The sequence below is a fragment of the Megalops cyprinoides genome, chromosome 4 (assembly GCF_013368585.1).
Source record: "Megalops cyprinoides isolate fMegCyp1 chromosome 4, fMegCyp1.pri, whole genome shotgun sequence".
NCBI classification, from domain to species: Eukaryota; Metazoa; Chordata; class Actinopteri; order Elopiformes; family Megalopidae; genus Megalops; species Megalops cyprinoides.
Window position 1 is genome coordinate 39,263,173 of NC_050586.1, and position 70,892 is coordinate 39,334,064.

General features: G+C 44.2%; 3 protein-coding genes across 10 annotated transcripts in view; 1 reads left to right on the forward strand and 2 right to left on the reverse strand.

Moving 5' to 3' along the window:
• Positions 1-4,510: 4,510 nt before the first annotated feature.
• prr16 (proline rich 16) lies at positions 4,511-18,682 on the reverse strand. The gene is made up of 3 exons (XM_036528010.1): positions 18,511-18,682; positions 10,180-11,092; positions 4,511-4,852 (listed from the first exon to the last, which is right to left on the reverse strand). The coding sequence occupies exons 1-2, from the start codon at positions 18,643-18,645 to the stop codon at positions 10,352-10,354; spliced, it is 876 nt and encodes a 291-aa protein (XP_036383903.1). The 5' UTR covers positions 18,646-18,682; the 3' UTR covers positions 4,511-4,852; positions 10,180-10,351.
• A 3,561-nt stretch (positions 18,683-22,243) lies between these two features.
• Positions 22,244-41,702, forward strand: hsd17b4 (hydroxysteroid (17-beta) dehydrogenase 4). 3 transcript variants are annotated; one of them, XM_036526577.1, is made up of 25 exons: positions 22,244-22,283; positions 22,618-22,712; positions 23,978-24,031; positions 24,663-24,770; positions 26,985-27,044; positions 27,167-27,188; positions 27,659-27,705; positions 27,949-28,033; positions 30,050-30,237; positions 31,022-31,113; positions 31,589-31,613; positions 32,192-32,320; positions 32,915-33,024; positions 34,235-34,471; positions 34,788-34,839; positions 34,935-35,006; positions 35,346-35,449; positions 35,635-35,700; positions 36,265-36,334; positions 38,645-38,751; positions 38,919-39,005; positions 39,587-39,676; positions 39,814-39,952; positions 40,635-40,762; positions 41,122-41,702. In XM_036526577.1, the coding sequence occupies exons 2-25, from the start codon at positions 22,655-22,657 to the stop codon at positions 41,209-41,211; spliced, it is 2,220 nt and encodes a 739-aa protein (XP_036382470.1). In that variant the 5' UTR covers positions 22,244-22,283; positions 22,618-22,654; the 3' UTR covers positions 41,212-41,702. The 3 variants fall into 3 exon arrangements, with proteins under 3 accessions (XP_036382470.1, XP_036382468.1, XP_036382469.1); XM_036526575.1 differs by having other exon boundaries at positions 22,263-22,365; XM_036526576.1 differs by having other exon boundaries at positions 22,263-22,712.
• A 2,846-nt stretch (positions 41,703-44,548) lies between these two features.
• Positions 44,549-70,892, reverse strand: part of dmxl1 (Dmx-like 1) — a 43,014-nt gene continuing 16,670 nt past the window's right edge. For 5 of the 6 annotated variants that reach the window (XM_036526570.1, XM_036526574.1, XM_036526569.1 and 2 more), the window contains 30 exons: positions 70,626-70,722; positions 69,947-70,066; positions 69,504-69,725; positions 67,399-69,009; positions 67,182-67,292; positions 65,317-65,486; positions 64,336-64,433; positions 64,046-64,211; positions 63,042-63,291; positions 61,655-62,730; positions 60,954-61,142; positions 60,442-60,518; positions 59,018-59,139; positions 57,619-57,870; positions 56,272-56,453; positions 55,727-55,869; positions 55,555-55,640; positions 55,171-55,372; positions 54,342-54,459; positions 52,671-52,733; positions 50,853-50,939; positions 50,581-50,702; positions 49,970-50,111; positions 49,579-49,639; positions 48,954-49,081; positions 48,540-48,617; positions 48,365-48,456; positions 47,373-47,425; positions 46,829-47,046; positions 44,549-46,176 (listed from right to left, as the gene is read on the reverse strand). In XM_036526570.1, coding sequence (XP_036382463.1) covers positions 45,958-46,176; positions 46,829-47,046; positions 47,373-47,425; positions 48,365-48,456; positions 48,540-48,617; positions 48,954-49,081; positions 49,579-49,639; positions 49,970-50,111; positions 50,581-50,702; positions 50,853-50,939; positions 52,671-52,733; positions 54,342-54,459; positions 55,171-55,372; positions 55,555-55,640; positions 55,727-55,869; positions 56,272-56,453; positions 57,619-57,870; positions 59,018-59,139; positions 60,442-60,518; positions 60,954-61,142; positions 61,655-62,730; positions 63,042-63,291; positions 64,046-64,211; positions 64,336-64,433; positions 65,317-65,486; positions 67,182-67,292; positions 67,399-69,009; positions 69,504-69,725; positions 69,947-70,066; positions 70,626-70,722 — 6,555 coding nt within the window. In that variant the 3' untranslated portion in view covers positions 44,549-45,957. The remainder of the gene's footprint in view (positions 46,177-46,828; positions 47,047-47,372; positions 47,426-48,364; positions 48,457-48,539; positions 48,618-48,953; positions 49,082-49,578; positions 49,640-49,969; positions 50,112-50,580; positions 50,703-50,852; positions 50,940-52,670; positions 52,734-54,341; positions 54,460-55,170; positions 55,373-55,554; positions 55,641-55,726; positions 55,870-56,271; positions 56,454-57,618; positions 57,871-59,017; positions 59,140-60,441; positions 60,519-60,953; positions 61,143-61,654; positions 62,731-63,041; positions 63,292-64,045; positions 64,212-64,335; positions 64,434-65,316; positions 65,487-67,181; positions 67,293-67,398; positions 69,010-69,503; positions 69,726-69,946; positions 70,067-70,625; positions 70,723-70,892) is intronic. The other variant, XM_036526573.1, reaches the window with a different exon arrangement.

Genomic DNA, 70,892 nt, shown 5'->3' on the forward strand with positions numbered 1-70,892 from the left:
TTTAATAGCCATCAACTAATACCAAGGCTTAGGTCATTTTAAGGTTACTGAAACACAAATCATTTTATGGAAGCATTTACAGGAATTGCATACAGGAAGTCACCATTTCACGATGACCCAGCTCACAGCGATACAGTCAAATAAAAATGCCACCATTAATGGTTTTACAAAATCCGTATATTTATGATTTCAGGGAGACTGAGGAGTCAGAGCAAAAGTGAGGAAAAGCGCTTTGGTGAAGTTAAATGAGCCTGAAAAGCCTTTTTTTGCCCTCATGGGCTTTTGTTTGAGTTTGTCGTGTTGTCTACCTATTTTAGTTTGTTGTTTTCCTTTGGTAAACTCTGAAGGGAGAGCTGAAGAAATATCCCCCTATAGCTAAATAAACACCTGTCTAAAAAGCGTGATTCTCACTTCGCTGTATCCTGTGTCCTGTCATTACCAAACCCTCACAGAGTATGTAAAAATAATGAATATTTATTTTCTGCTTATTTATACATGAATGTTTATATTGCACTTCATATGTGAGGATATTTAAATATACAACTATGCATATCACATTAGTACCTTATGAATAGTAATGCATAGTACCACGAATGCCATATTTATCAAGCCTGAGCTCAATAATGTTCTTAACATTGCACCTAGGGGTAAAAGAAAAGGCTTCCATTTGGAACAGTACAGTTTACAACAGGGTGTCCATGAATGCAATGCGTTGATGAAGTGGGCACCACCTGTATTCCATACCACCTCACAGCAGATAATCTCACTTCTGTAAAACCACAGTGATGAACTCGTCCTTTAAAATTTGTAGTGCCTGAAGGGGCCTTAAGATAGTTCTATGAAACATATCATCCACGTGAAATGTCTGGTTGTACATACTCGGCATGCATGAACAGTCCTGTAAGAACCATTGACATAGCGTTTACTTGCTCCACATCCACCAAAACACTTTCCTTGAAGTTCATTTTTAAATAATTTTTCAGAGAAGGTATTCCAAGTTCCAATTAAATTTATGTAATAAATCATGGCTGTAAGGAGGAGAATTTTAGCTACTGTAAAGGGGGAGACCCCAGATGCACATGACTGTTTGCAGACTCTTAAACCACATCTGTCTACACTGTGCTTTGTTTCATTTGGCCTCATTTTCATACTTTCTTCCCATAAAAGGGCATACACAACAGAACACATACATTGGATTTACTGTAAATATGTGCTCGTACATGTCTACATATATAGTAACCTATACCATATATATTGACACATAAACACATCTGTGGTGACTTGCGTTTCTCTCACCTCCAGCTACTCTTTCCTGTCAATGAAATAGGGCGCTCTGCTAAGTTGCAACAAATGAAACGTTTAATTTGCCACATGAGTGCATTTCATTACTCCCACTACCCTCCTGCTGCCTCCCACCCAACACACTAAATGTCAGTTCTCCGTACCTCTGTGTTGAATGTACAGTAAATATTGATCTGTACATAAATAGTAAGGCAGTGCATCTAAAGTAAGCCGTTAAGGTTGCCTTGGTCTCAAGACATTTTGGATTTGGAAGGCATTTTCTTACAAAATTGTATTAAAGTTAAATACAGAAAAATTAAAATACAGAAAAAGCAGTTTCTCTTTTTAGATATCCCTGTGAAACAATACATTTCTCCCAATGTTCAAAATGCATTGTACTGTTAGAACCTTAGAACGTCAATTTATGGCATCTAATTTTTGTTCATTATGACTTGTTAAGCCTTCTCAATTTTATTCACAATTCTTTGCAGCAACTCACCATTGCAGAACTGAAGAATAATCTTAAATCATGTCAAATTTCCCACATCTTTAAATACTCCATCTGTTTTTCATCAAATTTTGGGAAACACTGTAACTTTCCTGTAATGGCTTTCTATATGTTAAGGACTGCCAATCTGTCTTTACTTCAAACCTTCCCAGTCACAGCAACCAACCTTGCAATGCATTATGATACTTATACACAGTATTTACTTAAAACAAATCGTTGACATTGCTTTGGTTAAAATACATAATACAATTTTGCAGCACATGTTTTGGTATGCAACAATCACTTGAAAGCACGGGTAGGAGAATGGAACACGTTGATCTGATTATGTCACTTATTTCCTACTATGGAATCTCACCAGGCAGAAAAGGAAAAGGGTGACCACGTAACATGCCTACCATGATTAACTTTGCTTGTAAAGCCAAATGATCCTGTCATTGCTGATCACCTCTATGGATCCCTAATGCGCTTATCTAAAAGATAATCAGTTAGAATCAATCTAACCACAATGCAGTGCATCATTAATTTATGCAACAAATTTAACCAACTGTGACTTTCTCTACACATCACTCTATAATTATGAGTGGTCACTAGAGACAAAATGAGGAACAATAAAATGCAACACTTACTTGAATCTGGAACTCTAGAAGTTAAGGACAAACACATGCATGCAGTTCAATTAAATTCAGACCTTAGTTTTTAGATCCAATCAAACCCTATCCCTGGGTTTTTCAAGGAACCCTCATTGTCCCTCGACCACATAATTTAAGACAAACACACATACTTATAACATTGTTAAGAAATAGATTCTCAATTCAAGAGCTTAATCCTGAATTTCAGAATAAAAGGACACTGTGAAATGAGGTCCCCTTTCACTAATAAAGAAATAAATTTAAAAAGCATGTGAACTGAGAAGTGGTTTTGAATCAACACATACACGCACAGGCTGAAAATTAAAATGTATTTGTTTCACATATTAAAGGAGGGAAATACACAATTTAGGAGGGATAACAGAAACAGTGCAAACTTTACTTTCTAAAGATGGCAAGTCCAAGTATCCCATCTCATCAAGACTGGATCCATCGATCTCTGATCAGAAAGAGAATGGACGTGGAATGGCCATGTGGACTTTGTGGACCCAAAAAGGGGCGAGAGAAATCCATAATGTCCGTGGGGACAGGAGCGCACCCCAGGTGACTTAGCTGATGGCCATTTTGTACCAGGTAAACCCCGAACAGTTTTTCCGAGCCATTGCACTGGGGCCGACGGTGATAGAAGGATGTTTCGGAGGAATCGCTAGATTAAAACATTGCTATCTCCGTTTCGCCAACTCTGCCCAACACAGTTAGTGGTGTATTTGGTTTGATCTCCTTTGCTTTGTCATACTACTGCTTCTTCTCAGCTTGTCCTTCTGATTTGTAATAATTTGTATCATGTTTATATAAATAGTTACTTCCTCTTTCGCTGAGCAGTATAGAAACGAATTAGCCTGACATGCCCTACAGAAATAAATGCACTGCAAAAGGTTGAAAGCCATCTTTAAAATACCCATCTCTCTTAGGAATATCAAAAATATCCTCTTTTTAAAGTTCAAAATCTCTTTAGAAAAATGTTGTAAATATATAGGTATACAAATAAAATTTGATGCAAATTATTTTAGTTTAAGAGGTGTTTAAAGCCGTATGCCACACATATGCAAGTTTTTATTTAATATATAGCTTGTATCACAGTAATCCTACATAGATATCAAACATTGAGGGGTAAGGGTCAATCTAACTGCGGAGTTTATTTGTCCTTAACTTTGAGCTCTATATTTATGTAAGTGTTATTTTTAACTGGTACTTCACCACAAGTTTGACGGTCATCAAATTTAATGGAAAACCTTGTGTCAGAATCCAAAGAATGTTCTGTTTGCTTCTTCTCAAAATTAAGGACAAAGTGTCACTGTGGCTAGACTGACCGCCCCCTCATAGTTTAAGTGGGTAAATTCTAAGGTACGAGGTAATTCATAAAGTGTTTCTAAATTGAAAATGACCTATTCTAGATGACAGCCTTCTCAAAACCATTTTTTTCTATCATGTTAACATTTTAAAACTGAATAATGCCCTAAAATATCCTGGCCTTGAACAGTGAATTGCTCATAGCAGATGTTCTTGGTTTTTCTCACTGTATTCTTATCATGATCGTTGTAAATCATAAAGACTTGTTTTCATTGGCTGGTTGTCAGGGGTGAACTCTCTGTGTGGCAGATGAGAAGAGCTATTTCAGCGGTCACACTGCTTCTGCAAGTGACTGCTCGAAGCAGTGCCCACTGCCACAGCCGAGCTGGTGCCAATTATAGACGGCCATCGATATGCAAACTGTAATTACACATTTCTCTGGCTGCATTTGATTATCTTTCTAATCAGATTCAATCTAAGCACAATATGCATTCCTAAATTAGAGAAACAAATGTAGGCAATTGTCACATTTTTAGTTAAATATTTTTGTTCATTTCACAGACAGCTGAAATCATCATATTGTGTGAGAAATTGTAAAAACTCACTTCCATTTCTTCCAACAGTTAAAAACAAATGCATACCAGGAAAGAGCTTGATAAAGAAAAGAAATAAAAACACTGTTAGCCAGTGCATGTGCAAATTATGTCTTACAAGACTGAACATCCTACGGTCAAGATTCCCTTCTTCTCATCTCTATAATTTCCGTTGTTTCTAAAAGCGGCGGGCTTGCTCTGGGAGATTCTTGGGTATGCTTGGGGCGGCTGAAGTTTTCCCAGCTTATGATTAAAAACATAATTGTGATTTTGATTGTAAATGAATTTGCCCGGTTTGTAGGGGTGTTTCATTTACTTTAGCGTTCAAATTTTCGCTTCCATCTGTGTGCAAGACTCTGCCTTCGGAACCAGGGCTTCACAGTCCGCGGTGGTGAATTATTTGATGGTGGTGGCTCTGAGGGATTTCTATTGAACGTGGATCGCCGTATGTTTACATCACCGTGTGATGGAACATAAAGTTGAGTCAGAGTTTACTGTCTGTGAATGCCGTTTCCACTGCTATCCACAAAGACCTGCAGGGGAACAAGGAAAACACATTAATGTGCGCATTCTGACAGAGAGCAATCAGGCCCAACTTGCATAACACCAACAGCCTTTAAACACTAGACCGGAGCATCCTAAACAGTCTAACTGAAACGGGATGGAGAATTTTTGCAGATAAAAAGATGTTAATAATGCATATTTGCACTGTATTGAACAGCAGATGAGGAGCTGATATATCTGCGATTTCCACTCTGTTTACCCACATACACAACATCATAATCGAATGCTACATGCTGTGTTTGATAAATGACATTTGTGCTGAATGGACTTACTACCACAGACAATATGCCTTTATCAGCCATTGTGAATGTTGACAAAGTAAATCATGTCTGCTCTGAGATGTCTGGGGAAGGATGATACATCACAGCAAAGAATATATTACCGCTGGTCCACAACATTTCACTCCCAGTGAAAAAGTACCTCTCAATGACTGAGCTCAAGCAAGGTACCATCATGGACAGATGGCATTTCCTCCTTGAGGGACGTTTCATCGTAGAGATGATAATCTACCTCAAGCGAATATGTAACCAGTATTTTACTAAATTTTTACTGAACTAAAAGATCTCCCTTTACACTCACATTTTATCATATCAGTGATACAAAAACATAGACTGTCCTGATTTAGATGAAATGCAGCGCTTTGAAAACTTTAGGTGTATCCACACATATTTCAATGTAATTGTGATGCAACTCATAAGATACCAATGCACATCTGTATGTAATGCAGTACATTTACATCAGTAACTCAACGATTTTGGAATTCTTTTTCAGATGAGGCCTTTTGTGTCTTTTTGTGTCAAGGTGACTTGGCATGTGTTCCTTCATCACTTACTTTAATTAACACAGACCTCTATAAATAGGAACAAACAAGATATGAGTCTATGTGCTCAGGGTTCAGTATAAACTCAGTATAATCTCAGTTATACTCTTGTTCTGCCAGCAGGTGTTCAGTTCAAAGGTTTTGCAGAGACACTTTGTTACTGCCTGGTTTTTATTGGACAGGCTCTGGCAAAGCCTCAGTATCTCTGTGGCAAGAACAAGAAACTCCACTTACAGTGCATTAGGAACACCTCAGGACAGTGGTGAGATGGAGAGCAGATGTCTACTTGACACTCAGTCCAGCAGAGCCTTTTTCAGAGCCTGGTTCTTCCAATATTCATTTCCACATACGTAAGTATTACAGCACATCTTAATATGCATTCATTATTTTTAATCAAACACTTCATTGTCAATGAGCTCCTGAGTTCTTATTTTATTCCAAAACCTCTCAACATGCAGTGTGGTTGCTTGTCCATTTATTAACTCTGCATGAAACTCTGAAGAAAGACGCTGCATGAATGGTGACCACACACTGTATGTCAACAATCACTGACATCACCGATACCTTACTACAAACAGCTAATCTGTGGAGAGACAATTTGCTGGCCATTATTGCATCTCTACTTTTACAAACAGGAAACGCTTATGTGTTTGTCTGGATTGTGTGTTAAAATGCAAACATTTCGACGGAAATGAACGTTGATGAATCCTGAATTGTGCGTGTGATGGTGGGCCCACACCAGTGAGACTTGAAATGTGTGCATATTCATGACTGATACATCAGGCCAGATGAATGTTTAATTTCATGTTTCACGCAACGTTTTCCCAGGCCCCTTTGGGTCAGGATTTTCAGGCTGCGTTATCTCCCTGGTTCTAAAGTGCGCAGAGACAGCCTGGTCCCTTGACATTTATCCAATAAAATCACGTGAAAACTAATTATATTTTGACAAAATAGCAGCAGAAAGCGTTGCAGAAAATTACTTTAAAAATACGTATGCCAGAATAAAAACTGTAACTCAATCACATCTACGATGAGAAAAAAGATCAAAGGATGCACACAGAATGAAAACAATGATAACAAAATTACAAGGAAACAATAACAGAAAGACTTGTATCTTTTGACTTAAGGGTAGTTCAGTTTCTATTTAAATTCCAAATACACTGCAAATACACCATGGGATTAAAATGCTATATGCAGAGAGACAGATGAAAGGATGACCAATCAGCTGCAGGTGTTTGGGACTTCTGTATGGATAGCATATAAATATACATATATTGTTTCGGCTGGTGAGAGGCCAGATCGGCTCCCAAAACCTGTAATATAACTCCATCAGTTCTGTCCCACAAATAGCAAATGTCCCAAAGCTAAAAGGGTGTCTGCAAGGCAAAAAGAGAAGGATAGCAACAGCCCCCAAGGGTTTTCCCTACCATCAGGTCTCACAGTTGGAAAAGCAATAGAGCTTCAGCTATGTGCCACAGCCTAATTTGTCAGATTATAACAGAAAAGGATCTTAATACATAACACATTCAGATTATTACTTTGAAATCTTTTTCACAGGCAGCCAGTGAAGCCTATGAAGTGAAGACACCAAAACAAGGGTTTTGTTTTTCAAAAGACATATCAGCTGACGAAAGACATGGAGTGCTTATTACATAAGAAATTGCAAAAAAAAAAAAAAAAAAAAAAACAGGTGACAATGTTTTCACCCTGTTTCATTTACTATTACTGAAATTACTTGTCCTATTTCTTGACCTACAGTGTGCTAAGCATTTCCCCAGTTTATTTTGTCTCTAAGCCAGCGTTTCTCAGCCAATGTGCCACCAGAGACAACCACATGTGACATGGAATTTTTTCAATTAAAAAACTGAATTGCTAAAACTGGCTGCTTCATTCCTACTCTAAAACTGTGTATTAAGACCATTTACTTCTATCAGTGTAACTCCGTGACATACTCTCCCAAGGTTTCACACCTATTGTAGCTATTTATATAGCCATAATAATGAGCAACTGTGGGGGTGTATGACCTTTGGTGAGGGGATAGTGGTGTGCCACAGGCTGTCTTCATTTATGGACAGTGCGCCATTGCAATGTGCCACCATTTAACAAACACTGTTCTAAGCCACACAGTTAGGCTTGCAACCAGTCATATTTCAGTTTGCTCCATTGATCCAAAACTGCAAGTCACCTGCATAGCAATGAAAATCTTCAATTCAATCATGTTAAGCATACCACAAGGATGATACATCAAGTAATACACGTGTTTGTAAGGACATTTTTTAGACAGGGTGACAAAAGCACAGGAATATATATATTGTTTATCGTTAATATTCCACATGCCTCTCTGTCCATGTCCTTTTATGTACCTGTGCAATACATCTGACCGGGGGCGGAGCCGATGGCTCGTTGCAGAGGGGCAGAGGCCCTTATACAGCCTATTATAGGCAGTATAGAGATGCAATACAGATCCAAGGGGAAACTTATGGAGACGGAAGGGCGGAACGGAGAGAAATGCGGATTACAATGACAATACAACACTGCGGCCACGTCAGAAGTGACGGCAATGGGAAATAAATCAATACAGCCGGCGATCGCCTAGTTCCTACTTGGACTCGAACAGAGGGCGTAATTTTTCTATAGCCGCACCCTCTGACCCCCCAGCTCACTCCGCTACAGCATCTGACCAATTGCTGGCAAGTACAATACCATTTACTGAACAATTTTGTCACTACAGCCACAATACCCTCTCAATAAAGAGACAATAGAGCTGATGTACTTCTTCCTTAAAAGGCTTCAGTGAGGCATAAAAATCCAGCTTAAGACCCTACAATGACATTTCTATTTCCTTTCCATCTACCCGCACACACACACACACACAAATACACAATACAAAACAACACAATGTACATGTTACGTTGACAGTTGTCAAAAATTGTGGTATAGCTGCATGCCAGTAGCACCACTGCTCAATTAATGAAGTTAGTCACCCTCGGCAAGAAGCTTTAAAATTCAATTCAGAAATCTTGTACTAATAAGCCATTCTCTCACATTTCAATATCCTCATGTGACAAGAATAAGAAATATGACTGTCGGGAAGGAGAGAGAGGAAAGAGATCATTCATGCCAAATTGTATATGATTCAGATTTATGATCAGTCTCACTGTGATATAAATTATACAATAGCATATCTATTTCATTCTACCTCCTGAAAATGTTAACACAGAAGTAAATTGATTCAGGTAAATGACACCATAAAATGATTATTACTGTGCTATGTTTAAAAAACTGTGTCCTTGTGGGCCAGAGCGCTTACAAAATGTCCTAAATCGCTGCTGAAAATCCAAAAGTAAATTTGTTCATCCCTACAGAGAATTCATCTGCCCCACTTTGCAATGATGTACGTTACAGACAAATACGCATGCAGTTTTTGTCCCTTTTTTGCCCACATTGAGTCAATTATTTTCTCTGGAACAGGCAGGAATGTGACAGGAACCTTTGTAAACGGTGTCCTAATGTCATTCTCTGATTTCCATTCGAGATTTTTAGGAGATAAACTGCTGCTGCTGCCGACCACAAATCCGGCCCTGCTGGCAGGGTGGGGCGGGCGCCAGGAACCCTGTGACCTGGAGGATTTAATCCCAGCTGTAGTCTGTGGTGAAGCGGGCCCGCAGCGAGAGGTGACTCATCACGGCGCCGCGGGTTTACATGGTGCTTGCAGCGTGGGTGGTGTGTGTGTGCTGCACTTCATGCGTTCGATCTAAGTGCCAAACTTGCCTGGGTCAAGAAGAACTCACCCCCATCCGTGGTCGCACGGTTTACGTAGGCATGTATACAAATGTATTTTTAGCGGGCGGGCAGATTATCATATTGTGAAAATTCCTTAGCGTTCAACGCACCGTACCCCTGGAAAAACTGCTCGCAGTTGAGTGCCTCCAGCTATTCATGTGCTATAATCACATTTTTCAGATTTCATCTCACCTCGTAATATTAGGGGAGAGAAGTGATGTTGGGATGTGGTATATGGCAGGGTGCTTTTAATTTTTGTTGACTAATGTTTTTAGAACCTGTCTGAATGAAACTTGCATCCTGAATAATAGTGCAGTGAGAAATTAACCATTATATCAATCTCTCCAATCATACCGTGATAGTCAGAGGTTAGTGACTTTACACAAAGTTTTTAAATTTTAAAATTAATTGCCCAGCACCATTACAAACAATATACCCAGTGTTAAGTGTAAAATAATTCACTTCAGACACATTGATCTTCAGACTTTGAATCTCTTGGTATGAAGGCATAATAGGAAGGTTATATTTCTCAAGAAAATGTCAGTATTTATCTCCAACATGTAAATCTTACAACACCCCTCCCACTGACAAATATACCTGGGATACCACTTGCCCTTGTGCCTGTTTGCCCACTATATGCACTTTTGTACGTTGTAAATGTAAATACCTGACACTTGCATGGAGTGAACTTACCATTTCCTTTTTCCTTGTTTGTTTCTGTTTTAACGGCGGCCTTTCCCTTTATATTTTAGATAATCCATAAATTCTCTTTTTTTCTAGAGTAGAAACTAGAAGGTGCTTATAAAAATATTACCAAAAAACTATTAATAATTTGAAAATGTTTGAGTTGAGGGGATGATTTACATCAAACGGTCGTGGTGGTGGACTTTCGGAGAATCGTCTTCTGTGGTTTGGGGGCGAGGGGATGAGGCACACAAGGTGGGTTTGTAGGGGGGAAACTATGACTGGCACTTATACCCCCATTTTCCAACAGGGGCATGCCCCGCGGTGGGGAGGAGCAGTAGTGGGTGGGGCTCAGTTTCATGTCTATCAGTTCGGAGTGCAGGTGCACATCTGTGTTGTTGATGTCGTATTGCAGATCGCAGTCCGGGCAGTACCCGTGGTACTGGACTTTCTCGCTGAAGCGGACCCGCTCCCGGGTGGCCTGGGGACACCTGTTCTTCTCGTGCCGCAGCAGGGGCGGAGGTGTGGTCCCTCGCTCCGGAATGTTTTTGGGAACACAGCACAGGTCCCTGTTTGGCACATTTATCGGTTTTGTCGGGAAGACTCCATTCCGAAACAGAGTCCCGTTGACCGGATTCCCTGACAGAGCGCTCGGCCCGCGGTCCTCAGTCCTGATAGGGGTTAGACGAGGAGGAGGCAGAGGAGGGTGTGCCTTCTTCATCACAGTCAGGATGGCGGGGCTGACCAAGGGCGGTCGAAGGGTGGCCTCTTCGGAGTGGTGTTTCATCTTCTCTATGCTGGAGGCTGTGGTGGTGGTCGTGGTGCTGCTGGAACTGCTGTTTAAGGTATCTGTCTTTGAGCTATCAGTCATCTCCTCCTCCAGCTGCAAGTCAGAGGTAAGGGTGTCTATCTCATGGACTACCTGCAAATACAAGAGAGAAGGGATCAGTAATGTGCCCTGCTGTACTGTGAACTGCATGGTTTTAGGAATTGCTGTTGTTGTAAAAAAAAAAAAAAAAGCTTACCTTTTTGTCAACAACACAAAATACTGTTTGTCTTTTTTATACATAATAAATCATACACATAATCTAGGAATATGGTACCTTGTGCATAACTTCATATGATTCACAAATATTTGCCAGATAGCTGTTTGAGAAGGGTTGAAACTCTTTTGGATTATGTCTACAGCATAAATAAAACCAGAAAAAACATGTTAATGTCTGTGCTCACAAGATGAGTTTGAGACCGACCTCAATACTTTAATCAGAGAATCAACAATACTATGTCTGAAGGCATTGTTTACTGTTAGAATCTTAAATGCTTTAGCAAGCTATACACATAGGTTTATATATAATAACATATCAAAACAGAATCTCCTGTTTCTGCAAATCCTTAAAGTTTATCAATCTTAAATAATTTTAACCCCCCACCCACCAGGATTCAGGCTGTTTGTTCACTTTTTAGTTATACTGCACTGTCACTGCAAGTCATCAAGGATATTGAGTTAGCATTTGACAAGTACTGATGATTTCATCTTGTTTTTCCATGGTGACTGACTCCAAGGATACTAGAAGATCGACAATAATTGCATTTTAGCTAGGGGTAAAAGGCTAAAAACATTAGTTTGCTGGCACACCAGCTGGATATAGACAACAATGGATGTGTGACAGGCAAAATATTGTGTTATCATATGTATACCACGAATATAACCCAACCAGCCCACAGAAATGCCTTTTTCCCCTAACTGGCAACAGGCACACTTAAAGAAAACATCACAGCCCTGTTCATTCCCCAGGAAAGAGGTCTAGGAAAAATATATGTGCTATATGTGGGTACATTTTTTGGACGCTGCTAGTATTTAAAATCTGTGATATCAGTGAAAAATCAAAAAGATGTCTTGCAACATTTTTTGCATTTCTCTGTTCTAAGCATATTTTGATATTTGGTGTCAGTCAGAATAATACTGCTCCCCAAACATTCAATCCACAGAGCCCTAAGCAATTTTACCACCTGCACCCATAATAACTTAATAACTGATTTATTTTCAATGTCATCTCTCTCTCTCTCTCTCTCTCTCTCTCTCTCTCTCTCTCTCTCTCTCTCTCTCTGTCTCTCTCTCTCTCTCACCTCAGGGGTCCATCAATACCTTCTCAATGTATTTGATATAATATCATGCTCTATCAGCATAAATCCAGGCTGGATTCCCTTGATCGTCTTGCTATTCATGTGCTCCTGAGTTCTGTATAAATGTTCTGTTTATTTCCAGTCCTCTACCAACATAGCATCAACCTTCCTATTGCTACCAGCTTGCATTATTACTCTCTAAGACACTGTGGAGTACTTTGCAATTGATCCCTGTTTTTGAAATAAATACAGCCCCAGTATCCCCTGCGCTCACTCAAGTGAAGCAGTTTACTTTAACTTCATATTCTTTCTGTCTGAATTCCCTTAATATCTCTGATCTTCCCAAGTGATGAGCCATTTCCAGCACCTTGTGTCTCTAGCATGGCTTGTTTTCTGTGGTTCATTGAACAGTACTGAACATTTCATTCCCCAGAGGTCAGTCCTAGGACCTTTGCTTTTTTTGACAGTAGTTCATCACATCTCAGTGATAGTCATGTGACTCCTCTCACTTTTCCTGGCCTGGTGATACTCAGCTTCTGTCCTCTCTTCCACCCTCACATCCAAAGCTCACCTCCCCATATATATATATATATCTCCAGTCAGGTTAGACACATATTCTTTTACTTTGAACATTTATGACTGGAGGATCAAAGGATGTTGCTGCTGGATTACCGTCCAGGTTTCTTTCCTCCTGAGCACTTAAGTGTGTGATTCAATTAATTATCACCTTATTTGAACTAATGTACCATTTCTCTCTGTTATAAGTTAGTCTTTTAAAGACCTGTGTAGAAAACCTGCTGGAGTGCAGCCCTTCAAGTTCAGGATCAGACATCCTTGATTTCAATTAAAAAAAAAGAAAAAAACAAAGGTGGACTATTAAAGACTATTAAAGCTACAAGCTTTTGTATGACTGAAACAGAACAGCAAATGTAAGCATATAAAACATTTGATGCATTAGATATATTAGATGACTCCATATTCCTAGTTTGTGCTTGAAGGGACAGATTTATCAAATGGTGGTTGGGTGTTTAATACTTGCGAAACTGCAGCCTAGGGCAATGAAGTGTCAAAGAATTTTTTTCTTTCTCCACTGAAATGGTATTTGTGTACACTAACTCTGGAAGACTCATTGCAGTTTGGCCTTTATATACAGTATATGCTGACGAATAAACATGTAGGCGTATTTAACACCAACCAAACAGACACACACTTTGTATTGCATGATTATGTGATTATGATTACGGCAATTCTTCTGCTATAATATGAAAATGTATAATGTGAAAAAGACTGAGGCCATGGCATTAAAAAAAAGATGATTATCAACACCATGGTTCCAATATTATTACTTGTCAGTCATATCATTGTTAACTCATGTCAAATTAACAAAAACAGCAATAAAACCTTAATATAGTGTCTTATAACACCAAGATACAGCAAAGTTCAAATGTTAGATTGTTCAGCATTTGCTGTTGCACTGATGAAAAGACCTTTATTTACATTTGTTCATTTAGCAGACACTTTTATCCAAAGTGACTTACATAGGTTACAGTTCTTTACAATGTTATCCATTTATACAGCTGGATATTTACTGAGGCAATTGTGGGTTAAGTACCTTGCCCAAGGGTACAGCAGCAGTGCCCCAGCAGGGATCGAACCAGCAACCGTTAGGTTACGAGTCCTGCTCCTTAACCACTATGCTACACTGCCGCCTTTATTATGATAAATGGATGTTTTAATACGAAATATAAATATCAAGTGCCTTACCCATTGCTGAAATCAGTCGTTAAATATTTCTGAGCAAAACCATTATGCAAAAAACCCTTTGCGTCCATTTTAATTCTGTTACTGCTACACTGACGCATGACTTCTACATGAAGTGGAGCCCTGCTCCCTACACCCTGAGACAGAGGCACTTAATATACTGCCACACAGAATCATTTTAAATTTGAAATATGCAAATATCCATACGCATACTCATAATACTTAGACCGTGGAAAGGATTTAGGACTCAACCATTAGCGGCACATTTCCTGTCATCCACGCATTCAAAGATATGGTTACAGGAAGACTTACCAGCAATTCAAATGCAATGACATCCTCTTGAAACCAATCATTATGATTGTCCTCGGGTTATGTTAGTTAATCGTGTCAAGAAGAAATTCACACTTAATGCATGTGTGCATGAAATGTGACATCATATGAAGCTTTACTATTGTTCATTATAAGTGACGACGCCACTTCTAAGCTTCAGACCATTTAAAAATTTATTTCACAACTGAGATTTTTTTCTTTTTTTCTCATTCTTATCATTTTTATCTCATCAGCAACTGTAGCCACAATACTACAACGAATGTTGCATCCATAAAACTGATATCAAACTGGATATCACTGAAAAGTCTCATTTGTGCACACAGTTACCAGAGGAAGGGCCAACAGTATGACCACAGTATATTTTATAGATCATGTTCATAACATTGGAGCCTTGAGGTTTTTCCACCACTTGAGGTTCATTGTAACTAATTAGTGATGCAAGACCCCCTGCTGTGAGTTAATTATCCAAGTGTTCTTTGTTTGAGTAGAGATAATTGAAATTATGTTTTGATCTTTTGAAAATCCAAATGGAGAGAGCTTGCATGGGAGTGCTAACACTGAATGTCTCTCACAAAACGGAACATTGTGGTTGGCAAAATGAATAACCTATAGAGCTAAAGAGCAATGTAAATGCTGACTCAAAACCTGAAGCAAAAAATTATATAGTCAGGTCAACTCCATATCTTCCTGTGACCTACTTTATGTAGCATGACAGGGCTGCAACAGTATATTTTTTAGATACTGTGGTACTGTAAGTAGGTTCACTTCAGAACAAAAAAGTTCCAGAAAATCAGTGAGTTGCTGAGGACTCAAAAGTCCTTTCAAAGAGCCTTACAGATATAATATAAAGGCATCCCTCAAGGCATTATTTATGAGGCTCCTCGGCACTTTTTGTATAGATTTCTTGAGATTTTAGCTGGTCTTTGAACAAGTCCACCATACCATTGTAAAACTCTTCTAGGATGTGGAAAAAATAATCATTGACTCAGGAAATTAGTGTTCTGAATGCCTATATGATTAAAATTAATGAGGACCTCCTTTGTGTATAGCCCACATTTACAGAGAGAATATCATTACAAAAAAATCTGAAAAATATTCCAGTTTCAGGGCTTAATATTTGTAATTATGGTTCTGCTTATGAGAAAACATGTACAGTATTTTCCTACCCTCACCATAAAAGAAAGGAAGAAGGAAGAGAAATGACAAAGAGAAAAGGAGATGTGGGTTTAGTTCATTGTCATTTGGATGCCTGCACAATTGACTAAAGTAGGCACTGCATCTAACTTTTGTGAAGTTTTCATTTACTCCTTTACTTTGGCAAGTTGTTTGCAATTAAAAAGCAGTAAAACACCTCCTCCAGTGCTTCTCTGATCAGCTTTCCTTTTTTCACATTGACAGAAATGACATTAACCTCCTCCCTGCTCTTTTCTGCTCCCCTTAACTTTATCTTAAGACCAAATAATCTTATAGCTCTGCATATTGTAAGGGAAGATCCTTCAGCTCATGTTCTCACAAGTCTGAAATCCCTAACTGAACAGGAATCCCTGCTGCTGTTAGGTCATGATTATCCCATTACCGTACTGATGGAACTAATTAGGTCCTCTCAGGACAGAGGTTTTATATATTATCTCTCCCCCTTTGGAGTGCCCCACAGCTCTGTTTTAGGTCTATTGCTAATCTGCCTATGCACATTCCCTCATTGTTCATTTCTCTCTATATCCACATGTGTAGATGGTGTGCGGTTAACTGAGATGTTCGCTCACAGCTGACATACAGTACTACTGCTATGTTTGGAGTGACATTGCCATCCTCAGAGGTGCTTATTGCTCTGGGTTCCATCATTAACAACGTTAAAACACATTATTTTTCCACTGAATTTCCACATTATATTGGGCAAGCTGATACAGTTTCCTCTGAACCCAGGTGTGTCAGGTGGAGGCAGATGTGTTTATCCTGTGTAAAAACCACAGTCAAAAAATATTTTTGACTGTTTACTCATGGCAAGGTAGCAAAATCTTGTTCACATGTCATTGTCAGTTCAAACTACACCACACTAGATAACATTGTAGCTTCCCTGCTGTCATCAGCAACATTTGCCACAATCTTTTTGTTGCATTCTCTCCAAAACAGGAATAGCAAATATACAAGCATCAGGTTTTTTTTTCCTCAGTCATACGTTGGCAAGCAAGCATGAAAATTTGCCTAGAAACCATTTAATTATTTAGGGACAAATGCAATATAGGCAAGTGTAACCTTGGAACCAAAATAATCTGTTGATGTTCTGGGATCAGCAGAGGATGTGCAGCACAGGTGACACTCTGCCAGCTGAAATGCAAACCACCATATTGGATCACAACAGACCTGCTCATTTGCAGTCATGTTACACAGGCCAAATCAGAACATATCCCACACCTTATATTGACTAAACTAAATCTAGAGGGCTGTGGACCAGCAGAACCTATATATTTATGAGATGATTACATCAAAAGCTATTTTGACTGTAATGTAGAAACAGTGTATATTTATGTTCATATATAACAGACCTAACATATTTGCTTCAATACTTCATCTTATTTTGGCTTTTGTTTGTGTCATTTAACTCATTCTCTCTCATACTTATTAATATATATATATATGCTCTCATACTGAATTTATTCATATCAGCTCAAATTGTTATATTTTAAGTGCGTACATTTTCGCTTCTAAATAAAACCCTACACTTAGACCTATGTGATCTCACTCAGGAATATACCTTAAGGACATGGTAACTGGTGACTTATTTTGAGCTTGTGTGATTCTGGAAGTGTTGTTACTCATGAATAGAAGAGCTTATTCGAATCTAACCTAAGACACAGTGTTACAGTGAAAAGCGTACAGTGTTCAGGAATACTCAGGAACTTGTATGGTATGGGTGACAAGATATAACCTGGAATGTTAACTCCTCAGAAATGTATTGATGACCTAAGTAAGTGACCTTATACAGGATTATGACAGCATGTTGTTCATTACAAAATTGTCACAATCTCTGAAACTGAATTGAAATGAATTTTTTCGAGAGACACAAAATAAAGTTATTGCATACAATTCTGCATGCCATGCAGCAGTATGAACTTCACTGGCAACTCTCAATACTAAATACTAATGTAAAACTGTTTTGAGTGCCTAAACATCCAGCTACACATCATTAAAATCAATGTACCTCACTATGTCAAACGCGTCTGTCCTCTAAATACTTGTTTCAGAACGAAAAGGAAAACATGCAGGAGTTGCAGTTAACAACTAGAAATAATGGACGATTCTACTGAATTAAAGTCCTTGCTTTCTACAGTCATCTTATATATTATGTATCTTATATATAAACAGAACACGATGCCTTCCTTATTTACATATTACATTATCTGATATTATATTCCTGTGATTTATTTTGTTCGAATGCTGTGGTAGAATACAGCAGGCCCATTGTTTTCTTATTCTGAATAATTTAGGTATCTGTAGAAACGTGTGGCCAATGTATAGATTTCATGATGACACATTTGCTGACCTCATAGCAAAGATTGTTTGCAACGGAAAAAGAAAGAAACCTCCTTTTGGATAGTCCTTAATGATGTGGGCAAGACACACTCTATAGCAAGGAAATGACCGGATAGAAAGCATGTGACTGGTGACGAATTATCCCCATTCAAAGCGTGCCATTTATCGTGTACTAATTTAAGATTATAAAATACCTACAAATACACAACGAGATTAAATAAAAGATTACACATAATTCGTTATCGAACCATTCATTGTTAATGAAACCTCCGTGTCACGTCTCAGAGCATGCATCACAAAAAATGAAACTATCATCTAAATGGGTAAATAAATAAATAACACAATATGATCACATAGGTCCGAATGAGAGCGGTAGGTAGCTAAACACAGCGACTATCTAGGCCTTTGACCAGTTCAATTTTACATTGCCTACACCGTGTAATTTCCATCGGATGGTCCACTATTCACGTTTCCATCTTGATAAAAACGCCTAACTGGATGGTCAAGCCTGAAAAACACATCCCACGTTTTAAAAATTTCCGGAGCAAAAGAAGCACAAGTCACACGTAAACCAATATTATGCACAACACTAACCTCTTTGAGTTCTTTTGCTACATCCTTTAAGTCTCCAAGGATGGTTTCTAGATCTTCCACGATTGTCTTGATCTGTCGTTTTACTTTAACTTTGGAGACTACTCCCTCTGGTTCCGTATTTGTTTTCCCTGACATTCTTCGGTAAAGCACAACAAATATTCAAGGATCACGAATAAATCCTCTAGCCGCGATAGGAACTGAATGTCCACGCATTTTGAGGGTTTCCCCACTTTCATTTATAGTCTACATTGCTGAAGAATGTAGCGAAGCACATCGGCAGAGCCCCGGTCAGCACGCCTGCGCAAGAGTGCATATCGAGATTAATATTATTTTAAAAGATTAAAACAAAAAAATGTCAGTGAAGTTGCGTTACACCACAATAGCTGTTTCCAGTGCTTTCGCTTACGTTCTTGTCTGAGAATGTCTCCAATTTGTGGTTGCCCAAGCCGAAGCCCCGCATGTTTCTCCATTTAGAGATTCTTCACATCAAGTGTCAGAAAATACAGAAGTAAAAAATGAAGAAGAAACGGGAGTGGAGATTATCCCTACTTTATTCCTTTGAAAATATATTTTATCAGTCTTAACATTCCGTGAGTAGCAATGCCCGACACTGCGCGTCTCATGCGAAGATTCCTCTTCTCATTCGATAATTTCCCAGATAATTATATCAGCATTGATGTTGAAGTATTCCACCCAAATGCATAATTAGTCAGCATCATCTCCAGACGATTAATGATTATCATCGTGTATTCATGAGCCAGTTCAACAGGGACCCCGGCTGCGGTAATGGCATATCCGTCATCTGATGGCATTCGTAACAACTGCAGGGCTGATATCTAATGAAAATGAGCTGCATCACTATTCCGCCCCGTTGCACGAATTCAAAAGTGATGGCTAGGCCCACAGTAGCGTGGTTTACCCCACATTCAGACACCTATGGTAGATTAGTGGGATTACATCACAGGGAAACAATCATGCGTTAGTTACAGAAAATAAATGTGCTTACTAGTACTTGAGAATAACTACATGCAAATGCAGATTGGGAGGCTGACCTGTGGTATAATCCAGGTGGTATGATTAAAACGGCTAAATCTTGCTAAAGTGAGTCCCGTCCATCTCTTTGCATCTTATTGTAGTCACATTGCTGACAACTGCTCAGTATGTGTGGATGCTGGCTGCAAAGCACTTCTAAGTACTAAGTCTAGGTGCCATGCGGGCTATGTTAGGGAAATAATCCTCACAAAAAACAAGGCAAAAAACTTTAACAGAGTGCAACATTATAAACTTGTATGCAATAAAGTTTTGAGATAGTTAATGGAACAGGGACCCACAGCGTGAAATTGCATAAAGAGCATGTTCAATGCAGAGGCAGATAATATGCAGTGTTGCAAGACAAATTACATGGCAGGTCAATGTCAGGGGACTTAAAATATAGCAAATGGCCCGCTTCACATCAAAAATTGAGTCTCAAGAACACTTTGGAGGATGAGTAGCTATTCTTCCTCAAGTGGGAGTCCATTCCAACCTTGCAGATTAGATGTGGTCTACAGAGCTTGGTCAGAGCCAATGGTTGCTGAGTCATGACAGGCTGCATAGCTCAGGACACATGACAAAAGACACACAGTGTGCTAACGGGTGCTAGCACATTAATTGCTGGATATATGGAGCATATTAAGAATGTGAGCAAATAAACAATTAAAGTTTACCACTGTGCTGTGGTAAAAGATTGCTGATGGAATGAAAAAGATGGCACATGTTTACACAAAAATGAACACCACAGCGAAGATTGCCAGGACACGTTATAGTTGTAGTACTGCCAGGAGGTATCTGGCAGGAGTGAGATAGAGGAAAGAGACAAGCCACAACAAAGCAGAGAGGGAAAATAATTCTAAACTAAAGATGATTTCATTATTTATTTATTTATCCACTTATCTATTTGGCAGACGCCCTTATCGGGGACGATTTGCGGAGTATTAATCAGTACAACTGCAGAATACGAATAGAGTATGAGCAAACACAAGTACAACCGGTTGCATAACGCACAGATGCTTAAATACTTCAAGGCAACTTAGAGCAGTGGATACAATTTTAAGTACAAATCCCTAAGTCTAGCAAATCCAATATGCAGCATACTTACCAGCTGCTGCCTACCTTTAGCAAATATAAAATAAGCAGTTTATTAAAACAGCTGTGAAGTGCACTTCAGTAGTTCAGAGATTAGATTGAATGGAAGAAGCTAAGGAGCGATTGTACAGATGAAGTAGGATTATACAATAGCTGTTTAGATTATCTCTAGCCATAATTATGTGTGTGATGATTATTTTATAGTAGAGGTCCAGGAAACATCAAACAAATAAAATTATATTATCAATCTATAAATACCCATACCATGATCTTTATGCATATATAGCCAATGTGGTCTAAATTTGTGCAAATCCATTTCAACCTTATTCGACCTTTGACTCAATGAACCTGACCTTGATTGATCTACACTATATGGAACTCTAAAATCTATATTTTAATATGGAGTTGGTCCCCCTTTTGCAGCTATAACAGTTTCCACTCTTCTTGGAAGGCTTTCCGCAAGATTTTGGAGTGTTTCTGTGGGAATTTGTACCCATTCATTCTGTAGAGCATTTATGAGGTCAGGCACTGATGTTGGAGAACAAGGCCTGGCTTGCAATCTCCGTTCCAGTTCATCCCAAAGGTGCTGAATGGGGTTGAGGTCAGGGCTCTGTGCGGGCCAGTCAAGTTCTTCCACACCCAACTCATCAAACCCTGTCTTTATAGTCCTTGCTTTGTGCACTGGTGCACAGTCATGTTGGAATAGAAAAGGGCCTTCCCCAAACAGTTGCCACAAAGTTGGAAGCATAGCATTATCTAAAATGTCTTGGTATGCTGAAACAGTAATATTGCCCTTCACTGGAGATAAGGGGCCTAGCCCAAACCCTGAAAAACAGGTGTGGCCAAATACTTTTGTCCATATAGTGTATAATAAATATCTGTTTTTAAACACTGTCAATAAAACATTTTTGGAAGGCCTTTTCTATCTGTGGTAGGTCTACTGTATGAAAATATTTTACCATTGGACATTGCAAATGGACAGTCCTGTACAGGTGTGAATACATTCAACTTTTAAGACAGTGAAAACATAGGTCAACAAGGATGTTAAAATGGTGCAGAAATAGACCATTTCACAGAAGTGCACTGCAGTAACGCTTTACTTTACTGGTATCAGTACACTGTGCAATTCAATCATGGGGGTATTGACTGGTAAATATTGTTCAATACTGTTGTGTTCATCTTCACCACAAATTGACCATATCACTTTGCAATATAATTTCAGACTTTCAAAAATGTAGCTTTTAAGAGAATTGTTCCAATCAAATGGGCAAATAAACAACAACCATGTTTCTCATTTACCTATAATAATGTATTTTGTGAATACAAAAAACATACAAAAAACATTACCATTGAGGTTTGACTAAGATCACACTGTATAGACACTACCCAGTAAGTGAATGGAATTAAATCTGTAATAATGTTCAAACGAAGTTTCCAAAGGTTAAAACAGCATTTGGAAACTGCTGAATTAGTTGATAAAATCGATATTCATGGATTCATGGACCACATAGCCCATGCACCCCATACCCATGTACCTTGGTAGCTACGTCACTCTGAACCCACAACGCTACTATTTGAACCCATCCTGATAATGCTTACGCGCATGCGTATTCCAAAGGCATTGCTCTTGGAGAAATAGCAGGACGGCCGTAAGATCTTGATAGTTGTCTGGCTGCTCCACTTGCAGTTGAATGTTGTTTGAATTTGAATGCAAGAGGCGATCCCGTAAAGGTCATTTTACTCCCTGTGTGGTAGACTTGAGGTCTTGTTAGCCAGCAAGCTAAGCAGTTCCTTTGGCGTGCTACTTCTGAAAAAGACTAAGACGGAAGTAGCTATCGCTAGTAAAGGGAGATATTTTGCTAGCCTCTTAAATAACTTCAGCGATCTTCCGAAAGCAAGTTGTATGCTTTTTTTTACTTGGCCAGCTAAATTAAAGTTAGCATTGTGCTGCTTCTGTCACACTGTTTTTTTTCCACTCCTCAGTTCTGCGCTTTGGGAGCAGTGACCGTCTGTCTGCAGTATGTCCGCGCCGTTGAGGTTCGATGGAAAAGTTGTGCTGGTTACTGGAGCAGGTGGAGGTGTGTGGCAGGTTTTTTTCCCCCAGTAGCTAAGCTGTCCGTATTGACAGCTAGTTGCCTGCAGCAGTATTAACCAGCTAGGTAGTTAGCTAAAGTTATCCCAGATTGCAAGCTCTCTGCCAGCGGCCTGTTACGAGTGAGACAAATTGCTGGCAAAGTCAAATATAACTTTAGCATGATTTAACTAGCAAGCATGAGGATTTCCTAACGTTATATCGGCTCACAGATTTGGTCAAAATTTTGGTTAGACAAGCTAGTTAACATGACGGTCATGCTAGCTAGTATTGCTAATGTAAACTTGTTAACTATGTAGTGTTAACTACATGGAAACATCAGTTCTTTTTATTAGCTAGCTTTAGCTATCTCAGTGTTAACTGCAGGCAGAAGAGAAATTGTTTTGCAGCTAAAATAACCGTAAAAGCCCTGCAGTTTAGGAAAATTCAAAAGTTTGCAAACCTAACATCGCTAGCTGTAAGCAGGCGAAGATGCTTCGAACAAGCGAGCACTGACAATGACTAGTTACGGAGGCGATTGTGTTCTCTGTAGATGACATGGCTATAGTTAGTGATATGGTTGTTTACTGTAGCTGGCTACTTGTAACAAGCCCGAATGAGATTTGCAGCGTTAGCTAGCAATAACGTTATTTGACGAGGCAGTAAACGACGAACTAATATGCTTAACGATTGTGTATGCCGTGAATGTATTGTGAACGTCATTGCCGAAGTTGCAACACTGTATTACTGCTTCAGCCGAACAAAGTGCGTTCTCTGAACTAAAGGCACTGTGTGAAAGGTCATGAGCTAAGCAAACTGTTTACGCTATCTAAGGCCTTGAATAAAAAAAATACTCATGGCTAAATTGATTGTTTTAAGTCAACGAAACGGTTAAACTGAATCTGGCCCTACGTTTAATAATGGAAAACACCGATTGTCATTCAGAAGTATTTAATTTGTACACCCTCGTTACCTAGTTATTTGAGTAGACTGGTTGTTATCATTGATTGTGAAATGGATCCCGGGCAGGTGTATGTTGGGCCGCAGAGAGATGAAATTGGGCATCGTGAATACGTGCAATTGTTATGATTTTCACTGTGCATCAGCAAAATTGCGTATGTTTGCTCCTAAAAACTTACTCAATGTATTTTCTGCAATATAAGTGTGGTGTGTGCATGAAATTGGTAAGACAGTTAAGTACAGCTAGTATGCATAGTTCCATTAGATTAGTGGATAACCCATGTTCTGATTGGCATATGTATTTATCGTCAGGTCTTGGGAGGGAGTATGCGTTGGCCTTTGCTGAGAGGGGAGCCTGTGTTGTAGGTAAGTCTGTGGTGTGTATTCTTCAAAACCCTAGGTCTGTTATAGTTGATGTTATAGCCAGGAGGATTGACCTTGATACATTTAGTGACTCACCCAATTAAATACATCTGTCAGGCTGTGTAAAGCTGTAATGCTGAATTGTAGTTCAGGAGTGTAGACAATAGCTATTTATAACAGATCTAAAGGTAAGCAAAGTGCAGTGCCTGAGATTTGGTGCCCTTGGAGGTAGTGGGGGAAGGTGTGCATAGCAGGTTTCAACTTGAAGATTGCGCTCTTGGTATTAAAATGGGATTTAAAGAAGACTGACAGATCCATTTGTTCAGTTTAACCCTGGAGACATTTTCTGTGATGTTCCACAATGGCATTCATTGATATCCATTATTTCTTTATATAATTGTTGTAAAATATGAACTAAAGGTGGAGAAAGACATTCAGACTCCTCAAGGTTTTTTTTCTGTCATTGTCAGATAGTCTCAGTGTTATGTTCACTGTTTTGCATGAATTCATCTTTTCTGGGAAGAAGGCACCCATAGCATGTTTCTTTTACCAGAGATGCCTCACACATGGTTTGCATTTTAACATTGTTGTCAGTGGAGTACCAGACCATACACCTATTCTGTTGTCCCTGCAGTAAATGACCTGGGAGGAGACATCAAAGGCGGTGGGAAGAGCTCCTCAGCTGCAGACAAAGTGGTGGAAGAGATAAAGGCCAAAGGAGGCAAGGCGGTGGCAAACTATGGTATGCGGTTTTGGCATTCATTTATGTTCACTGTAAATGCTCTAGGCGTTCACTTAGGAAGTGGTTTGAAATCAGTTCTGTCATGTCACACAGACATGTACATCACAAACGTCGAAAAACAATGACTGTATATTAGATTTAGGTGCTCCAGTCTGAAGTTTTTTATAGTTAAGCCTATTCTATGTTGGTAGTAATTATTCCTTGATACTGTTGGCCAGAGAAATCTAGAGGCGTTGACTTTGAGTGCACTTGGTCTGCAGTTTTAAAAGCAAGTGGTCAAGTAGCCTTTGTAACTGGTATTTTTTAATTTGTGTGTGTATGCCAACTTTATGGAAAATGTTTAGGACATATATATTAAATGTGTATGTACATTAAAGTGGGTTAAGGACAATATATAGCTGGTACGGTTAGAGATAACAGTAATGATGATAGATATGATACAGAAAATAAAATTATCAGGATATGTGATAGGACAATATCTCCATACACAATGATATATCACAGCCATGGTTAGGGGCTGAAACAATCATTGAGCTGATACTTACCCTGTAGAAGATGTCAGTACACTGGTGAAGTGCTTGCAACATAGAATCCCCCACAATGGGGAAACAAATATGTCACAAGGGTTATTACATTACATTACACTTGCTTAGTGGATACTCTTATTGAAATAAAGCACTCAAGGTTACAACAGCAGTGCCCCACCAGGGAATCAAACTGGCAACCTTCGAGTTAAACTGTGCTCGCCACATCTACACCACATTACAGCATTACAGCTTTGTTCAGCTATGAATGAATGAGAACAGGAAGAAGCAGCAGTCCATGCTAGTCATATAAACTACAGTATATGTTGCAGGCTACATCAACACAATCATTTTTACACATAGTGGAATGTGGCCAACAGCCGAGCAGTAACAAAAACAAGAAACAAAGTTGCCAAATCAGTCCAAATGTTACACTTGCTCTTTCAGCCATCAGGCTCCAATATACAGTGACATACAGTCTAGCTAACTGTGCAATGTGGGTGTAGATTTGTTTATATCTGCTTCAGGTGAAATTTTAATATGGTATAGGCTGCAGATATTAAAAAAAAAGATCTTGCAAATGTTTTATTTCTTTAAATTTATTTTGTGGAGTTGAAGTTTTGAACTTGAAATACAAAAAAAAAAAATCTTTTGAACCAAAACAGAACGGCCTGTTCAGAACGGAGAACAAAACAAGTAGAATCAGATATGGAAACATACTTTCCAAACCAGCCAGCACATCCTTCAAAGCCTCAGGATTCCCTGCAAGAAATATTAACATATCCAGTGTCTAAGGATTCAGCAGAGATTGTTTGGGTATTGCAGCATTCTCAGCAGTGTATAACACTTGCCGAGTGATGCTACTGGCTCTAGAATTAAGGCAATGCAAAGTTTGGTACCTCAGTACTACATAGGGATATGCAGATAGTGAGCCCTGACCTTACTGGATAAAAGGCTTTGTATTTGGATGTGCAGTTATTGATATTGCTGTTTAAAGCAAATGATGATATAATCTGGTGTGGTCTGGCAGGTTTAACATTGGTTACCATGACCAGTTGCATGTTTGAAAGTAAATTTGTGTGAAAACAGATTTCACTGTAAAGATTACATCAAGGCAAGGCTTGAACATCACCCAATAGTGCTGTCCTCTGGCCCAACCTAACACGCACGTCTCTGCTCCAGATGATTAATTACTGAAAGGAGAACAATGAAAACATTTTCTCTATTCTGTATATTTTTTTCTGAGGCATGTATCACAAAGAGACTGGGCAGTGCTGAAGTGGGACCTCATTGTTGGAGGTTAAGTCTAATGGGATTAAATGTTGAGCTCGTCCTTGCGAATGGCAAGGATATTGCATTATCTGATTACTTTTCTCAGTAGACACCCATATCCATGGCAACTTAGGGTGTTTACATTTTTTTCTGTAACCCATTTGTGCACTATGATTGTTGCTAGACCAATCAAGGTGAAGAAAACAAGGGTACAACAACACTATCCCCCAGGGATTCAAAGAAATATCCCACAGATCCATAGTCCTGTGCCCACTTGTCCACACTGCTATTCAGAGGTACAAAGATATTGATTAGGACTAGGGGGCTATTAGTGTGATGGCGTAGCCGTAAAATAACGAAATATCTGGATCTGTATGGTTGTAGCTCACTGCTGTCTGTACTTTTTGTTTGTTTGTAGATTCTGTGGAAGATGGAGAGAAGCTGGTCCAGACAGCCCTGGATGCATTTGGAAGAATAGGTATTCTATAAAGTGTGAATATATAGAAATGATCCTAGAATTTGCAGAAACTGATTTTATACATGCACGTCTTTAAAAAAGGCCATTCCAAAATCGGTAACACTGTACATGTTCTTTTGCAGACATTCTAATAAACAATGCTGGGTGAGTAACGTCTTATGATTGGATTCCTTTTTCTGAGGCACAGCTGTGAAATGAACGTCTCTAATGATCTGTGGTGAACGCCACACTTCCCTTCCTCCATAGAAGTGTGAGAGAGAGAGGCTTGGGTTGGCAGAATGACAGGATGTCATGATTTGTGCTTTTTCATGTTGTAAATGCAATGTGTAAAATGACTGCAGTCAGTCCTCAGTTGTTAAGTGAAGTTATGTTATTAAATTAATTACAAATTTTTGTAATTTTTTGTACCCCAATGACTGAGACATCAACACAGCGTATGACTGTATTGTACAGGTTAAATATTTCATGTGAACTGTTATCTTTTGAAGTATTGAAAACATAATCAAAAACACATTTGATTAAGTTTTGGTTGTGTCCTTATTTACGTTAATACAAAAGTAATGAATTTTTAGTCTGTTCCATAATGAAGCTGATGTTTTTCTTCTCACTGTTAGGATTCTGCGAGATCGTACTTTTGGCCGAACCAGTGACTTGGATTGGGGTATGTAGCTGTGATCCTCAGTTGGGATTATACTGTTAATGGTAATGTAGCTCCATCCGTGCTAAAAGCATGGCGCAGAGAAGTGCTTTTTCTGTGATCTCAGAGGGCCTGGCATGCAGACGTTGCTAATCCTGCCGTAACCGGGCTGGGGTGTGCAGGAGAGCAGTACTTAGGAAATGAGTGAAAAGGTGATTTGTAGTGATTATTCTGATGATTTTGTGTTTTTATCCATTCGCCCGTCAGACCTCATCCACAGGGTTCACCTGAGGGGCTCTTTCCTGGTCACCCGGGCTGCCTGGAACCATATGAAGAACCAGAAGTTTGGGAGGTACAGTTCAGACCCTGCTTACATTACCTGCGTTGTAAGAAAATGGAGGCAGCACAAGACAAATGCTTGCGCTAATTTAGTGGCCGATGCATCTGCCAAATGCAGAAATATAGACAGGGAGGTTCATCACTGCTAGATCTTTTCATTTGTCTCAGATGTTCTGGCCAGGTTTGGGAACTGTGACTCCTGGCTGTATCCATACTGAGGTGAATTGCTTGCTTTTTACTTGCATAGCAGTGTTCACTGAGGGATTCCTGGCCCAGAGGTTCATAAAGGACCTCTGCCTGACTATATATGGATCGTTTCCCTGCTTAAGCACACAGGCCAATGCCTCTTTCCCCTTAATCGTGTTCTAAGGCCATAATTGTCCACGTTTGAAGAGTTGCAAAATTAATTGTTTTTATGGGCACGGTTACAATCATAGTACCTCAAGTTTAAGTAGTTGTGAAAGAACTGTGAGATTGCTGAGACCATCTGACAGAATTTCGGCTCTGTTCCCTTAATTATTGTGGCTGCGCTGGCAACTGCTGGCACTTCCCATATTAAAAGATACCTGGAGAAACGTGTACGTGGTAACATTGCTACAAAGGGTAGTCTGCATCCAATGTAAAAAGAGATCAGAAAACAAAAAATGTTTGTGTAAGATCGTAGGCATTATGTGCATAGTGATTCTTACAAACACGCTACAGCTGATCAGAAAAAAATGAGTCATCCTTCTCCCTGGGCGTTCATTTGCAACAGATGTAGAGGCCTCTCTCATCTCGCTTATCCGTGCTAAATTCTGGAAGCGACGCAAAATTACCGCCAGTTGTAAGCAGGTGGTTTGATTAAATTTTGAGCTCACTCCCAATCATTTTAATAAGATCCCCGCGCCTACAATTCTTAAGGCCTTGTAGTCCATAAGGACCAGGTGAACTCCATCCAACCGTACAGAACATAGAAACAGATTATGACACAAGGCTTGAAGCTTGGGTCTTGTTTGGTGTTAAACCAGTCATGCAAGCAGGCACATGCAGAAGCTATCTGTACTCTGCCATATAAAGTGTTCTAAGATAGATGCATGGATTTGTCCCTGCCCCTTGGATTCAAGCTGGCATTAAACCTAAGCAAAAAAAAAAACAGGGCAAACACTGATTGATAATTAAACCTTAGCTGCTGATGATGAAATCGTCTTGGATGATAAGAAAAACGTAGTTCTGGAAACTAATCCAAAAGTGATTCAATCAAAGAGATGTTTCAGTTTATCATAGCCCTTGATTTGCCCATAGGTTAATCAAGAGCATTGTTCTTGAAATACCCCTGAATTGTTGACAACTGAAAAAGGACAGCCTGGGTACAAAAGTTTCAGCTAACTGGGGAGAATGCTGTGCTTTGAAAGTCTCGATAGTAGCCTTGATATTTGGTATAGTGCAACAGTGGGTGTATCAGCCGTGACCTTTGCCTCGTGTCTCTGATAATTTCTGAAATTTGAACCTTGCGTGACAGAAGGGGGGGGGGGGGGGCTCTGTCTCAGTTAGGACGTAGACTTCAGATATATCCACTTAATCCCCACATAAGTCCTCCTCAGAGTTGTACAGGTCTGTTACCTCTACACTCGACCCCAGGTTGAGATGCTGGGGCTCACGTATTCCTTCATAAAATTCCTTCACACTTAGTTATAAATTGACCATTTCATAAAGAATTCAGCAGTACATTAATAAAGTTAGTTAATAACGTTAGTAAAGATTTTGTAGTTTGTTTGATTTCTCCTCTGACAAGAAACAGGAAAAAAGAGTAATCCTAAATTCTGAGACCCCGAAAAGAGCACTCTGTTAACAGGGTGACCAAGTGCTTGAGACTGTGCCGATCTGTTGTGACAGGGCCTTTTTTTGAACCGCACCTTTTTTTTGACTGATGTGGGTTTGGATGTGTCAGCGTGTGACGGTTGTTGGCACGTCCATTCGGGACAGCTGGTCCATGTTGAGAGAGAGAGGAGCATCTCCGTGACCCACAGCCCGCTGCTCTGTCTCTGCTCAGGATCATCATGACCTCGTCGGCCGCCGGCATCTACGGGAACTTCGGCCAGGGGAACTACAGCGCCGCCAAGATGGGCCTGGTGGGGCTGGCCAACACGCTGGCCATCGAGGGGCGGAAGTACAGCATCCACTGCAACACCATCGCCCCGACCGCAGGGTCCCGTCTCACACAGACCGTCATGCCCCCAGGTCAGGCCTGCGAAAGGCAGCCACACGCTGCTCTCATCTGACCTCCCTGCACGGTGCCATAAAGACCAGCATTTCAGCAAGGAATATCGAGCAGTTGCATAACAGCAGAGAGCTGCGTATGGTGTAGGAGTGTATATGCATAATCATGCCCTTTTAGATTGGCGGGTAGCAGTCGAAAGAATATTTATCCCATGGTTTTGCACGCATGGTGTGAATATTGGAATATTTTTTCGATGGTTTTACACACATGGTGTGAGAGAGTCTGCCTATAAAACCCATCAAAGACACATAGTGTTTTTTTGACCAGCATTGGAAGTGTCTGGATTATCCCCAAGGCGTACAGAAAAGAATGTATTGTTATATATTTATACAACCTTGTGTATAATATCCCTCCCCAAGACTGGTTTACAGAATTAATGTACGTTAGAAAATGTTCACATTGGTATATGTTGTAAAGCATACACACGCGATTGCGCTATAGCTCGTCTTCTAGGCTGGAGATGAGCTCGGCGCTCTGGGACGCTCTGCCGTGGCAGCTGTCACGAGATGTTCGTTTGTCTGCGGCGGAGCCGTGCGTGACACACTCCCATGTGTCACACATTGTTTTCTGCAGTGCAGTTTAAATACCAGACTGCGCGTAATGGGGCAGAGGGTGGGAGGGGGAGCGTTTCGGATCTGGGAAACGGATCGAGGTGACGTGCGCTTCCTGCTCAGACAGTCACAAACTTCCCTCTGTTAGCTAGTGTAATATGTTTGAAAAGGCCTCTCCCCCCCCCCCCCCCAGATCTCCTGGAGTCCTTGAAAGCGGAGTACGTCGCTCCCCTGGTCCTGTGGTTGTGTCATGAACAATGTCAAGAAACTGGCAGCTTGTTTGAGGTGAGATGGAAAATTAGGCTGAAAAACAACTCCTCAATGACTTGCTGTTTCGGTGATATAGGATGTAGAACAACATATTTGATGGTTTGAATACAAAGTGCGACGCGTACTTTGGTGCGATCAAAAAAAAAAAATTTGTGGATTGTTTTTTATTGTAGCAAGTTGTCAGACTTTTACAAAAAAAAATGAAACTTCGCTGATCTAAAGTACCTTGAAATGAGGTTTAACAGGGTTGTTTTTTTTCTTTGAGGGGGAACCCTCTAAATTCTTGTACGATTTACATTATAGTACCCCATTATAGTAACCAAACCTATTAGTTGTTCATCTTCTGTTTTAATGTCATTGGAAGCCAGGTCATGTATCGATACCCCTGCAGCACAGAGTAATGATTTCTGTTTGCAAACCTGTATGCATAAACAGTGTAAATTAGCTTCCAGATGGGTGTCTAATTATTTGTCGCTCACTTGCTGTTCAGGTTGGAGCTGGCTGGATCGGCAAGCGTAAGTGAAATCTACACAGTTTTCTAAATATTGGTTCCACAAGTTAAGGGGGAAAAGAGGGACACGTTCTCCAAAAATTTAATTTATAGTTAGTTTTCATTTTGTCTTTCCTGATATTTTTGGATAATACGCCCCCAGAAAATGCCCAGCATTTCTACAGCAGAGTCAGGGGCTCTATTGTACACCATTCAATATGGGAAGATATACAATAGTGTGTTTAAAATGCTACCCGCTTAAACCTGCTTAAAATAGGTTTTAAATGCTTAATGGCACAGGGGTCTGTGGCATTTGGCCTCCATTTTGTCTTAAACCTTCATTTTTATTGATCAGTCTTATTCGTGTCAGTGCTGTCATTGTGTAGGCTGGTTGCATAAAGGCAGGAGCCTGTGTTTGAATAATGATGTCTCGCTGGGCGTTTTGTGCGCGAGCCCTCGCGTGTTCTCTCTCTCTGGGCACGTTACATGTGAGCGGCGCTCAAAGCGGCAGAGAAGCACAGAGGCCGTGCGTGCGTGCGTGCGTACACGCGTGTAGCGTGTGTCAGACCCCCTCTCTCTCTCTCTCTCTCTCTCTGTGTGCAGTGCGGTGGGAGCGGACTCCGGGCTGCATTATCAGGCGCAGGAACCAGGCCATGACCCCCGAGGCGGTGCGGCAGAGCTGGGACCGGATCTGCGATTTCAGCAGCGCCACAAAGCCGGCCACCATCCAGGGTAAAAAAAAAACAGACACTTACGATTCCGCGACCTTAAAACACCTCGCCCGGCATTAGCATCTGGATACGAGTTGCTTCAAAGCTAGTGGATATAAACTGTCTCAAGGGTGCTTGTTATAAGGGCAGGAGAGTGGGTTAGTGTCAGAGGGGAAAAACTGCATTGCTTATACCCGTCATACCGGTGCACATGCTATTCAGCCATTACATAAGCCGGCAGACCGTTACATAGCCACATTAGATTAGTGTATAACCCATCAAACCGATACATAGGTCAGCAAAACAATGCACGCACCCACTCTTAAGCCAGTGCCTGCAGTGTGCAAGCCTAGTGCCAGTATATTCCCGTGTACCATATACAGATAGACCTGCGCTTGTCACTGGTAACTGATATACATGCCAGCGAACCAGTAGTGAATTACTCAATATAAATTGACCAGATGCCTGATTAAACTGATACGACAGTGCAGTGTTGGTTTAGATCCATCCTCATTGCAGGGTTGAAGGTCTCACACGTTTGTCTTCCGCGGACGCTTTGTTTCAGAGGAGCAGTGCTCGGGCATTTACATTTGTCTTTTTCTCCCCGCTCTTTAAGAATCGCTCAGCACTCTGGTGGAGGTGCTGTCGAAAGTGGACACGGAGGAGGGGGTAGTCCCCAATCCCACCAGCGCCATGGCTTCCGCTGTGTCCGACGGCAACAGCCCCGTGAGTACGGGGTGGGGGTCGAGGGTCGGGGGTCGAGGGTCGGTGTGACTGGCACGCCTATAAGCCGTCAGGCCCAGGGCCTTGTGAACAGTTGGGGGGGAAACGCAATATTACGTAACGTTACATAATGAGGAATCGTCGGCAGTGCTAAGAAGACTCAAGAAGCCGTAAAAGAAAACTAATTTTTAACGGGCTAATTTTTCACAGAATGTCAACACAGCTCGTGACATGATTTCTCAGATAAGGCCCAAAATCTTAGCAGAAACCCCCCCGGGAGTTGCTAATCAGGGCTGACAAATGCTTAAAGCACATCGCCCTCCTGCTCAGCCCGGAATCATTACAGAACCTGAAGGAACTGAACGGTCTGGCGGCCTTAAGGAGGTTCCCAAACCTACATCCCATGCTTGGCGCACAGCTCCTATATTTGTTCGTGCCCTCAAGACATACATATGCATACATTCTTACCACAAGAGACGGGACATCAGCTGCCACTCCAGACATTCACTTTGGAAGGGATGTATGCTCGGTGCACGCCATCGCACAGTGTAATTCTCAGATGAACACAGAAACGTGCGTCCCATTCTTAGGAGAGTGTTTGATTTTAAATTCTGCTCAGTTTACAGGCTTAGAAACCCTGATGTGCCATCTGGGCGGTTGCTATGATTAGGCAAAAGTAAAGACAGGCTAAATTATACTTCTGCAAGCTGCCTGCATCTTTAGAAAAAGAGTGAAGACTGAACTCTAAGGGCGCTTTCACGCTAGAGCGTTTGGTGCGGACCCCGGTCTGCTTGAACCGTTAGTTCGGTTCGTTTTGTTGATGTGAAAGCTGTTCTCCGAACTTGGTTGCGCACCAAGGGACTGTACCCGAGTCCTCCGGAAAATGGGGGTCTGGGGTACGTTTCACCTGAACTGCAGTGCGGTTCACATTTGGCGTGAAAGCTATCCGATCTAAAACCAGGAAGTAAATGCTATTTCGCCTCCCTTTTGCGTTGTTGCCTAGCGACATTGGTAAATAAAAGCTACACGTTCCTTACGTGTTGATGATGTAAACGGACCAGGGCTCGCAACCAAAAAATGTAATGTGAAAGGAGACCGGGGGGGGGGGGGGGATAATTGCACTCGAGTTCGGGCCAGCAAAATGGACCAAGTCTGAAAACTGTTAAAACTGATGCGATGTTGCGGTTGTCATGGTGTCACCCCCCCTTTTCAGCTAGCGGCAGTGGGGCAGAAGCTGCCAGAGATGGTCTTCAGCTACTCCCACACGCAGTGCATCCTGTACGCCCTGGGCGTGGGCATGTCCACCCGGGAACCCGACCACCTCAAGTTCCTGTACGAGGGCCACGAGGACTTCAGCTGCCTGCCCACCTTCGGCGTCATCCCCGCCCAGGCCTCCATGATGGAGGGGGGCCTGGGCTCCATCCCAGGCTTCAATTTTGACCTCTCCCGGGTGAGTGTGGGTTTGAATCCCAGAGAAGCCTCTGGATGCCTCAGACAGACAGAATGCATCACGGCCCGGTGCAAAAGAGCAATCGTGACAGACCTTCACGTGGGTGTCAGAATGGGAAGATATCAGCGCAACAAACTAGCACTACACACGTGTGTGAGGTTGCATATTTGTACCAGTATACTGGGTGTGTGTTTGAGCTCTTGCGTGTTATATTGGATTGTTTTCCAGGTTGCCTGTTTCTTTAGAGCTGAATATTTTCTATATGACTTCATGTTTGTGTGTTCTCAGAGGTTTATGTCATTTCTTTGTCTCCCAGCTATTGCATGGTGAGCAGTATCTGGAGCTGTATAAGCCATTACCCACCTCAGGTATCCATTGTAAACCCAACCCTCCATTTTATTATCCAGAGAACTCCTCAGAACGCATTGTGCCATTTTAAAATGAAATTCCTGTGCGTTTTCAGGCAAGCTGGTCTCACAGGCAGCAATCGCAGATGTCTTGGACAAAGGATCTGGAGCCGTCATTCTCTTGGATGGTGATTTTTCTCATTTTCCTAAATGCCCTTTTCGCGAACGCGGCCAATATCGCTATCAGCAGACCCGCGTCGCACGCATTGTGGAGTTTGATCATTTCATAATGCGCAATCTCTCTCAGCAGGGATCTTTAAGATGACATAAGAAGAGCATCTTATTTTATCTCTGGCACAAAGAGGAATTTGCCCAACAGCAGAGGATAGATAATGTTTTATAACAAAATGGAGAATTGGATTGCATTCCCAAATGGTATAAGAACTGCAACCAATGACTTGCATTTAATGTGATGAGGGCAAAGCTCATCTTGCCATTTTAATAATGGAGGTCACCCCCTTTCCCAGTTCATACCTACAGTGGCAAAGACCTGTTGTGCTACAATCAGTTTTCCCTGTTCATCGTGGGAGCTGGTGGCTTTGGGGGAAAGAGGACCTCGGATAAAGCGAAGGTAACCTTTAAATCTCTCCCCCCATCCCTGCAAAAAAAATGAACACTACATCAGCAGGCGTTGCTGTCTTTCTCCAACACTCTTTCATTAGTGCATCAGTAGTTTGCTTTTTCCTGAACTGCTGTGAATGGGTAGCGAGCTCTTTCCCTTTCTGCTGAGAACAATGACTCCCCGCCTTCCCGCAGAGCACCATGTCACCCCCAGACAGAGCTCCAGATGCCGTCATGACAGACGAAACCACCAGGGACCAGGTACTCTGAAAGATTCAACAGCGCTGCTGTATTTAATTTCTTTAAGCCATATTTATAGTTAAGTCCATTAAAGGAGGTCATTCAGAATCGGGGCCATGCATTACAACAAGAAAAGAATAACATTGTTTTTGGCATGCCCTTTTTGCACATTTACCTCTCCAGGATTAAAAAAAATCTTTTTTCAGACTAAGGGATTATGACTGCCAGTCTAATCTGTCACTTAGTACATTGTAATACTTTGTCACAATTTAGTACATCATGACTTTTATTTGGGTGAAAATCAAAATGTCTGTTTTTTTCCCTTAAGCAGCTGTAAGCTTGTATGACTTAATGCATACTTTATACCCCCTGTAATTAACATTTGTTGTCACATTTTTTCATCCTGACTTCAGATTGTGGCTTTGTCACTTGTTTTGGTCCAAAATAACGGTAACCACAATTTGTGACAATGCTCTTGTGTGAAGGCCAATAGAGGATAAACGCAGTTGGTTAAGTTGGGAAGGATGTGGGGAAATTGAGATTCTGTTAAAAGCAGACGGGGTCATATTGTCATCTCTGCCACAGGCGGCCTTGTATCGACTGAGTGGAGACTGGAACCCGCTGCACATAGACCCCAGCTTCGCAGCTATGGGAGGTGAGGCCTGGCATTTGTGTGCATCTGAGACAACAGTTGCACTACAGGATCAATACCCACTTCTCTCAGTGCAGGGAGCATTTCACCGCAGGGTGTACTTTGTGAGGATTTTAGTGAAATACCTGAAACAAATGATGAAGCCTTTATGATATAAGGTTATATGGACAGTTGTAAGGGTGAAACCAAGTCACAAGATAAATCAAAGTTTTTGTTACATTTTTTTGACATTGAAATTAGGATGAGGTGTATTTTTATTTTGAGGTATTCCAACACACCTTTTGACTACAAATGTGGATGATTCCTGAGTAGTAAACTCATTCTGTATAACACTGCTACATAGGCTTGGGCGGTATCTATTTTTTCATACCGTCATGCCTTCCCGACATTTCACCAGGGTATACGGTATATGACGGTACTTGGGTAAAAAAAAAAAAAAAAAAAAAAACATAAGCTGAGCTGCTGGTGATAGAAGTCATTTTGGCATGTATGACATTGTCTAGCTACCCTACAATGCTGTGTGTCTAATATGCAATTAGCCTGCCTAGACCTGCTTAGCCTTGCTTTTTTGTTCAGCCAAAGTAATAGTAATAATAATAATAATGTGCGGCGGCCCACAGAAACCCAATGGATGTCGCTGACGTTCAATTTTGGCAAAATACCAAAAAACATCTAAAATTTTATTGACCAAATTTTTGGTCATAAATGAGGTGTCATCATAATTTGACAGTTTAAATCCTATACTTTCTGAAAAATATTGATAAATATGTTGAAAGTAACACGTTGTTCATTTTAGACATTTTTTGGCATGATCAGCCTAGCTAGCTAGCTAGCTATCTTCCTCAAACTAAAGTTAACTAGTTGCCAAGCTAGCTAGCGAGTTCGCTTGATAATAATTAGCTATTTATTCCAAATGTTGATTAAATCCTCCGACATAGATCGCTTGCTAGCTAACAAATGCATTCACAAAACATCAAATCTTCACAAAACATCAAAGCAGACTACATGGGTGAATGGTTATTATAATAATCACTGGACTGGACGTGACTGTAGCCTGCTAGCTAGCAAGCTACCTTATTAATTTGGCTGTTCGTCTCGTATTCTTGACAAACAAAACAAAAATGCCTCTGAAATACTCGTTGCTGTATTTCACTGAGCTTAGTGATTGCACTTCTAATTCACTAACTTAGCTAGCTAGCCAGCCGCCTCAAGAGTCTACAGATCCGTGGTGTAGACAAGAACATATCGGGTGACATGTATGATTATCGCTAGTTTGCTATAATAACAGCTGTCAGTTCCTTCACAACTACTTAAGGAAAGTTGTGGAATTAAAAAAAAGCACCACTTCCACTTTACAGAGGGATCAGGATGTCTGAAGACACTAGTTATCAGGCAGTGACACAGAAGAGCAGCACCTTTTCAAAGACAAACTGAATGGAATTACAACGAATTGCCACAGAATCTTTAAATGCTGTTTTCTCAGTTTGGTGTGAGGTGTGAATGGAGGTTTGACGTGTTACCCTCTTTAGCCACAACTCTCTTGAGGCAAATAGTGCACACAGCTTCATCTGGAATGGCTGACTCACCTTTATCATCGGGATGAAACCCAAAATACTCCCAAACAGGGTCATGGGCATGTTTCTTTTTTACAAGTCCTGTAACATTATCCCCACCACTCAAAGTCACCATCTTTCTCACCAATAGACTGACCTCTGGTGGCACGTGCTGTGCACTACAATACATCACCTCAATACAGTAGTACACTATGTGGACAAAAGTGTTTGGCCACATCTGTTTTTCAGGGTTTGGGCTAGGCCCCTTATCTCCAGTGAAGGGGCAATCTTAATGCTTCAGCATACCAAGACATTTTGGACAATGCTATGCTTCCAACTTTGTGGCAACAGTTTGGGGAAGGCCCTTTTCTATTCCAACATCCTCATAAATGCTCTACAGAATGAATGGGCACAAATTCCCAGAGAAACGCTCCAAAATCTTGTGGAAAGCCTTCCAAGAAGAGTGAAAGCTGTTATAGCTGCAAAAGGGGGACCAACTCCATATTAAAGTATTTGTATTTGAATACAGTGTCATTACAATGTAATGGTCAGGCGTCTGAATACTTTTGTCCATATAGTGTACGTCCGTATCAGTTTAATAGAAAGAGGAGCGTTTGTATTTTTGATGGTATTGAAAATCATACCTTCGGGATTTCTAAAAACCCCGGTATAACCTAATACCTTGATACCGCCCAAGCCTACTGCTACATCTTACATGTGTAATAATACTAATACTAATCTAATCTAATACTGATTCCAGGATTCAAGACCCCCATTCTGCATGGACTGTGCTCCTTTGGCTTTGCAGCCCGACACGTACTGAAGCAGTATGCCAACAATGATGTGTCCAAATTCAAGGCTATCAAGGTGAAACGGGCAAACACATACACAGTTAAATCTGATATGTGCTGTGTAGGCAAGTTCTGTTGATCTTCACCATCCGCTGTTCTGCACTGTGGTTGTACACGTAAAACACACTTGATAACACAGACGGTAAAATAATATGGGACTGCCACATCTCCCCTCTCCCTCAGGTCCGCTTCGTGAAGCCGGTGTTGCCAGGGCAGTCCCTACAGACAGAGATGTGGAAAGAAGGTATCAGGATTCACATTCAGTGCAAGGTGGGTAGCAGTAGTATTCCTTCAGTAATTTAATGCATTCACTTGAGCTTTGACCCTGATTATACTTGGATTATACTCACAGATGCAAGACAACACATGGAGATCGAATATCATCTTATATCTTGCTTTCTTTTGTGTAATCTTTGGGGCAGCCAGATGGACCGGTTAACCGGTACAACCAGCAATGCAGCATACATTCCCTATACAAAAATATGCGCTGAGGCTTTGCATATTCCACATAGCAGTGGAGATGTTCTGTATTAAGTCACCATAGCCCCACTTCTGTGGTATTCTGGACTGATTCTGCGTGACGCAAGATGCACGCCTTTGTGCAGCAGCCCTTTTTGCTGGCAGCTGACCTCAAAGACCTGCTGTCTCGTTTTGACATTAGACCCCCAGTTTCCCACCATTCCTGGCTCCTCTGATGAATCCACAATTCCCTCTGAACTCCGGTTGCATTGACAGCAGCCGTAATAGCAAGGGCAGCAAATAGTAACCTTTGCTAATGCTATTTCTTACATAACGTGGTGCGATAGGTGGTCTAATTGCCTGTATTTTTTTGCTTGTCATATTTTGTTCAGGTGAAGGAGACTGGAGCTGTGGTTTTGTCGGGAGCATATGTGGATCTCCATTGTGCTGAAGACTCAGTTTCTCCAGAGAAGCCAGCTGAGGTAAATTACTGCATTTCATTTTGCACCAAAACCGCTGCACTGTGAATGTGGCATGTCCACAATGCATTGCACATCAGATGAATTCCCAGCGGGGAATAGAATAGCCTTTTTAAACACGGTCTGTGTGCTCCGCTCAGGCAGGGGGACTCCAGAGCGACCTGGTGTTTGAGGAGATCGGCCGGCGCATTCAAACCCTGGGGGCCGAGCTGGTGAAGAAGGTCAACGCCATCTTCGCATGGGAGATCACCAAGGGCGGGAGCGCCGCAGCTCAGTGGAGTGAGTGGCCAGAGAGACGCAGTCTGCGTTCGGAATGGGAGGCCCCGACGCAGCCTCACACATACACTGCCGTGCGGCACACTGATGGCAAGCCGTCAGCGACTAGCCATTCAGCACTCCTGAAACCGTACACACAATAAACGAACCTGAAGGGTCATTTCACTGGGGTGGGAAAAAAATTAAAAGGCGGGAGTCAACAAAAGTTTACAGGGTATGGATATGGTTTTTATTCTTAAATCTGTGAACTATCAGCATGTAAAATACATCCTGGCAATTGGCATATGTAACACATTGATCACTTGTAAAAGGTACTTTAAATGGTTAAAAAAAAAATCACCATGATTACGTAAAAACCTAAAATGGAATTGGAATTTGTTCAAAGAGCCCGTATAACTATTGATCAGATGCACTTCACAAACATATATATGTCGTAAGTCGTGCAGAAACTTGAAGTGTGCTGCAGCATACCCTGTGTTCTCTGAATGTATTTCTCAGCGGTATACTATGCCAAACTGGCTTCACTCACATCTCTTCAAAACGATGCTGTCCAGAGGTTGATGGGCTACACACATTGGTATTGCCCCGCATCTGCTGGCGTGAATACCAAACCAGTCGCTTCCATTGCCGTCTAAGAGTTTGTCACATTCCAGTGATGCTGTTTCTGTTGCGTCTCCCCCTTAAGCCATTGATTTAAAGACCGGGACGGGCTCCCTGCACAAGGGCCCGTACAGCGGCAAGGCCGACGTCACCATGACCCTCTCCGACGAGGACTTCATGGACGTGGTGCTGGGGAAGCTCAACCCGCAGAAGGTACGCGCTCATCCTCCCCCCCCCCCCGACGCCTTCCGGAAAGGCAGGAAACGTCAGCCGTGCGCTGTCCCCGCAGGCGAGCGCCGCGCGGCGAGTATTTACCCCCCTGTGCGAGCACGAGCGCGGCGTGCGTGTCAGTTCCCCACATCACCGTCGCACACAAGGTATGAATTTGACATGAGCTGTCAGAGAGCAGCGGATCAAACGCTAGACATCTGACATCCACCGCGGTTTGGCTCACTGAAGGGGAGCACGCGGCGCGGCGCGGACACGCAGGCGGCTTTCAGCCCGTTCCCCAATGACTTCGGTACCGAAGCGCGCCATCATCAGTCTATTGACTTTGTGTCCTGTTCCCCCAGGCATTCTTCGCCGGTAAGCTGAAAGTGAGAGGCAATATAATGTTGAGCCAGAAGCTGGAAACCATCCTGAAAGACTACGCCAAGCTGTGAAGCTACTGTCACTGAAGCAGCCAGTGCGTTAACGGCAGTTGTACGCCACATCCTCTTCTTTTTCGGAGGAGATACCAGTTGCACTAACCAGACATTGAAGGACTGATCTCAAGCAGCGTCATAATTAATTCACCTGTTGCTTTAAATGTGAGAAGTCTCCGGAACATGATTGAAACGTGATCCAGTCAGTGTGGTGTTTTGGGGATGGCTCATTAGCCTGGAATTGATGATTGTAATCACTGTCATGAGGTTTAACACACATTACTGTGCCGATACTTTATGAAGACTGTAAATTTTCAACGATTTACACCATTACAAGTAGACGAGTGATGAAATTGTTTAATGTGTTCATTCTGCCCCCAGAACGGTACCTGAATAATCAAAGTAACATAAATCTTGTTAGAAATAAAGCATCTACGTTATGGAAAAAAAGCTATTGTTAATGAATTAATATGAATTTATATGCATTAGTAAAATGGACTTTTGGCGGAGGTGATTGACTTTTTTTCTTTTAAATCACCATTTTTGGTGACACAGGTTGCCAGGTTGCAGTGAATGCTGGGGAGGGTGGGGGGTGATGCACTGTGAAGATGCTGAAAACTGTACAGGTGACAAGATGTTGCAGCACCATGGAAAACACTGAGCCATTTTTGAAGATGCGTAGAACACAGGGTGATGTATTCTGTACTTACTTTGAAACTGAAACGCTTCATGTCTGCCTAGTTGGAGAGTTTTTAATGAATTAAAGATGAATCTACCCATTTTACACTTTAAGATTAGATTCAAGTGGATGTTTGTAGTGGGTAGCTTTGGTTATGAAAGGGTTTCGAAGCCAGTTTGAGTCAGCCCCTGTTGTGTTGGAATAAGTATCAAGGATGAACACTTGTTTGAACACTCAACATCCACATATACATCTAGCAGGTAACACCATTAAGCAAGCAGTTTTTTAAGCGGTATATAAACAGCGTATGAGGAATAGACAAGGAAGAGCACTTTGTGGAAGTGTTCGATATCAGTTGTCCGGACAGCTATGGCATTCGCAAAGCATCATTATTTGTTTTTTCATTATGAATTAAGAAATCTGAGCCACAATAAGATGTCCTACCACCAAATATCCAGTTTGCCATGTCAAATTACCCACTAGCTTGGTAGACCAGGTTAAACACAATGGTTTGTAACTATTACTTATTAGTACTTTAAATATGTCATACCACACCCACTTAATTAAGCTATTTCGAATCATGTATCTCCCAACGAACAGTTGGTTTGAAACAAGTTTCGCTGTCTTCGCCGAGTTAACAGGCAGGAGGGGAGCGATCCTTCAGGTAAATCCAAATACAGGCAGTAGATTGAAATCGCCATATAAGGTATTCACTTTATTCAGAGAATGTCAAAATCAATTGGGGGGGAAGTGAGCCCAATTTAGGGTTGAAGTCAGGAGGGCAGGGTTTTCGCTTTGGCAGTGAAAACAGTGAAGACGTCTATGTGAGCTCCTCCCACAGAGGTCTTATCTCCATCCACGGGCTGCTGTTTCCCCCTGCAGTTAGGCTCACCTCGGGTGACTGGCTACAGAAAAGACAACACCCAGCAGAAAGAGACAGACGTGCAAGCTGTTTTAACACTGATATCAGCTGCATGATATCATGATAAATTTAAAGCAAGTATTTCTTTTTATTGTTATATTTTTCTGAAATTTCACATTTACTAAAACGATAAAATCAAACTCAATGCCCCACACATAACTATTCACATCACATCAAGTTCAGTCAGCTGCTTCTATTAAAAATGACATTTTCATGCAGGGAAACACCATTTTCTTGCCGGTTAGCTAACAAGCCAGGAGACCTGCTGTTCAATTCAGCACACAAAATGGCATGCCTTTTCACCTGAATTCACCTCAATATATAAGTACTTTCCCTTTTCAAGTGACACTTATTCACATCTAAAATTTATGGCACCCAGTTTTAACATTTAATCAACCCTTTTTCACTATTGCAAACTCTTCTAACATTAATCATTTGATGATTAAATGTTAAAACTGCATTTCACTTCAGTTGCATATGCTGCCAGTTGGTAAAGGTTTAATTGAAGCATGACCACACTCACCTTCCTCCAAGTCCTGCTCCAGTTGATGCTCGCAGTATTTGTAGGGGACACTATTATTCATTTGTACATCTGAGTAGTTCAGGTTACTGCAGATAACTCACTCTGAGAGTGCAATATAGCAGTGCAATGCAGGGAATCAAACCTGCAACCTATGGGGGCAATAAAATAACCCATATCTCTTAGCATTTTAAAAGCTTTTCACATCTTTGACAATATTCACCGACAGCTTTTGTTCTCTGGGCAGATCATGATGTTCTTGACTGTGACACTCGAGGCGCACCTGCATGGGCGTTTTAATTCCTGAGGACAGTGTTTGTACCACTCCTTTGTTATTACTATCAATCAAACTTGCTGGCATCTCCACAATAGCTAATGAAAACACTATCTTGACATGTGTTTAGCCCAGGTTAACATCAACTTTCACACAAACTTTAAAGGTGTCATCTGACTATGTGACACTAAGCATTGTTACTGTTTTTATTTAGTTTTGTTTTCATAAATGTTGTCATTTTGATTTTTCTCTCCATTGGATTAATGCTAAGGTGGGCAGACATTAATAAACACAGTGGAATAAAATATCTTCTCCCTTACTGCTCTCTCTAACTGAAGCCTCTGTGAGTGTGCTTTATTCAGCTTTTAACTAGCGAGTTTAATAAACTGCTTTGATGTTTAAAACATAAGTCTGTCTTGTTTTCTTTCGGTCGTGGGGACAGAAAAAGTCTAACAGCATATCAGGTGACAAGCCAAAGCCCGTAACCCCAACACCAAACTTCTCCTAGCACACCATAAAATAACCCTGCGGTAGAGTTCCACCGATAAGTCTTCGACAAGCACTTTCCAAGACAGTGCTTTTCAGTTCCGGACAAGCATGGGTCCGTGCACACAAATGGGTGTGTGTGCTCACAATGAGAGAGAAAGGACTTCCAGAGATGGTGTAACGAACTCCACAGTCCGCTCCAAAAGATTCAATTGAGTTGATTCTGCTCCCTTGTGACCCGCTTGTATGCTTTTTACCAAACAACATAGCAACTGCAGCCACACGGTTGTATCTGTTACATCAAAGTAATTTATTATAATATTACATTTTATATAATACAGTTTGATTTACAGTTTATCCTTGTCTTTAATATAAAAATTAGATTTATCTGCGCATATTCACATCTCAAAGATTAAAGGGAAGCAACTAAGTGTGATCGTTCAACTTGATTCCTTCCCCCCCCCCCCCCCCCCCCCCCCCCACACCCACACCCCCCCCAGGCATAAGTCAGTAATATTTCTTGGCTAAAGATGTCAAAGTATTATTGAAGTCTGCAGTGAAATACACATTTGTGAAATTATAACAAAGCAACTACAAAAATCAGAGATTTCTGTTTATGGCAACCTATGCATAAAATGGATGATGAATTTTGTTTTAGAGATTTTTTTTGTCTGAATACACTTACCGTTTGAAAATCCTCTGCGATAGAAAGTCACATTTGTCTGATAGACTGACGTCATTGTAATAGAATTTGACACAAGAAAAGAAAACCACCTCCCGAGTCGATTAACACAGGAGGCTTAAGCATGCCGAGTCCCCAGAACTACCTGTTTTAATCCAGTTTTTTTTGCTACACAAACACACTATTCATAAATATTATATTTCACAAAATGTTCATCATGAACTTTTACCTTACTAATACATTATTATCTAATAGAGCAGTTTATTAATACCTAATAAAGCAGTTAATCAACTTCCTCTCTGTAACGTACTATTTACAGTAGGCATCGAACCCTCCAGCTTTACCCTGTGGAACACGGCAAATGTACAGTTTGTGACAACAGTGCAAGGGTACTCTTGTGCTAGGACTGGGTAGGCATTCAGAGGTTCTATAATTTTATAAGTGTACCACACTACTGTACAGCCTAAGGTGTTACTTCCACCACCTCCTTCCCCACAGGAAGGTTAAACCACAATGCACACCACCATAATAATACTACACAGTGAGGCCTGAATGTGTCAATGCACTTCTGGACGCTGAAGGGTCAGCTTCCTGGTTTCGGTGCGCACTTCATACAATGACCGTCAGACAGACTTCCTTTGAGAGTATGTACATAATTATTTGGTTGTTATGGCTCAAGGGTGTGCTTCAGCGCATCATCAAGTGGCTTTATTGCTTTGTCTCCTTTTAACCTGCAGGGGATTGTGGGAGAGAGATTTATATAATAAAAAAAGTAAAACAAAACACAGGGCCCCGGTGCTCCTCAAATAAAAACCATAAACTGGATATACCTTTTTTGTAAATTTCCCAACAGGGAGAACAATCTTAAGGCGCAAAGCTCTGGGGGGGGGGATATGATTGCTTCCTCAATAAATGTCAGTAACAATGTGTAGGCAGTGACTCAAGAATCTCAGAATTTGCCACTGGCTGTGCTGAAGCGGTTACCCTGCCCCTTTTGTTTTTCTGGTTGCTGTGCCAAAGGGGTTGCCCCGCCCCTTTGTGTTTTCCGTTGGCTGTGTTGAAGGCGGTAGCTCCGCCCCTTCACGTTTCCGTTGGCTGTGCTGAAGCGGTAGCTCCGCCCCTCCGTGTTTCCGTGGGCTGTGCTGAGGCGGAGCGCCGCGGGGGGGGGGGGGGGGAGCGCGGCCGGGCCGAACCCCCTGCGCTATAGGATGAACTTGACGTCGTTCTTCCAGTTGCTGACGCTGAAGCGGTCGGGCAGCACCCGCATCTTCATGGTGCCGTCGGCGCCGCAGGAGAAGATGTGGTTGGCGGGGCCCGCCTCGATCTGCATGACGCCCGTGCCCAGGTTCCTGAAGAGGGACTGGCGCGCATGCTCGCTGGGGAAGCTGTGCAGCAGGTACTGCGTGGACAGGCTCCAGATCTGCAACGCGCGTCATCGCAGAAACACATACAGACGCTACGGTGAGGTACAGGACTGCTGCGTGCAACATACGGCTTGGTGGAGGTGCATATTCATGCGTACGGCTGACACACATTACAAATATCATCTTAAGCAACGCTACCTGTTTTTCTCATATCGTTTTTCAGTTGGTTGATTTTTACATTTACATTTACATTTATTCATTTGGCACACGCTTTTATCCAAAGAGACATAGGTTACAGTTCTTTACAATGTGGATATATCCATTCATACAGCTGGATATTTACTGAGGCAACTGAGGGCTAAGTACCTTGCCCAAGGGTACAGCAGCAGTGTCCCAGTGGGGATTGAACCGGCAACCCTTTGGTTACGAGTCCTGCTCCTTAACCACTATGCTACACTGCCGATTTTTGACCGGTTGTTTGGTGTGTGTGCTTAGCTTTATGTACAGACCCGATAATGCTGTATCTTAACTATGATACCAAAACATATGGCTCTTTAGTTCTGACATGATTTCTCATCCTTAGAAAAAGAGATGGTTAATTCGTAGTATTTCAGCTTTATGAATGAACTGCACGCTGTCACGCTGTGGCAGTAAGGAAAAGGGGCGTTCCTTTCCCACGCTGCCCGGGGCTCTCCCAGGCAGCCTCACCTTGATGTTGCCCTCGGCGGAGCCGCTGATGAAGCAGCCCTCGGTGGGGTCAACGGCCAGCGCCTTGACGGGCGAGTCGTGGGCCTGGAAGCTCTGCCGCTGGTGCCGCTGCGTCAGGTCCAGCACGCTGATCCAGCCCTTGCGCCCGCCGGAGATGAGCAGCTGCTGCCGGGAGGCCAGCGCCAGCACCGTGGCGCCCGACTCGTGGCAGCTGAACGCTGGAGTTACAGGGCAAGCGAGCGGTCAGGTCCCTGTGCCTCTCAGCAATCCCCACACACCCGCAGGGCCTGGCCCCTCTCTCAGACCTCTTCCTGCCTCCGTTACCAGACCCAAACTATAGCCCCACGCAACCTACAGTATCAAGCTACCGTTAGACTAACACGTCATGGTTTCTTCCTCAGCTCAACAACTCTACCAAGCTCAAGCCGACAAGGAGCTGTGTGAGGCACGGTAACCATGTCATTTCGGGCGTCATCAACAAGTACAAAACATGCTACCGCCACAATGCTGGAACAGTCAGTTCTCCCAGAAGGGGTTGACTCACCGTGGACTAGACTGTTAGCCGGCGTCACCAGCGTATCCCACAGACACACATTCCTATGGAAACAAGACTCATGTCTCACATCGCAGGGATCCAGAAACAATGGTAAAGAGACCAGTGATTTATTGGCGAAGACTTTTGTTCAAGACTACTTTATTTTACTGTCATCATGAATATTACTACCTGTTGTCATTGTCATTACTGTAGCTACCTCATTTACATCATTTAACACATTCCCTTGTCCCAGGCAAATTACAAAGCCTAATTACTTCCATATTCATGTTCACATCAAAAGTATGCATTTAATACGCAACGAGTGGGACATACACTATATGGACAAAAGTATTTGGCCACACCTGTTTTTCAGGGTTTGGGCTAGGCCCCTTATCTCCAGTGAAGGGCAATCTTACTGTTTCAGCATACCAAGACATTTTGGACAATGCGCTTCCAACTTCGTGGCAACAGTTTGGGGAAGGCCCTTTTCTATTCCAACATGACTGTGCAGCAGTGCACAAAGCAAGGACTATAAAGACATGGAGTTGGGTGTGGAAGAACTTGACTGGCCCGCATAGAGCCCTGACCTCAACCCCATCGAGCACCTTTGGGATGAACTGGAACGGAGATTGTGATCCAGGCCTTCTCGTCCAACATCAGTGCCTGACCTCATAAATGCTCTACAGAACGAATGGGCACAAATTCCCACAGAAACACTCCAAAATCTTGTGGAAAGCCTTCCAAGAAGAGAGGAAGCTGTTATAGCTGCAAAAGGGGGACCAACTCCATATTAAAGTATGTGTATTTGAATACAGTGTCATTACAATGTAATGGTCAGGCGCCCGAATACTTTTGTCCATATAGTGTACGCAAGATGAATTACTTGTATTCCACAGTTCATGTTTCCGGACCTGCTGCAGTTGATTTGCTCTCCTGCACAACACTCTCTTCACGCCGCCTGCTCTTTAAGCAGCGCATTCATTTGTATTCTGCCTGCGTACCTGTTGTCAGTCGACAGCCCCGCCGTGGCGATGAGGGAGGACGAGCCCACGAAGACAAAGTCGTGCGCCGTCTTATTGTGGCACTGCAGAGTCTGCCAGAGAAGGACACGGCGTCAGAGGGGACGGGGGGGACCGGGGAGGGGGGAGGGGGGTGTGGAGAGGCGGTCAGGCTCACCAGGTAGGGCTTGGGAGTGTTTCCGGTCGTGTTGGTCTGCCACAGGCTCAGGGCTCCGTCTGCGTCGACGATGCCGAACTGCGCGAGGGAAACGCCAGAGAGGGGTAATCACAGACGCACACACAGACAGAAACGGACAGGCGCGCATCGTGCGCAGACACACCTACAGCGAGTTCACCGGTAAACCTTCACGGCATTTACAGATAAACACACACCGGCTTTGTTGCCCTGCACCTACTTTATGGGTACAACTACATCTACTTCATGGGTCTATCTACACCTACTTTATGGGTGAACCTATATCTACTTCATAGGTAAACCTATACCTACTGTGTTGGCCTAAACCTACAAGCTACCACAGGCACACATACACCTATTTTTTTATACCTACATTATGGGTAAACCTACACATACCTTGTTGCCCTGGTAGTTGAAGCGGATGCGGGTGACCCTGGAGTTGCCCGGACTCCTGTAGCAGATGATCTGCTGGGAGTGGCCCCACTCAAACATGCGCACGCTGCCGTCCTGGGCGCCCGTCAGGTCTGCATGGGCGGACAGCTCAGGATTAGGCCTCCCACCACTCCGCTGGGAAACTAGCACTCCTTCAATTTACAGTCGCTTACCTTGCCCTTTCAGCTTGGTTAAATCAATTCACCTTTAAATTACTTTTCATTGGTGGGTTTCCTGGAAACAATTCGGTAAATTTGCGACTGCAAATTAACCTCAGGGAAAGCGCTCAGCTGAATGCCCCCAGCCAACTGCCCGCAAAAGGCAGGTTAATGAATGCTCGGTGTATCCGACCACACATGCTCCCGGGGACAGGAACAATGTTAGAGGCCTTCTAACTGTTCATTATGACATGACACGTGTGAACACGTTTCTAGAATCATTAAATATAGTCTGGTATTGTGCTGAGGACAAAGAGGTAAAAAGAGGATTGGAATTCACAGAATCGAAAAAGGCTGTATGTGGAGCAGAAAAGGTGTGAGCCACACAGCAGTCTCCTTGTTCTCCCAGAAAAATGAACACGATTACTCACAGTATGGTAAAGTTGGGTGGGAGGTCATCCTTCTCACATTGTTTAGGTTTCGTTTGATTAGCTGTAGAAGACAGGAGAAGAGCCAACACAAGTATCAGCACAATACTCCCAGACACAAATATTTATTCTTGGCTTGTACTGCCACAGCTCCAACTGAGGCTGGTAGCGTACCATTGCTGTCAATAAGAAATTAAAGTAAACAAAGTACATTTATCAGCAAATGGCAAATGTTAATCAGCTGAAATTTCTGTAATCACTCCTGCAGTTGCTTCTGCAAGAGTGATTACAGAAGTGGTATGGTAATGATGAGGGCTTTGTATTAGCAGATCTTTCTGATGGTACAATTTGGAGATAAAGTAATCTGTTCTGTGACAGACACGGCGTCCCTCACCACAGCTGCGCCCCGCCCCGTCTGCAGACTGCCCAGCCAGGGCATGTTGATTGGCGTGCCGGGACTGCTGTGGGTGTAGGGGGTGGTGCCGTGCAGGCTGCTGAAGTCATCCCGCGCGTGGATCACCAGGAAGTCGTCAGCCCTGAAATGACATTCAACCCCTTGGTTTTTCTCATGCCTTCACAGCTGTGCAAACTCTTATTTGAAATTATAGAACATGTAAATACAAGCATGAAATTCGAAATAATCCACAGGACTATCTCTTCCATTTATCATCAAAAAGCTCATGTCTGATGTAAGTGCATGCAGCATAAAGTAACTTTCGAACGACAGTTCTGAGTTCAGCATCACTGCATCATTACTGGAAGAGATCGAACACCTCACTTTGGCGCATATCTCTACGGCGCGTCAAGATGTGGCTGCGCTGGGCAGAAACAAGAACACTTTGAGCATTTCATGTGTTTCTGCTGTGAGACAGAGACAGTGAGGACTGCCCGTCTCCATGCATTCTAATCTCAACTGATCCGTTCCCTGCACTGACTCTGCGGGGGGGGGGCGATTTTGTGCTTCAGAGTCCAGCTTTCCGGCTGCTCTGTCACCGACAATCTCACCCTTTGACTTCGGAGTCCACGTCGTCGTCGATCCACGTCAGTATCTGAGTAGCCAAGATGGAGGACACGTCCAGCTCTTGGATGTCGTGGGTTGAAGCGATCACTAGACAATTGCGATTAGCCTGGGAGAGGAAAGAGTAAATAAATTTAACCCAGTATTTCCACCTTCAAATAATAATTGTATTTCATCTCTTGCCCATGGATCACTTCCACCTTTTCCTCCTCCGCTAGTATCTTGTACCACTGTACCAAATTGTACCATAGTACCGTACCTTGTTGATGGCAAAGGCAGTGATTATGTCGGATTCTTTGTGGATGATTCGGGCCTTTCCTCCCGGGTATCCCAGATCTGCCTCTATCTGTAATACAAAATATAAACAACTCAAAGTCTCATTGCAACCATACTCCGCTGGAACAAAAATTACCTAAAAGGATACCCTGGGATATCTTCTGAAAAATGATTAGCCGTTCATGGTGAATTTATTTAAATGTGTATCTGTTTGGAACTTGAGATTAATTCTCTGAGGAGTGTCAATGAGTATGTGAAAATGAACCCCTGGGGAAGTGTTTGGTTGGACATTCAACAAACAGTCAAATCAAGTCGGTGGCCCTTACGCGGATAATTTAGAAATGTCCAACCAAACAATTTCCCTGGGTTTTCAGCTTTTTCTTGGTAGGACCCTACAGAAAGCATCATGTTTATGCCTTTGATTTTGTCACCCTTGAAAGTAGGGCTGCTCAAGTCTGGCTCTGGAGGAGCTTTCAAGCATCTTTTTCAGCCTTCTTTAAATTGCTAACACTCTCAGAAATGGGAAGTGAAGTGAAATTGGTTCAGTCAAGAAAACGACTGGCTAAATTGAGTGCTTATGAGTCTGTCAGGAACAAAAGCCTTTTGACATTGCAACCCTCCTTAAATCGAGTTCAAAACCTTCATTACATAATCTTACTAAGAGATGACGATGCAAAAACAAATTACAGAAAATGATTCCTATCTTCTAAGTTAGTACAGCTGTTAGTATGTGGTATAACAAGGAATAACAGACACCAGCATGCTTGTGACAGTAAATTTTCAACTGAATAAAATGGACTAAGGACAAGCTTGCAGACTTGCATATCGGGTAACTGTTCCTCGAACGTGAAGTTGTGAGTTGTAATTCTGAGAAGTGGCATTCTGGGATTTATTAGAAGCAAGACCATCCATGGCAGATCTCATCCAGAATATGAATATTAAACCCCAATGATGATGCTTAAATATGGCAGTCTTGACATTTTTGTGTCGAATGGCATATTTTCCTTCTGAAATTCAATGAGACATTTTGAGACCCTGTTGCATGAGTGTGTCATGGCCCCTCAAGACCCATTGTGCAATTAGAAGTCTAGTCGAAAAACACTGGGGTGACCTTCTCTGACCTTATTTGCATAAACCAGAGGATTCAGTTTTGGTTACAGCGGTCTTTCATAGTCCAGTCTCAGACTGCAGCAAGGCAATCAGTTAGCACCCATACGTTACACTGGCAAAGCTATATTCCAATAGGACATATTCCAAAAAACACAACTTATAAATGTATGAATGTATAAATGCTTCTGTCATTGAAAGTCAAATGGGCTGATGGTTTGAACTGTTTATAGACATATTTCTTGAATGAAAACATTTGCATTCTTGATGTTGTATGATTATCACACAAAAAGGTAATCTTGTGGTCATATATTAATTACTTTGCTTTGTTCAAAAACCATGAACATCTGATTCTGCATAAAATCTATCATCATGAATTAAATTTATCTTGAAAGCTCCAAACTTTCTGTGACAAAGCATTGTGTAACTAAACATGATCTTGTGCGACAACCAAGTTACTTCTCCAATAAAAACATACAGCTTTTCAGAAATCTCCAATTTTATACCTAAAACTAATTGTAATAATAGTAATGGGTTTGATGAGTGAATGGCCAAATTAGTCATATATCCCACTGAAATTGGTAGGGAACATTAAAAAATTGCAACGCTATAAATAACAATAACACTGCATGTTTTTATCAGACAACTTTATTACTTTATTACTTTTTTAAATTGGGTGTATGGTAAGCAGTACCTGGTTGAAGCTAGGATCCTCCGTCACAGAACATTTGACATTTTCATTGCGGTCCTCTACCGACTTAATCATTCGAGTAGCCACAAGACATCAGACAAAAAAACGTGATGAATCATGCAAAGTCAACAGGACACAGTGAAATCTAGAATTAGATTGTTAACATTCAAACAGTCAGTAAATTACACAAAGTGGTACGAAACAGTAATTCTGATGGCATCACATTTGGATGTTTGTCAAAATAGAACCTTGATTCTGAGTAAGTCTAGCTCAGAACCATGATAAATGAATTATGGACAAAAGCTCAAAGCAAACAGTAACTGCAAAAGCTTTCATGGTGTTTGACAAAGAACCAAATATGACTGGTAAAGGTCATGTAATGGCACTCAAAAGACCCCAAAAGACACGCTGCAGCAAATATTCCAATGCTTTAGCTTTTGCTCTCCGTGGCTAAAACATCCTGGCTCACCCTTAAAAAAGAAAATTATAAATCCCATATGCCCAGTATGATAGTCCACACTGACAAGTTGGTCCAGCATTTCAGATAGCTACATTCTGCATTACTTTTTATGATCTGCAAAGGCAGATAAAGATCTTGCAGTTTATCAGCCTAACTAATATTAGAAACAATTCTTCCATTTGGAAACATGGGTTATTCTTCCCTTACTGTATACAAAATATTTTTAGAAATCCATAAGAATTATCAGACCTACTGCACTCTTCATTATATTGTTATACAATTTCAACAAGTTTCAACAGATTTCACTTCCCTGGTGAGCACCATCAAGTTTGAGTCAACAAGTTTACCAAGTGAACCTTGATCTAGGTTTTTCTGAACGGAGAAGAACTGACAGGCCTTTCGTAGGAACGAAAGGGAACATTCACTGCAACGTGTATGTATGCCATATATGACCTTTATTGGAAACTAAATCAAACAAAAAATAAATGAAACTTAATTATGAGGATTAATCAGAAGCTATGGCACAAATTAAACTGCAATTAGGATATAAAGGTCATGCAAAAATAGACAAAGTCAATGGCATCTGTTTGTGATGGAAAAAACGGGTAAAGACAAAAGTAATGACACCTTCATCAGAATGAATTCTGTGTTTATTAAAAATGACAATAATCACACTAACCTTTATTTAGGTTTTCCCTCAGTAAAGGGAAGGACAAAGCACTTTGTGGTTTGATTGGACAGAGGTCCACCAGTAGATATTCAACTCTAGAAAACGTTCATGCACTGTACAGTGTATGTACAGTATTACAGTATACATATCTTTCAAATGTGGGCTTCTGGTTTTCAAGTTCCATCTCATTCAAAATTTAAAGCCAATTACATAGCTTTGAGATAGAAACCTTTTAGTGCAAAGCTAACGCTTGCTTCAAACGAGACTGCTCCCAAAACACCTGGATCCTGTTTCACCAGCTATTTTGGCATGTCCTGCGTGTGAACCGTGTGTGTGTTCCCACACCACTCCAATGTTAGCAGTGTGGCAAACGTCTGCTACATAACACAGAGACTAATGCCTCAAAGGAGGGAAGAACATGAGAAAAAAATGCCACGGAAACCAGGAGCCCAAACTACAGCTGTGAACGTGCCAATACTCTTGTCCTGGGGGCAGGGAGTGGGGGCGTGTCTGCATGCGGACATGCGGAGTGAGGGCCTCGTACCTCGTTTTGGTCCCGCTTCTTGGTGAAGATGTTGCGGATGAACGTCTCCTGGACCGCCTCCTGCTTGACCAGGTACTGCCACAGCCTTTTAACGGGCAGAGCTGAGTGGTGGTTGGACCTGCAGGCAGACTCCAAAGGGTTGATCCCCCATCCAGGTAACTCCCACAACAACATGCTGGTTTGTGTCATGAATGTCCGCCAATCAAAAACTAGAGGCTAGATTACAAGATGTATTATCGTTAAATAGACACAATGTGCACAATAGGTTTCCTTCTTTGGGTTCCAGAATTTGGACCCAATGATCACCTCACCCTTCAGTGAGCTCCCATACAGCATAGCATTGCTCTTTCAGGTTACTATTGTTTGCTAATGAAAATTAATGCAGGTCTTCTGGACCATTGTGTGGCACCATACAAATTCAATTATTTAAGGTGACGTTGCTTTCAAACATCACTGTTGAGATATACATTCAGCATGCAGTATGTGGCTCATACAGATAATTGTTAGGGATTATGTTTCTGAGGTCAGACATTTTATTTTAGCACTGTTTCGCAGCTGGCTGCCTATTTGCTGTCAGTCTGGCTGTTCCGCTCATTACTGTTGTTCTTGTTGCTCCTGTGATATGTTTAATGTATCAAGCCATATTAGCCTCGTAAGTCGCTCTGGATAAGAGCATCTGCCAAAGTAAATTAATCATAATAATAACAGGATTAGAGATGTTTTCTCACAGGACTGCTGACTTTAAGAGCCTGACACACGAGATCCACGGGGAGCAGCGGAGAGAGAGAGGAGGGGAGAGAGGAAAGAGGAGAGAGGAGTGAGGGCGGACCTGAAAGGCGTGTTGGACGGCTCAAACAGGGCCTTGTGCCGGAGGAGGGCGGGGCCGGCCGCCAGGGTGTCGTCCAGGGGGTGCGTGGAGATGTACTTGGGTGGCGGGCCCCCGAAGATCTCCAGCCTCTTCAGCAGCACCTGCTCCCAGCGCTGGAGGGTCTTCAGCACCGCGTGGCAGAGCGGGGAGCCCACCGGGAGGTCTGCGGGGCAGGTGTGGCGTTAGGAACAACGTAGACCGCACACCAGCCTCACACAGAGACCCTCACACAATGCGTCACGCGCAAAGCGTAACTACAACTACAGCAGTATGAGATATGATACGGGACTACAAGCAAAACTCCATGCTAAGGCTACTACAAGCTACAAGCTCCGTGGACGTTACCTAAGAGGTCATGACCTGCCATGGGGTAGAAAGTCTTCAGGTTGACCAGCACCATCTGGACCATGGCCAGGCGCATCATACACCAGCTGGGGAACGGCACGCAGAGGTCACAGAGTGAGCGAAGGTCACTGACGCGGGTCCGAACTCGCCAGTGACACGCCGTTAGCGTTACCTGTAAGAGCTGGGGTTGGCGTGCTCTCGGAGAGGCGCGTCCGACTCGAACACGTCCCCGTACTCGTCCTCGTCCTCGTCCTGGCTGCCCTGGCTCTCCTCCGAATCGTACTCCACCCTGCTCTCGGAGGGCGGCAGGAAAGGCTGCAGGAAAAACGCGAGGGGGAAAAATGAACCAAGGAAAACACAACCCTAATAAAACACCTCATAAAACTCGCGCATGACAATGGGAGCCCATAAAGCAGAATGCAAAATTATGCAGCTGAATTAAGCAGCTGGTATACAAGACAATATTTTAAACAGCATGAGAACACATGAGGAGTCAGGACAGTTATAACTAATAAACTGGAAAAAAAGGATGAATTCCAACTTTTTATTGAAGGGGAGAAGATGGTCCTTGAAAACTTCAACACAAATTCTTCCAGCAAGGCTCAACTGAGCAAGATGCTCGTCTTTATAAGATCCGTCTATACTTCTCACCGTGTCCTGAAACAGCCCGCAGTTAAAGCCGCCGCCCTCAGAATCTCAGGACACGGGGGGCATTACCTTGGCGATGAAGTAGTCCCAGATGCTGAGCTCCGGGGGGACAAACTCCTCCTTGAAGATGGACGTCTCCTGCTCCACGACCGGGCTGGGCGGGGTCTGCGGGCCCTCTCTGGAGTTGCTCCGGGACGACAGCAGCCTGAAGCGTTTGTGCCTCCTGTCCGTCTCGTCGCTGATGGAGGACACTGCGGCGGCAAGGCAAACAAATTAAACCGCCGCCGATACAACACTCGCGGCCGGCGCTCTGAGAACAAGGTTGCGGAGGTGTCGGCTGCTTACTTTGCACAGAATTGAAAGTCTGTCTGCACGCATTTTGTTTGTATATATTATAGACAAGAAGCGAAGCAATGAGTCGTTTCAAGACACAGATGTCAACCTGTGCGCATCTTCGTCTATGTACAGGAACAACGCTCAAAAAAAGCCCCACGAATGATTTATTTTTGCCTACTTAGATAAAATCATATTCCTGTCACTAAAAATTGTAGTGCAAACATATCAAAGTCAAGTCAAAGTCAACTTTATTGTCAATTCTCCAATATGCACAGGACATACGGAGGATTGAAACTGCGTTTCTCTCAGGCCCACGGTGACAATACAACAGTTCGACATAACACAGTGACACTGAGAGACAAGAAACAAGCTACAAATATTTACAGCAAGGCACATGGTAGGTTTAGAAATATAAAAATATAAATATAAATACAGATTCCACAGGAATATGATGTAGACTGTTATATAAGTAAAGTGACTGTGCAAATCTGTGTGAGTTTGTGTGTGATTAATGTTGGGAGTTGGAATGACTATGATCTGCAACCAGATCACTATGCTCTGCAACCATGGGGCAACTAAATGTCCCATCCCAACATGGTCGCTCCTCTCAGACACGATGCCTGTCTGTACTTGTGCCCCGGGTGGTGGGATGAACTTCCCACGGGGGGGTCAGGACAGCGGAATCACTGGCCATTTTCTGACGCAGACTAAAAATCCACCTCTTGAGACTGCAACTCAGTTCCACCTCAATCCTCACCCCTTAACAGCTGCTACTTGTATTACTTGCTGTTTATTTTCCATGCAGCATCGCAATGTGTTACGGATTCTGTGATCCAGTGACTGTGATGTATGGTAGTGTGTGTACTTGCCTTCCCTTAGTGTCTAGGTTTTCCAGTCAGACTGCACAAGTTAACTTGTGGTAGTGCTTGAATGAAGCAGATACACTTCTGTTCTTTTGTGCTGGAAGAGCCTCTGCTATAATGAATGTAATTCAATGTAGTGTAATGTAGCCATAAAATCATATTTCACAGGTACTACAACCCCCTGTTCTGAGGGAGCCCGATAGGGAACCGGACCTACCTGAGGGCTGCTTCACTGGGCTGGGCCTCTCCACGATGGGTACGCGCGCGCCTCCTCCGAACACTGCCACCCAGAGCTTGCTGTTGAGCGGGTGGGCCACGATCCGGAAGAGCTCGTTGCTGGAGTGGGTGGCCAGGCCGTGCACGAAGAGGCTGAGGAAGACTGCCGTCAGGATCTCGCACAGCAGCACCGTCAGGCCCGGCTGGTTCTCCTCTCCCGCCGAGTTCAGGAGGCGGATCAGCGCCCCGATACCTGCCAGACCCAGGGACAGAGGTCATATCGGCCAGCCTCAGAGTATGAGGACTCAGAAAAGGAAGTAAAAATAATCTGATGATGTTTATGTATTCAAATTAATATTTGAGGTCCATCAGTTGCTGACACACATGTGCAGAGGTACAGCTTTTAGTGTGCAGATAGCTGGCCGCTCTGCTGGGCAGCGTTGGGTGTGTTCAGTGTGTGGTTAACCCTGGCTACTGTGTGCAGTAGTGTTCAGTCTGTGGTTATCTGGCCACTGTGCTAGGTAGTGCTGGGTGTGTGGTTACCTGGACACTTTGTTGGGCAGTTATCAGTGTGCAGTTACGTGGCCACTGTGTTGGGAAGTGTTCAGCATACAGTTACCTGACCTCTGTGCTGGGTGGTGTTCTGTGTGTGCACTTACCTAACCACTGTGCGGCTACTGTGCTGGGCTGTTACCAGTATATGGTTACCTGGCCACTGTGCTGGAGAGGTGCTGGGTAGTGTCCAGCATGTGGTCACCTGGCCACTGTGCTGGGGAGGTGTCGGGTAGTGTTCAGCGTGTGGTTACCTGGCCACTGTGCTGGGGAGGTGTCGGGTAGTGTTCAGCGTGTGGTTACCTGGCCACTGTGCTGGGAAGGTGCTGGGTAGTTGTTGAGTGTGTGGTTACCTGGCCACTGTGCTGGGGAGGTGTTGGGTAGTGTTCAGCGTGTGGTTACCTGGCCACCGTGCTGGGGAGGTGTTAGGTAGTGTTCAGCATGTGGTCACCTGGCCACTGTGCTGGGAAGGTGCTGGGTAGTTGTTGAGTGTGTGGTTACCTGGCCACTGTGCTGGGGAGGTGTTGGGTAGTGTTCAGCATGTGGTTACCTGGCCACTGTGCTGGGAAGGTGCTGGGTAGTTGTTGAGTGTGTGGTTACCTGGCCACTGTGCTCGGGAGGTGTTGGGTAGTGTTCTGCATGTGGTTACCTGGCCACTGTGCGGGGGAGGTGTTGGGTACTGTTCAGCATGTGGTCACCTGGCCACTGTGCTGGGAAGGTGCTGGGTAGTTGTTGAGTGTGTGGTTACCTGGCCACTGTGCTGGGGAGGTGCTGGGTAGTTGTTGAGTGTGTGGTTACCTGGCCACTGTGCTGGGGAGGTGCTGGGTAGTTGTTGAGTGTGTGGTTACCTGGCCACTGTGCTGGGGAGGTGTTGGGCAGGACAGTCTCCTCCATGCTGATGGTTCTCCCAGGATGCTGCTGTGAGAGCAGGAAGCTCTGGTAGACGATCCCCGTGAACTGGTTCACATGACTGCGAGACACAGTAAACCGCAGCCAATAATGAAGTCACAAAAAAAACGATAACAGAGCAGCGGAGAAGAAAAATGGCCACAAACGAAATGTAAGACGGAACAAAAGGTCCATTCAGCTTTCCGCCCCAGAATATGAGTGCCGAGTTTCACACAATGGCTCCCTTTGTGCTGCCATCGTAAAACTTTCACAAATCGCATCAGGCAGCCAACTCAGGCTGATAAAACCATCAAGCCATTAAATCCCGACGCAGCACAGAACACCCTCTGGTTACTCTGAAGAATTAATACAGACATGCAGAACAAAAGACCAAGAATCTCCAAAACAGGATTAATAGAGAAACAAGTAAAAGCACTTCAAGCAATGGCAAAGAGCAGCATGCAAAGTGGGTCTGGGATAGAAAACAGCAGAGGACTTTATGACACAATAAGACAGAGTCAAGGAGCAGTTGAATTTTACAGCGCAGAATAACCATGTAATTCTGCAGTAATGGCTTTCGAATTTCTGTAAAACCACCATTTCACACACACTCGCTGGAGAGTTCATCATAGATGTCGAAACACGATGGTAATTACGAAGTCTTTTCTGCAGTCTGATTGAAATGCCAACATTATGACTGACCTGATTATTTCTGGCCACAATTGTACTTTACAAAAAAAAGATGGAACGGCTGCCAAATATCCACCAAGCTGCTAACGTGACAATTGGTACACAGTAAAATACTCTATCAAGCTCTCTGTGGGCAAATGTTTAATCATAAAAATAAACTGTAATTGATAAATGCATTGTGTGTAATTGATAAACTGCACTGATGAGGGGAATTTTTTATAACAGAAAGTGAGCAATATATGTATGTGGCTTCAAAGGCAATATGTAATTTTTTTAAAGAAAAAAACAAATAAAATCTTTGGAGGCTCTTCACACACCCAAAGTCCTACTGAGGCCACAACGCAATATTAAGCAGCGTATACCTGAGGGAGTGTGTGAGCAGAGCTTTAAACTCACTTACTCACACAGGAAATACAATTACCCGGGCTCTAAAATGTCAAGTGAAATCCTGCAACCCCCTCAGGAGTCATGGGACTGTTATATAATTACCGCCCAGGGTCACTCGCCTTTTCTGGAGGAGAGAACAGAGCCTTTCTATAGTGGATTAGCCTTCGCATCTGACGCCTTGCGCCAAACCTCCTTAGCTCGCCTCTTTGACTAAATGTGGCAAAACTCATTAATTAGGGATAGTTATGAAGTCAAATTTCAAACTCTAGAGGAAGCCTCCAGAGCTCCGCTCGAGGGTAGCACGCACCTGTAGTTGTGGCCATCGCACAGACACTGGTAGATGCATGCTGACAGAGAGGCGGCCAAGGTGTGCATCACGTAGATCTGGGAGGGCAGACATTCGCAATGAGTGAATTATGCACATATATATAGCACAACTAATTATGAATGGTATATAATTATGAATGGTATATAGGAAAACTGAGTTCCCAGGTCCTGGTCTAAACACTGAACAACACGGCGGAGATTGTAAAGCTCATTTTTTATACTACTGATATCAGCGCACATTTCGCTGATATGTCTTACAGGCCTAGTGCCTGTGTTTCTGACACACGCCTGTGTAAGTTGCATAACTCATTGTGTAAATGAAAATATGAAAATGATAATCCCCCTGAGACGCCTGACAAGTTACACAAGTTAGGGAAGTTTAATCGGACTAAGAGAAACCTGGATCTCTTCCCACAGTGTGCGAACAGTCTCTCCAATGAAGACCTGTTCCGCGCGTTCGCGGAAGCTGCGGGTTCGACCCTCGGGACGGACCTTGTTGTTGACGACGTCGGGGTGCGGGGGGGAGTCCAGGGCGTTGATGGTGTGCAGGATGTCGTGGGCGAGGTTGGTGAGGTGGACGATGGGGTTGGCCACCACCGTCTTGGCGCTGGCCGTGGAGGCCAGAAGGAGTGGGATGGAGGCCTGGTGCTGCTGCTGGGAGGGGCCGACGGCACCGTCGTCCTGGGAGACAGGGATGGGCCGGGGGGGGGGGGGGGGGGGGGGAAGGTGTCACACACAGCGATGACCAACAGAGCTCAGTCAAACATCAAAAATGAAGATTATCACTGCGCACTCGACCACTACGGCAGCTGTGGAATTCATTTTCACAATGAATGGTACGCTGCTGAATACAGTAATTTACCGCTGAAACAGGTTCAACAAGGTTATCTACGATGAGTCAAATACTTCACTTGAGGTGCCTTCAACAGTGTTGAAGCATTTATTTAGGACATATAAGCGTTACCCTTTTGTAACTTCTTCCAAAGCATCCTGTCCATAGATGTGACATTTTCCGAGCTAACCTCCACACGTTTCAGGAGCAGGGCTGGGGGTTAGAGATGTCACATCTATGGGCCGGATCGCTTGGATGGATTTAAACAGAAGAACGTGACTGTATGCAGTCATGCCTCTTCTTGGAACAGAGAGGAACTGGGCCGGGGCGCGCGGTTGCGCTTCCTGTCGGGCAGCCTCACCTGCTGTGACTCCTGCAGCAGCAAGATGAGCTCCATGCGCACAGAGGCCAGGCCGCCGCCGTGGGAGCCGTGCAGGCTGCAGTAGCTGAGGAACATGCGCAGCAGCGGCTGGTTCCTGCGCAGCCACTGCCTTCGGCTGCGCCGCCACTCCAGCGGGGCCGCCGCCCCCACCGGCTCCGCCGGGTCCGCCCCCGCCGGCCTCCCGGCGCCCGCCTCCCCCGCGGCGCCCTCCGCCGCCCCCTGCAGGCCTGGGTTGTAGCTGCAGCTCCTCTGCAGCGCCGCCACCTCCCTCTCCAGCCAGTGGCAGAGCTGGTGGCGGAGCTTGCCCCCGTCCAGCTCGTAGCCCGTGGACAGCGTGCGCAGCTCGGCCGTCAGGATCTTCAGGCAGGCGCGGAACTTGAGCTGCGCCGTGAGGATGTCCTCCGAGGGGTCGAGGACAGGCTCCTCCCCCACCGAGCTGGGGCTCTCCGTCGGGGCCGAGGTGGCGTCGGGGGTGTCGGCGAAGACGCCGTTGCTCCCGGCGCCGACGGCGCGCATGGCCAGGCCCGACTCCTCGTCCTCCGAGTCCTCCTTGTCGCTGTCCCACTTGAGCTCCAGGGGCTCGTCCGGCACCACCACGGAGGGCTGGCTCCAGTCGAAGCTCAGCACCGAGTCCGACTGGCTGTTGGAGAGGCTGTCGCAGGCCGACTCGTACCCGTTCACCACCGGCTGCGACCAGTCCAAGTCGGCCGCCCTGTCCGCCCTGGCCTCCTTGGAAGGGCTGGGGGGCGCGGTGGCGTCCCCCCGGCTCGGCGCCCGCGGCCTGGACCTCTTGACCACCTTGGGCATTTTGGAGAGCACCTCGAGGGACAGCATGGGGCAGCCGGCCTGGAGGTGGGCGTAGGCGGCCGTGAAGAACAGCCTCCGCTCCACCAGGCTGATGGAGTCGGCCAGGTGCCGGCTCTCGGGGGTCAGGCCCACTTTGGCGGATGCTCTCTCCGAGGAGCCGAAGTGGCGGCGCAGTAGCAGGGGGTGGGTGCGGAGGTAGGTGTAGAAGTTGAACACCTCGGGCTGACAAGGGGACGTGTCCGCAGCGCCTGAAAAAACAGACCGCGGGATAGTAACCACTGACACACAAACAACTGAGAAGAGATCCCACAGTGGGACAGCCTAGGAACACATAGAATACCAACTGGGACACATGTCATAGTGACAATTTCTAGAGCAGTCCATACAGTAGCTGGTTATTAAAGCAATGTGTGACATGCATCTGACGTGGTCTGATGCGTTTTATGCATGTACAGCTGTTCCCATCGACCTAACATACAGTATTTGTGCTTTTCAAACCTTGTCACTAAGTGTAAATTACGAGTAAACGGAAACAGGGCCCGTTTTTGGCAGCACTCACCCTGAGAGTGGCCGGCAGAGTCCGGGCTGGCGCTGGGCTGTTCCAGCAGGGTGTCCAGGGCCCGGCTGTAGTCCTCCAGGATCCAGTAGGCCATGCTGCGCAGGAAGGGGTCCTGGTGGGCGGGCGTGTCATGGCCCAGCACCTGCCTCTGCAGGATGTGCTTGTAGGTGGAGGACGTCTCGAACTCCGACTCGTACAGCCGGGAGATCACCAGGGCCAGCTGGAGGTCCTGCATCTTCTCTAAGCAAACCTGGAACCATTAAAAACAAACAAAAAAAGGAGGCAAGCCTTGTGACTAAATGAAGTTGACAATGTTCTGCCACAAAATGGTATTGTTTTGGTGGAACTGTTCACAGAATGTACCCTCAGCAAATACAGAAAAAATGTACTTGCACAACATATCACCACTGTCCTACATTAAAATGCACTTTAGAAGCTTAAGTGAAATTAAACCACTTTCAAACAGTCATTCAAGGAATGACAAATGTGACAAAAATGTGTCACTTTGAGTCAGCAATTCATTGTGTCAGTAACACTTTTGGCATTTTTCACACAAGTAGCGCCACAATTACGGTACATCCAAGAACCGCCACGAGGCCATTTTTATTTTGCACCACTGAGAGTATTATAATTACGACTGAAAAGACAAGAATAGTTACAAGAATAAATGAATATTTTCTCATAACATCACGTCAAAAACAGATGAAATCACCCATTATCCTCTCAATTAATCAATTTTATGAATTAAGCCACAATTAAGCCTTATTTGATTTTAGGCAAAAGTGCCCAGCTATGCATGCTAAGTGCAAGTAAATGAACTTTACAAGCTACGCTAACGGATACAAATTGTGTTTGTCATTATTCAATTAGTAATTCGATTAGCTACTGTCAGGACAAATGAAGAAAGTCCCTTAGGGGGTGGGGTTTGCGCAGCGTGGGCCGGTGAGGGCTGTGTCTGAACGTTAGCGGGGTTAACGCGGCCGCGGCTCTGACGTTAGCCTGACCTCCACGGCGTCCTTCAGGGAGCCGGCCAGCAGGAAGAAGGCCGCTGAGTGCTGGAAGCGCTGCTTGCCCAGCAGGGAGAAGGCGTTCTTCAGCGCCGCCCTCCTCCACCGGTCCTCGCTGAAGTTGTTGTTGAAAAACGCCGTCATCTTCACGTTCTTCTGGGCCCTGGGAGAGTTCGTCGGGGGAAGGGGAGATTTTTGAGGAACATTTTGTCTTTTGACGCCGCCTCTCTCCAGGGGGAGGGGTGCAGATGACACTCGAGTGAGGCTGGATGTTCTCACACACGTACCTGTACAGCCCCCACACCACCGCTTTCTTCTTCATGGCAAGGTAGAAGATGGCTGCGTCCAGGGGATCGTTGTTTCTCTGAAAAGCTGCTTTCGCGACCTGTTAAAAGTCAACAGTCTCAGTGTCAAGGGAACTTTAACATGATGCATCCAATAAAACAACTTCTAGACAAAATGTGCTTTGTGTGTACTGTGACCTATAAGGGCTCTTTATAAAATTATACATAATGCTCCCTTCAATACTCTACTGTACAGAATCATTATGCTAAATGCAGCATATGTGCCTTAGGCTGATTTTCCATTAAGACAAATGACATATATATCATAACTCCATCAACTTCTCTTAAAAAGCAGACACCTTACTTATTACAAGAACTGAAAAACTTAATATCACTTCCTCTTTGAGGCTTACGTGTCTTTTTTTCCACCCTGAAAAGACCTTGATGATCCCCTAATGACTATAACTCAGTCTCTATAATGCGAAACTTCTTTATTACCACATGCCAGTTACTCAATTGACTTGTCACTGCGAGCGAGCTCTGTACAGGAAACTTAACACACATCAATTTGCGACAGACCTGGCAGCCAACAGCCCCCTACAGCACGTTAATTGCATAATGACCTCTCTACTCACTAACTGCTTTCAGTAACACCACCTAACAGTAAGAAATGGCCACCACTTTCACTGTTTCAATTCTGCCTTTCTGGTGTTCCCCAACTACGTGAGTGCACACAGACAGTTTCAGACAGCCACAGAGTACTCAAGCTGCTTCCTGAACGACACACATGGATCACTTTTTTCACATTACTGCCACATACTGTGGTTGAAGAAGCACACCACTAATGTTTTACCTCTTTATTTAAAGAAGAATTTGCACGGCAATCTCATCTTAAACGACGCAATGGTTTTCAGACGCATCGCCGGAAAAGGTCAGCAGACGAGGAGAAGGGGGGTGTTTAGGGGGGTTTGGGGGGGGACGCACCTTCTCGATGCACCTGCGCAGCTTGTTGGTGCTGCGCAGCCACCAGCCCAGCCCCATGGCGCGCAGCTCGGCCCAGGTGGGGTCACCCTTCTGCAGGGCGGGCAGCATGTTGAGCAGCTCCTCCTCCGCCTCCGAGTGGAAGGCCCAGGCGAAGTGGCAGGTGGACAGCCCTGTGGAGCACGGAGACGGCTCCTTTAGTTTGCAAAGCAGGTTTTCCGCTCCAGCGATGTTTGAATGATGCATCTCTAGGGCTTCCCCTGAGAAGTGCGTAGCAATTTTCTGTAGGCATTTGTACTCATTTGCCTGTTAATGTTAACTGTTACACAACATGTCAAAGAAAAACCCCATGACATTATGAATTACCATTGACAACTATATGCAAAGTCATTACACAGCACATCATATTCAAATAAATGAAATATGTTAAGATATAAAATTTACCTCTGTGCATTTGTTTTTTCACCTAAAGAGTAGGAAACTAATTTCTTATCTACATGTGTCACGTTTTGCACATTTAAGTGACACTTACCGAAAGGATAGCTAGGGCAGGTCAGTTGTGGCCATGCTAGTACACCACTCATGAGCCATGTGTGAGTTACTGTAACCATATCTTCTCGTATAAACAAATTCACCTGAGCTAATCCACTTATTTCTTTGGATATGCTACCCCTTTGTTTCCTAGTTCATAGGCAATTGCACTTCCATTTACCTGTCCTAAAGGGTACTGCTGCATGAGATGAAACTGAGAAGAATTCTGAAGCGTCGCACACACTGTGAAGCAAATCTCTAATTGCATTTAATTGCATCATGGGTTGACTCATGGATCGTGATGCAACACGCTGTTTATCTCCATCCCTCTTCCTGTCACAGGTGGGTGAGTTACACCGTCTGTCTGTTGGCTGCTGCACAGAGCGGACTCCGGTCTAGGCCTCCAGCAGTGCAACACCCACTACTGCAATCCAGCAGGTCCTCCAGCCGCCTTCAAGCTACAGGCGGCCTCCGAGCAGGACGGAGCGCTTTAACAGGGGCAGGAAAGGAAGCGATAACCCAAACAGAGTGGTAAAGCGCTCACGTGGAAATGAATTCGCACACCCTCCGGGAGCTGAGTTCGGACACCCTAGGCCGCAGGGTTGAACTTGAATTGAAGAAATCTACGTTTTAAAAACGTACGCGGCCATAAAATCCCCGCCGCACGGGTCCTGTGGGAAGATCTGCGTCTTCCCAATACTGAATTACTGCAACCCAAGAGCAGTGTTAAAAACCCCACCTTCACGCTGTTTTAATAGTTTCACGTGCTAGAACACTGTAGGACATCCGAGGACATTTGAGGAGGAAACTGAAAACGAGCCGAGAGGTACTACGATCACCATGTAACGAAAGTGCATACTCCTGTGACACCGAGGCAAAAAACATTTTTCTAAGTATACTAAAATAAATACAGATGTTTTTTCCGAGCAAAATACGTTGAGACCTTTTTCTAGAACTAAAATTAAGCAGTCCAGAACATGATATTTTTTCTTAACATTCTATTCCTAATATCCTGTTTGTAATAAAAAGCACTCTGATGTGTTTGCCATCTACGTTGTACAGCTCTGCAGCTTGTCATATTCATATTGCGACGTATTAATTTTATCCTAGTCAGCCTATACTGTTCTCAATTTACACTTGTGGATAAATAAAGGTTTATTAATAATAATTACTGTTCTAATAATGATAACATTCACACAACTTCAAACAACATTGAAATACCACACAGTGTTTGCAGAAAGATCGATGCCCGCTGGGGTTGGGACAGATTCCAGCACAGTCAGTGTCAAAGCTGGCTGACAGTCACACGCCGCGTCTAAACCTGTCGGGCGGCCTACCCTGGCGGAGCAGCTGGGCTCGGTGGGCCGGGGGCAGAGAGGTCAACAGGAAGGTGTGGAGGCGCACAGCGAGGAGGAACTTCAGGCCACACTCATCCAGGGTCTCTCCACCTGTTCAATGGAAAAAAAAACAAAAAAACATCACGCACGAGATGTGATGCAATTTCTCTAATTCTGATTGGCTGCACCGCAGTGCGCTCCCTGGTCGATCGCTTACCTTGGCTTTTGCCTTGGCTCTCCCCGATGTCCGTGCTGGTGGTGGCGATGGTATCGGCCAGGGCCATCAGGGACATCTGCTCCATGCGGGTCAGGCCCGGCAAGCTGGAGTGCAGCAGGTGGCTGGAGAGGACCTGGGCGTGGTCGGGCCCGAAGAACGTGGGGCTGTACTGGGACAGGTCGATGACCTTGGGCGCCTCGTCCTCCTGGTCGCTGTCCAGGGGGTCGACCTCTCCGGGGCCGGGGGCGGCCGCCTGGAAGAGCTCGTCGTAGGCGTCGGTCTGGCACGAGCCGCGCCCGCTGTCCCCGCCTACGCTGGCCGCCTTGTCCTTGGCCGCGGGCGGGGCGTCCTCGTCGGCCGCCAGCAGGGCGTAGAGGGGCAGCGGCGGGATGGAGTCGATCTCGGTGTAGTCGGACGCCTCGGCCTTGCTGAAGAGCTTGGGGTCGCGCGCCGTGCTGCCGCTGGCGCTGATGGTGAGGGAGCGGAGCCTGCGCTCCTGGCCGCCGCCGGCTGCCGCGCCGCTGTCCCGCAGGGCCACCACCTCGCCCGCGATGCACTTCACCAGGTGCGACAGGATGGCCTTGGCGCGCCGCACCTTGCCCAGGTCCATCAGCTCTATCAGCTGCACGGGGTGGTACTGCGGCAGGGTGGGGAAGAGGTGGTGCGCCGCCTCGAACAGCCCCGAGTCCTCCATCTCGGCGGGCAGGTCGTAGGCCGTGCGCTTGCCGCTCAGCTTCTGCGCCAGGCTGGTCATGGAGCGCGTCAGCGTCTTTCTGGGCGGCGGGGGGAGGGCGCCGTCCTGCTGGGCCTGTCTGAGGGCGGCGGGCAGGGACGGAGCGCCGGCGGCGTCGGAGTCGGCCGCCGTGCCCGTTTTGGCCTTGCCCGCCGCCGGCTGCCACTGGGAGTAGACGTGCATCTCACAGTCCATGCCCACCACCAGGATGCCGTCCCGCACCCAGGACAGGGACACGGGGACGGGCAGGGCGCCCTCCACAGACGACACCAGGTCCACCGAGCGCAGCGGGACCAGGCGGGACGAGTGGCGCTCCCGGGAGCCGTCGCAGACGCCCAGCTCGCCCGGCCGCCCCGACAGCGGCCCGTACATCTGGAGCTTGGAGCCCACGCCCACCGTCAGGATGTGGGAGCCGTCCTCCCGCGAGACCCAGTCCAGGTGGACGGGGCACCTGGCGGCGGGCTCACTGCGCTCGTCAGGGCCGGCCCCCGGGCAGCGGCGGGCGGGGCCCGCCTCGTCCAGGCTCAGCGTCTGCTCCAGCACCCACTGGGAGCCACCGGTGGACTCGCACTGGAATATGCTGACGCGCGTGCAGGGCTCCTGGCGGGGGCGCTCCTGCCGGTAGGCCACGGCCACGCGGCTGGTGTGGCAGCAGCTGACCTCCACCGGCCGGCCCGGCACGCTGACGGCGCTGCTGCCCGGCAGGCCCTCCTCCACCAGCAGCGGCCACTCCTCCCACGCGTAGCCGGGCTCTCCCGCGGTCTCCTCCCCCGCCGTGGAGCAGCACCTCCAGAACCTCACCCTCCCGTCAGAGCAGGACGTGGCCAGGAGGTACGGGGCCCGGCCCGCCGGCTGCAGGGAGGACGAGCTCAGGTGCCCTGTCACAGAGAGAGAGACAACAGACACTTACCCCACACAATGAATGGACTAGATATTAATAACAAAAAAATAAAAAAGGGAAACAGGGACATGATTAACTGGAAACAGTCCTACTATAAAACATATCCAGCATTACATGGAGTGCATTTAAAATAACCTTAAAATAACAGAAAAATTAAGCGTTTAAATGGAACATCACAGACTGAAATTTCAATGTATCATTTGTAATTCGGTAAAATGTAAGAATTGGTCAAGGGTCGGGACACTTTTGCAAGGCACTGTGTGTGTGTGTGTGTGTGTGTGTGTGTGTGTTTAAACAAAATGAATCCATATGAGCAATCCATGTGAGTCGATCATTTCACTGACAGAGGCTGGATATACACACAGGCACGTGTGAAAAAGCGAGCATGCTGATGTGTGAATGCGCTAATGCGAGAACCCGCTAACGCGCTAAAGCGTGAACGAGCCGCGGGGCGCGCGGGCGCCGCCTGACCTGCCGCCGGGGTGGCGCGGATGACCTCCACGCCGTCGGGCAGCGGCAGCTCCCGGCTGTAGGCCCTGCGCGTGGCCAGCGTGAGGCGCCGCGCGCTCTGCAGGTTGGAGGTGCGCGGGCGGGGCCTCTGCGGGCTCGGCGTGCCCGGCGACTCCGGCGAGAAGCCGAACCGCGAGCCCTCCTGCGACGCGCCCCCGCTGTCGGACGGGGTCGGGGTCTCATCTGCGAGGGAGGGGGGGAGTGAAACAAATCTCATCTGGATTGTATTAGCATGGGACGGGAGGGGGGAGGGTGACCTGCCCTCAAAACCCGACGTTCCAGCGGCTAAACTCCGCAGCTGGCACGCGGCCAAGCCACCCAGCCCCATCGCACCAGCTTAAGCTCCCCTTTATCGTAATACACAACACAGCGGGCAACTCGTCTGTTTACTTTCGGGTACCCACCCACTGTGATCTGGAGGGCAGCCAGCTGCAGGTGCCACATGTGAAGGAGGGACCTCCCGTTCGGCGTGCACTCCACCACCACCAGGAAGAAGCGGGCCGAGAAGCCCTGCTGGCCCTGGGCTTGAAGAGGCACAGACAGCGGGACGGTGAGCATTAATATAACATGCAAAAAAAGCGTAACATGATGAGGTGGTAGCGTAGCAGAGTGGTAAAGAGCTCAAGACTTGAAATTGAAAGTTTGCTGGTTCGCTTCTCTCTTTGGCACTGCTGCTGTACCCTTGGGCAAGGTGCTTAACTCAGAATTGCCTCAGTGAATACATCAAGCTGTATAAACGGATAACGTGCAAAAAACCTTAAACTACGTGAGTCGCTCTGGATAAGAGCATCAACCAAATGACAATAAGGTAATGTAATGTAATGTAATGTAATGAGCTAACATTAGTGTGCTCTAGGGAGGCGTGTGTTGCTGTAACCTTGGGCAAAATACTCATAATTGCCAAAGTAAATATATATTTATACAGCTGAATGACATACAAAAACTGTAACCTGTGTAAGTAGCTCCGGATAAAAGCATCTGCAAAATGACAGTAAGGTAATGTAATGACATTATGTAATGTAATGTAGTGAGCTAACAATAGTGTGCCGGAGTTGGGTGTGCGCTTTCTCGGTGGGAACCTACCGGTCTCTTCCGCAGGTGCTTCCTGCGCGGGGTCCCTCTCGCTGCCCAGGATCAGGTCCTCCTCGAACACGTGCAGCAGCTGGGTCTCCTTCCCGTGCTGAAGAGAGAAAAGTGCCGCAGAGTTAATCCTGTGTAAATCCTGAATGAACAGCGTGTACACCGCTCAGTTCATGGCGGTTAACTCGCTGGAAAGCGTGTGACACACCGCATGCAAATGGCATATACACACCACCGCATCAGTGGTTTAGTCAGAGGATGAAACCCAGG

Coding starts and splice junctions, on each gene's coding strand:
- prr16 (XM_036528010.1), bottom strand. CDS start 18,645: ATGTCAGGGAAAACAAATACGGAACCAGAGGGAGTAGTCTCCAAAGTT. Junction 11,093..18,510: donor TAGCAAAAGAACTCAAAGAG/GTTAGTGTTGTG, acceptor TTGTATTTGCAG/GTAGTCCATGAGATAGACAC.
- hsd17b4 (XM_036526577.1), top strand. CDS start 22,655: ATGTCCGCGCCGTTGAGGTTCGATGGAAAAGTTGTGCTGGTTACTGGA. Junction 22,713..23,977: donor GGTTACTGGAGCAGGTGGAG/GTGTGTGGCAGG, acceptor ATTTATCGTCAG/GTCTTGGGAGGGAGTATGCG. Junction 39,006..39,586: donor GGATTCACATTCAGTGCAAG/GTGGGTAGCAGT, acceptor TATTTTGTTCAG/GTGAAGGAGACTGGAGCTGT.